Source organism: Lycium barbarum, chromosome 3, assembly GCF_019175385.1.
Source record: "Lycium barbarum isolate Lr01 chromosome 3, ASM1917538v2, whole genome shotgun sequence".
NCBI classification, from domain to species: Eukaryota; Viridiplantae; Streptophyta; class Magnoliopsida; order Solanales; family Solanaceae; genus Lycium; species Lycium barbarum.
The window spans coordinates 112,577,627-112,649,715 of record NC_083339.1 but is presented as its reverse complement, the minus strand read 5'-3'; the positions used below and the strand labels follow the sequence as shown (position 1 = coordinate 112,649,715).

At 33.9% G+C, this 72,089-nt stretch overlaps 5 protein-coding genes across 9 annotated transcripts; 2 read left to right on the top strand and 3 right to left on the bottom strand.

The window, feature by feature from the left end:
• Positions 1–7,557: 7,557 nt before the first annotated feature.
• On the bottom strand, positions 7,558–24,638 carry LOC132631848 (protein COFACTOR ASSEMBLY OF COMPLEX C SUBUNIT B CCB2, chloroplastic). 3 transcript variants are annotated; one of them, XM_060347553.1, is made up of 7 exons: positions 24,367–24,638; positions 23,729–23,847; positions 23,573–23,644; positions 21,492–21,635; positions 21,219–21,372; positions 20,880–21,071; positions 7,558–7,776 (listed from the first exon to the last, which is right to left on the bottom strand). In XM_060347553.1, the coding sequence occupies exons 1-7, from the start codon at positions 24,560–24,562 to the stop codon at positions 7,748–7,750; spliced, it is 906 nt and encodes a 301-aa protein (XP_060203536.1). In that variant the 5' UTR covers positions 24,563–24,638; the 3' UTR covers positions 7,558–7,747. The 3 variants fall into 3 exon arrangements, with proteins under 3 accessions (XP_060203536.1, XP_060203538.1, XP_060203537.1); XM_060347555.1 differs by lacking the exon at positions 7,558–7,776 and adding an exon at positions 18,574–18,903 and having other exon boundaries at positions 24,367–24,636; XM_060347554.1 differs by lacking the exon at positions 7,558–7,776 and having other exon boundaries at positions 19,683–21,071; positions 24,367–24,637.
• LOC132631849 (dihydrodipicolinate reductase-like protein CRR1, chloroplastic) lies at positions 14,401–18,355 on the top strand. Its single transcript, XM_060347556.1, has 9 exons — positions 14,401–14,769; positions 15,085–15,159; positions 15,251–15,316; positions 15,424–15,519; positions 15,715–15,831; positions 17,131–17,223; positions 17,461–17,562; positions 17,661–17,747; positions 17,830–18,355. Exons 1-9 carry the CDS (start codon positions 14,539–14,541, stop codon positions 17,860–17,862), a joined length of 900 nt encoding a protein of 299 aa, XP_060203539.1. The 5' UTR covers positions 14,401–14,538; the 3' UTR covers positions 17,863–18,355.
• A 10,019-nt stretch (positions 24,639–34,657) lies between the features above and the next one.
• LOC132631847 (probable transcriptional regulator SLK2) lies at positions 34,658–43,509 on the top strand. Its single transcript, XM_060347552.1, has 10 exons — positions 34,658–34,874; positions 35,644–36,790; positions 36,879–37,010; positions 37,307–37,355; positions 40,257–40,471; positions 40,550–40,618; positions 41,233–41,333; positions 41,932–42,025; positions 42,184–42,253; positions 42,382–43,509. The coding sequence occupies exons 2-10, from the start codon at positions 35,849–35,851 to the stop codon at positions 43,206–43,208; spliced, it is 2,499 nt and encodes an 832-aa protein (XP_060203535.1). The 5' UTR covers positions 34,658–34,874; positions 35,644–35,848; the 3' UTR covers positions 43,209–43,509.
• Positions 43,510–45,208: 1,699 nt separating this feature from the next.
• Positions 45,209–49,130, bottom strand: LOC132631846 (F-box protein At4g00755-like). 3 transcript variants are annotated; one of them, XM_060347551.1, is made up of 6 exons: positions 49,016–49,130; positions 48,277–48,434; positions 46,980–47,393; positions 46,725–46,903; positions 46,093–46,211; positions 45,209–45,803 (listed from the first exon to the last, which is right to left on the bottom strand). In XM_060347551.1, the coding sequence occupies exons 2-6, from the start codon at positions 48,401–48,403 to the stop codon at positions 45,533–45,535; spliced, it is 1,110 nt and encodes a 369-aa protein (XP_060203534.1). In that variant the 5' UTR covers positions 48,404–48,434; positions 49,016–49,130; the 3' UTR covers positions 45,209–45,532. The 3 variants fall into 3 exon arrangements, with proteins under 3 accessions (XP_060203534.1, XP_060203533.1, XP_060203532.1); XM_060347550.1 differs by lacking the exon at positions 49,016–49,130 and adding an exon at positions 48,970–48,988; XM_060347549.1 differs by lacking the exon at positions 49,016–49,130 and adding an exon at positions 48,770–48,900.
• A 1,696-nt stretch (positions 49,131–50,826) lies between these two features.
• LOC132631845 (homeobox-leucine zipper protein HAT4-like) lies at positions 50,827–52,278 on the bottom strand. The gene has a single exon (XM_060347547.1). It carries the CDS (start codon positions 52,056–52,058, stop codon positions 51,207–51,209), a length of 852 nt encoding a protein of 283 aa, XP_060203530.1. The 5' UTR covers positions 52,059–52,278; the 3' UTR covers positions 50,827–51,206.
• Between the last annotated feature and the right edge of the window lie 19,811 nt (positions 52,279–72,089).

Sequence of the window (72,089 nt, the reverse complement as noted above, 5' to 3'; positions counted from 1 at the left end):
ACCTCTCTAGTTTCGCCAATTGCCATGAAGCAAATGTTCTCCATTCCTTCCTCATCTTCTTCAGAGACTTCATCTTCACTCCAACTGCTGAATGCTCGTTGTTTTTGATAGTTTTTTTATGGTTTCCTCTTTGCATCAGGGCATTCAGATGCAATGTGACCATATTTTCCACATTCATAGCATTTTCCATCATTTCTTTGAACAGCGGAGATTTTACCTTTTCTGAAATTTGAATTTGCTTTTCTATAGTTTCTCGATCTTCTCATGGCTTCAATCACATGCCTAGAAATCATGGCCACTTGTTCTTCCTTAAACTCATCATCAGATTCTTCAGCCTGAGATTTGAAAGAAACTATTTTCTTCTTTTCATCCTTTTGATATCTTTGAATATGATTCTTTTCAAAAGCCATCAGATTTCCTCTTAGTTCGTCATATGTAAAATTGTCCAAATTTCCATCTTCTAAAACGATCGCCTTGGTTTCCCAAGTCTTGGGTAGACTTCTGACAAGTTTCTCACCTGTTGAGAATTGGTGTAAGTCACTCCAAGATATTTAAGTTCACCAATGATTTTGCTGAATCTGGCGAACATTGATTCAATGTTCTCATCATCCTCCATGCAAAAAGCTTCATAATCATGCCTTAGATCATTAATTTTGGTTTTTCTTACTTTTGATGTTCCTTCATATGTGACTTCAAGTTTATCCCACATTTCTTTTGCAGTCTCGCGGTTTGATATTTTGGCATACTCTTCTCCGCTGGCTGCACAGTACAACAAAGCAAGTGCTCTAGCATTTGTTGATAGAGTCTCCTGTTGTTCTTTAGTCACATCATGTGACTCCAGATCAATCTTTGTATTTGTATCCTTTGCATCCACATTTGAAATAGGTTTAGGTCCTTTCTTGATCACGATCCATGCTTGATAGTCTGTTGATTGCACAAAGATCTTGAACCTTTCTTTCCAATGGCAGTAGTGTTCACCATTGAAGTAGGGTGGTCTCGTTATGGAGTGCCCATCTTGTAAAATTTCTCCAGGGATTTGATATGCAGCCATTTGATCTTCTCTCACTTGCTGTTAAGCAATGAAGTGTGAGACCTTACTCTAATACCAATGGAAAGTGCAATAGGGGGGGGATTGTAACTTTTTCGCTCAGACAGTCGACTAACTTGGAACCTTAGTCGACTATAAAGTAATGCAGTAATAAAAGTGCAGAAAGTAAATGACACCAAGTATTTTATACTGGTTCAGATTTAATGCGAATCCTAGTCCAGTCCCCTTGGGTTGCAAGGGTGTTCTCTGCAGCACTTTGTAAGTGGATTGGTACAATGGTTTGTTTGAATGGAGCTCCTATGTCTACACTCAAACACTCATAATCTTTTTTATACAATACCTCACAAACTATACTATATCTCTCCTTTCTTTTTGTTTATACTATATCACTCAGGAATACAATGTTTGTGAAAAGTAAAGTAGAGAACTTGAGAGTATGAGACCAAAGTATGTTTTTTTCTTCGTCTCTAGAGTCTTGAATAGATAGTCTTCAAGTGACTAGCCATTATACTCTTTTCCAGCAGAGATGTCAACCCAAGAGAATTGATCCTTGTAAATTAGGAATATTGAGGATCCTAATTTCCAAGAATAAAGCAAGAGCTCATTAATGTTGTAACGTTTCTTCCCTTCTATGTCATCACCCTTATTTAGACGGTACTTGTTTCCTTACACATTCTTGATGCATAGTCAATATTGTACAGCTGCTGCTTTCCTTATGCGCCATTTGCCTTGTTTGAATGGTACTTGTTTCCTTGTATATGCCAATTTGATTTAATACTTGAATTTCCATAATTGTGCCGATTTGATTGCTTGAATAAACTTTGATCCTTGAATAAACTTTGATCCTTGTTCCAAAAATAAGCAAGAGCTTATTTTCTTCATGCCTAGAGGTTCTTTCCTTATGCAGCCGACTTGGGCTTGTACTCCTTTTCAGCCGACTAAACCTTCTTTTGTCTATTGGGCTTTTCTGTCCACTGGGCTTGATTGAGCCTCTGAGTATAATACTTACATAATAATTTGTCATCATTAAAATCATAACACTAACAAATAATTTATCATTAAGTACACTTTTTTACTGTACCACCACTTAATGAGTCTAAATAGATATGAAATTAAAATTTATAATGTCTTAACATCATTGAGATGCTATCCATTAAAGAATTTCTACCAAGAAAGTTTTCACCAATACTGTCTACTTTCACCACTAGTTAGTTGATGTTGTCATAGTCACTGCACACCATTATCAACTACTATTACCCACCACAATTTATACTCAGATACCGCTATCATCACGGTTAATCACCACACTCAGTTGTCACCACCAATAGTCAACATGTTCAATCATCAGCACCAACCACTATTTCGTACAAAACCGCCGATGATTATAGCGACAATCATCACCATCAATCACCACTATATATAGCAAATCGTCGCGATTAGTCATCATCACATTCATTAGCTATTACGTACTATCATCGAGTACAATTATCAACCACCACCACCAACTGGAACCATCAATCACAGACCGCTACTGTCAGTCACAATCACCACTGTCAGCCAACCCCATTAACCATCACCCCAGTTATCATCAACAACGATCATTGTTAGTCATCACCACGACCACCTATTTTAAATGCTTTTTGATATAATATTAGATCAATTAGTATTTAATTTAAATTTTATATTTATTAATTTTAACACATTCGGATGTTGAGAATTAAATGAACAGTCTTAATTAACTATTTAGTATTTAGATCTTAATACAATATCTTAATATTTATACGTGTATATAAATTTAGGTAATCTTAATACGCAAGTTGATATTCAGATATATATATATATATATATATATATTAAGACGATAAAAACAAATGTGCCTAAGTCTAAAATTATTAAGACGATATTAATTTAAAGAGTTCATGAATGTAATATTTAGCACTATTTTATCTACTACCACCACACCATTATCCCCAATTACCTCAACCCTCAACTTCCACCGCACAAACAACCCTTGTGACCTATCGCTACCATCAACCTCGAGGTGAACAAATCACCATTACCAACCACCTTTACCACCACCTTCTCAAGGGTGGCTCAAGACTATTAGTGGCCCAAAGCCAAACTTCAACTACAGGCCTTGAATTGTTTTCTTTAAAAAAAAAAAAAAAAAAAAAGAACTTCATACCATGTATTATTTATTTGTAGTCTATTTTTCCAAATTTTCGAAATGCAAAATTATAAATAATTGTTTTATAATTGATCTCTTCATAACTGTTTTTCAGTGGATCGCTAATATATCTCTTGAGACATTATTGATTTTAAGAAAAATTTAATCAATTTAATTTTGAAAAAACAATTTCCGGTAAGGCAATAGTTAAAGGAATTGTTAATATTATTTCATTAGCAATTTAAGCATTTGGAAACGAGTCAAGTCTTTTTTTTTTAACAATCCCTTAATATTATTTTTTTTACTTTAAATATATAACCGGATTCATAATTTTCAGTTGACATATTTAAAAATTCTAATAAATAATTAAAAAATAATATATACCTCCATAATAAAAATCTCAAGAACAAATTTTAGATGGAAAAATGAACTTTTCACACTTAAAATTATTTTGTATTTTTCCCCAAAAAAAAATAGAATCTTAGTAGTAAAAATGGGGTCCCATAAGTTTAGGGGCCTAAACCTTGGGCTTTAGTCGCTTTGCCCCAAACCCAGCCCTGCATCTTCCATCACACAACTGTGCCCGTTAGCTATTACTACCAACCGCCTCAATTGTTAGGCAGTACCACCACATCTATCACCAGCCCACCACCTCAATCTCTATCGACCACCACACAACCGCATACCCTACCATCCACCATTGCATAACCGCCACTGTCAACCTCCTCCAACACCATTACATCACAACCATCACTATTAACCTCTAGTTCCACCAGTTGCAATAGTCACTAGTTGCTAGAGAGTTCTTCATCAAATAAATAATTTTAAATATCTCAAACAATGGCCTTCTCCATGATCAACCGAGTCAAGACACAGGCACACAAATATGACCCTTGATCCTACAAACAACATGATACAAATTAAGTTTTCTTTACTATTTGTTGCAAGTATATCTAATTATATTTTATTTGAATTTTATATTTATTAATTTTTAATAAAAAAATTAAAGTATACATATTCACATGTCAACAAAATTAGGTCAAATACAATACATAGCAGTCTCTTAAAGTTGACATCAACGGTTAGGCAGACACCTTAACTTTGCCGATGATCAGGTAAACACCTCTATTTAGTACATGTATATATATTTTGTATGATCTCTCACACTGACATGACAAAATGTCTGTCTTTCGCCCAAATTTGAACACGTGAATCCTTTAAATTTAATTTTGAATTTATTTATTTTGGGTTATAAATAGAGATACATGGACCCCATTTTCACCTCTTCCTCACACTTGTTCTTCTCTAATTTTTCATTCACCATTAAAGGATCCTAAAAATATCAAACTCACAAAATTTTTACTGGAGCTAAACAAAAATTTAACCAAATATTAATTTATTAACTTGGCCGACACACTTATTTGACCCATAAGAACTAGCACTACTAAAAAATCATTATTTTTTCACTGAAAAAAATATTTAGTGCCTATTCTCGTTGAATTATGTTGGTGGGAAAATCTTAAATAATCGTGTTTTCACACGGAAATAGGAAGTTTCCTAGCATTTTAATATGAACCTGTTTTCCATAATGTGTTTTCTCTGTGAGCTAGTTCGGTGGGAATGAGGTGAGAAAAATTATGTTTTATAACACAAACGTCCAACTAAATGTCGATGGGAAAAACATATGCTTCTAGTAGTGTTGATAACCCCCAAAAAAATAAAAAATAAAAAAGGGATTAATTTTTGCTCTAGAAAGCAGCAACGGATTAAACCATAAACTTGCATTTGTCTAACATAAATTGACATTAAAAAATAAGTACACAAAAGGGTAATTTTTTTATATGATGAGAATGGTTGTTATTGTTTGCGGAAGAGAACGGTGGTTTCAAGGTTTTTCTTTGTTTTTTGTCAAGGGATACATAAATGGTGCATGGTTTGTAGGCAAGCAGCAAAGGTGAAGAGGTGATCGAGGTGGAGCCTTAGGAGGAACACAATTGGGAAGGAGCAGGGATTAGGAAAAAAGTATAGATAATTATACCATTCCTAAGAAAATACACGTGTCATTTGCGAATTTATCCATTTGACACGTCATCCGCGATTTCACCGTGAGGTTTGCTGGATCAGGGTTTTTATGAGATACACCTCTGTCGGGTATAGGTGTCGGCTTGATCATTTGTAAAGTTAAAATGTTCATTACGTTGGTGCCAACTTTAAAGGACTATTTACATATTTAGCCAAAAAAAAAAAGGTTATTCAATATTTAAATTTAGGGATATTACCTAAATAATCTAACTATATATTTAAATTTAGATATCTTTTAAGCCAAGTCTAGCTCCCGTTTGGCCATAGATTTTGGGAGCATATTTTGAAAATTTATTTTCAAATCTTTGTTTTGGCCATAAAATTTTGACAGAATTTGAAACCAAATCTTCAAATTCTCAAATTATGGCTCAAACCTGTTTTTGAGCTAAGATCTATGTTTTGGCATTTTCAAAACTTTTAAAAACTACCTCAAACTTTTGTATTTTATAAATATTAGGGCTAAGGCTTTTTCTCTTGGCGCACGCTAAGGCTTTTTGGTGCACGTTAGTGGTGCAACCGACGTACGCCATCGTCAGCATGGCCAAGGGCCGGGGTCGACCACGGAAAGACACACAACTCACTGATCTTCAGCTAGTCAAAGGGAACAACACTAATTCGGAACACAACACTGCGAACAAGGGTATCATGAATAAGGAACTAGAGGTGAAAGTTCTAGCCCTAACCAAGGCAGAAATGGTGAGGTTAGGGTTTACTGTTACTCTGCCGAGCTCAGATACGGACAAGAGGGCTAAGGAAACTGTGCCGCCAAAGAAAGCAACACCAGAACCAGTGGAATCGAAAGGTCAGACCAGCTCTGGCACCAATCGGCAGTTAGAATCAACCCCCTCCCCCCCCCCCCCCCCCCCCCATCTCTGGTGCAGGAAATTGAGGTCCCAGAGATACAAGCACCACCACCTACAGCGGAGAGAAGCTGGACAAAGCTGTTTACAGGTAACATAATGGCTTCTAAAGGGCAAAATTTACAATTTATTGCTCCGATTATTAAGGATGGAGTGAAAATTGCTCCGTTAGAAAAAATGGAGATTGAAAAGGAAACAGCACAATGGAGAAATGCTTTGATCATGTATGTTGTACGTGATTCCCCCACTATTGGGAAAGTGTATGGGTTTATGAATCAATGGACTTTGGGATATAAACCTAATATCTTCTACCACGAGGATGGGTATTTTGTTATCCAACTTCAGAATACTGCTGATAAGGATAAGATATTGGTGTCGGGACCTCATCTAATAAATAGGAAGCCTGTTATTGTCAAGCCTTGGAGTGCTACTTTCAATTTTAGAGATGAGATCCTGAAAACTATTCCCATATGGGTGTTGTTTCCTAGTTTACCATTGAATTGCTGGAGCCCTAATTCCCTGAGCAGGATTGCTAGCAACTTGGGGGTTCCCCTATGCGCAGATGAGTGTACTTCTAGAAGGCAGAGAATATCTTACGCTTGGGTGTCGGTTGAGATGGATGTGACTAGACCACCCCCTGAGAGTGTGAAGGTGATGGATACTTGTGGCAAACTATTTGAGCAGTATGTCAGATATGAATGGTGGCCTCAATTTTGCCCCCTCAAGCTGCCAAATTGGTCATGTGTGCCAAGAACCAAAACAAAAGCAACCTCAAAAACCACCAAGGCCAAGAGTAGAGAAACAAGCTAGAAAAAGGGATGATAATAAGGATACTCATGCTTGGCAGCAAAAGGAAGGACAGTCCCAAAATATACAACAACCAATTCCTGCAGAAGTACCAGAAGACAGTGTAGATGCTGGATGGCAAACGGTTAGAGGTAAAGCAGCAAGTAAAGGAGTAGGAATAATTCAAGAGCAAATAGTAGAAACTGCTAATGGTTTTACCCCACTGAAAGAAAATACTTTCCAGCAAGTGTTTCAAGTTGTTATAAATAATCAAGTAGCTGGTCAGAGTAATGCAGGAAGAGGGAGGAAGGGCCCTGACATACCATCATCATCTCAATGATCATAGCCACTTGGAATGTAAGGGGATTTAATAAGCTTTTCAAGCACAAGGAGTTTCGTAGATGTCACGACCCGGCTAGGGGGCCGCGACAAGCACCCGGTGCTACCCCACCCGGGCACCCCCTCATCGTACATAACATAACATCTAGGTGAACCATAAGTCAATTCGTGCTTTTCTTATCGTTAATCATATTGATCCCATTAGACGACCATCATCATTTAACATATCATAGGCATCTATGCCACATCATAAGTACAAGGCCGACGAGGCCAACAAAAGATATACAAAACATGGGCCAACATGGCCGAACATCTCTACCCACATACACATGACTACGAGCCTCTAAGAGTATTAGCGGGACAGGACCCCGCTATGCCCATAATTATATACACAAAAGAATGAGTACCCAAAAGTTGCGGCTCCGAAAGAAATGGAGCTCTGCTATGCAATCTCTGGATAAGCAGCTATGGATCAAGTCTGTCTCCCTGTGCACCTGCGGGCATGACGCAGCGTCCACAAACAAAAGGACGTCAGTACGAAGAATGTACTGAGTATGTAAAGCATGAGCAACATCAATAAATAAGCATCATGAACAACATATGAGATAGCATATGAGGGGGGAGGCAATAATATCATCGTCATAACGCTTACCTGCCTTTCGTAGGACTTTCCATTTTTCATACGTATTTGTACACCTACGTCATCATCCGTATTCCATAATAGTACTCGTACCATACTTGTGCTCATATTCGTACACATGTCCTTATTCGCATTCGTATACATAGTCTTTTCACATTCATATTCATATTATATGCATAGCCATACACTTATATACATGCATAGCGTGCCCGACCATAAGGTTTGGTGTTTCATACGTACTTAGCCAACCAAGGCTCAATGGTATTTCTACCAGGCCCTACCAAGGCTTCAGGGTTATTCGTACCATCTGCAGAGATGTGCGCGCGTTACGTAATCGTATACATACTTTATACATAATCATATACTTATATCCTACCCGGCGTTATAAGCTCGGGGTATCATTATAGCCCTTCATAGGCACATATAAGTATAATAGCCCGTAGGCACCTTGGCATCATTATTATTATTATCGTCATCACTATCATCGTCATTATTGCTACATCCATATCTTAGGCTTACTCGTCATATGAGGGCGTAGTACAATCGTAGTACATGTTAAGGATCGCGAGCTTATGAGCTCGGAGTGTCAATCACTTGAATACAACATACCCATATGGAGGAATTAGAAATTTGGCCAAGAACCATGCCTTATGAAAGAAGGGTTAGCCTTACATACCTTTTCGTCGGACTATTCTACACTTGCACGTTCCCTTCCAATGCTAGCGTTTATACCTTCATTAATATCATAACAATGGCCATTAGTCATTCACATCATCAACATTATCTAGATTTCTCAATTTGCTTCTAATTCTCCCATATTTATGGTCATGACCTCCAACTTCGTCCATTCGTCTAAAGTGTCGAGTTCATGATCTTAGTACCATTTATAATACATTCATATCGTAACACAACAACATTCATAATTCAATTCAAACTATTCCTCAAAATGTCACTATTCACCATTCATGACCTAGTTGACCACATTTTCTACAATCCATGTATTTTAATTCTCCAATACCTTAAACATCATGTAAAAATCATGAATCTTACCTTAGAAGTTGTAGGAACAAGCTTTGGTTGATAATACCCCACTTTGAGCCTAACCCTAGTTTTTCTCCATTTACATTTCTTGACTTGAATGGTATTTAATGGCTTGCTTACACTTGATTCACTTGTCTTAATGTTATTGATGGCTTATAATCCTTGAAAACTCATAAAATAAATGTAGAGAGAAGTGGTGTAATGTTGTAATGAAATAAAACAAGTGTTGGTCCCTTTATTTAATGACTTGTGAAATCTGTGCTGAGATGAACAGTGGTCGTCCATGGAGGTTTACGGCCCGTATTCCACTATACGGCTCGTCCTCCATGGGCGTATTTAACCATTTCCAGAACCAGAAGCTGGGTTGCCTTCATGGTGGTTTACGACCATGGTTTACGGGTCGTAAATCACTTTACGGTCCGTCCACCTGGTCGTATTTTACCATTTCTTGACTGGGCAGAAAGTTGAAACCTTGCATGGCAGTTTACGACTGCCAGTTTACGGACCGTATTGCACTTTACGGTCCGTATTTTGCAATTTACGACCACTGGGCAGTTGCAATTCTGCAACTTCCCATATTTCTTAGACTTCTCATTTTAATCACCCCCGTCCATGCACATGCATTGCTCACCTTGTATCTCATCTTAACTTAGCCAATTTCCTCGTCTCACATCGGATACTTTCAAAATCTCGCCTAAGGTCATCAAACGTCATTTCTTGCTCATAGACATCATGCACTCATATTCATCACTAGTTCATCCACTTGCGTACCAACGAAAAATTTTTCCGAGGTGTAACAGTAGAGTAATGAATAAATAGGGTATTTTAGTCGTAGTTATCTTAGAGCATAGAGTAGCAAAACAGTAGGCACCAAAAATCATGAAGCAGGTACTTCCAACTTGGAGATGGCATGATAACTACGATCATACTAATAGAGGTAGGATTTGGTTAGCATGGGATTCTAGCAAAGTGGATGTCACGGTGCTATTTACACATAACCAATTCATACACTGTGTATTGAGAGATATTCCTACTGCTAAATTGATTGAGTTCACAACTATTTATGGCCTACACACCATAGCAGACAGGAAACCATTATGGCAAGCCTTAATGAACATGGAATCAACTATCCAGAATTTGTGGCTCATAATGGGTGACTTTAATGCAGTATTGAGTGGAGAGGATAGGTTGGGAGGAAGCCAGGTTCAGGATGCAGAGATCAAGGACTTTGTTGAGCTGCTGGACAATACTGGACTCACAACTATGAAATCTACTGGTAGGTTCTACACTTGGACTAACTCACATGTCCATAGCAGGATTGAGAGGGCTCTGGTTAATCCAGCATGGATGAATCTATGGCCCCAGTTTGAAGTAGAGGTGAAGGACCCTCAGTTATCTGATCATGCTATGCTGAGTGTTTTAATTGGTAATGCCCCAAAAAAAGAAACTTCACCATTTAGATTTTTGAATCACTTATGTAAGCACACTGATTTCTTGAAGATTGTCCAAGAGAATTGGGTAAAGTCTGCATATGGCACTAGCTTGGCAAACATATGGAATAAGCTTAAAGGTGTGAAAGAGGCAATGAAGAACTTGAATAATAAAGAGTTCTCCAAAGTCAAAAATAGGATCCAAGATACCAGACAGCAGTTACAGGTCATTCAGGAGAAACTCAGAGTGACATTTCATGATCCAGGGCTGTTTGACCAAGAGAGGGTATTAAAACCAGAGTTGGAGAAATGGGTATTGGTTGAAGAGAGTATCCTCAGACAGAAATCAAGAATGCAATGGTTGAAACTAGGTGATACAAACTCTGCATACTTTCATGCTAGCATTAAAAGCAGGTTAGCACAAAATCACATTACTAGGCTAGTGACAACTACAGGAGAGGTTCTTACATCAGAGAAGGACATAGAAGAGGAAGCAATTGGATTCTACAAAAGCTTACTGGGGACTTCTGCTGCCCAGGTGCCTGCAACTGACCCAGTGTGATGGCATCTGGGAAAATCCTCCATAGAGAGCAACAAGTGCAATTAATAGGCCCAGTCACTAAAGAAGAGGTGCATTTAGCTCTAAAAGATATCTCTGATTTGAAAGCTCCGATGTGTGATGGGTTTAATGCATGCTTTTTCAAAAGCACTTGGCTAATCATTGGAGAGGAAGTATGTGATGCAGTACTACAATTCTTTCAAGACTCCCAGATGTTCAAAGCTATCAATTGTACCACTATTACCCTGATTCCCAAGGTACAAAACCCTTCCTCCATTAAAGAATTTAGACCAATATCTTGTTATACTGTTCTATACAAGCAAATTTCTAAAGTATTGACTAAGAGAATGCAATGAGTAATGGATAGTTTGGTGGATGATAGCCAGGCAGGGTTTGTGCCTGGGAGAGTTATCACTGATAATATAATTCTCAGTCATGAGCTAGTGAAGGGGTATGGGAGAAAAGGGATGTCCCCTAGGTGCATGCTCAAAATAGATATGCAAAAGGCTTATGATTCAGTTGAGTGGCCATTCCTAGAACAAGTTTTGCATGGACTGAACTCTCCTAGTGTGTTTGCAGGATGGATTATGAGCTGTGTGAAAACTGTATCATATTCCATCATCCTAAATAGAAAGCCATATCAACCATTTAATGCTAAGAAAGGACTAAGGCAAGGGGATCCTATGTCCCTTTTCCTGTTTGTGTTGTCAATGGAGTATCTGAGCAGGTTATTAAAACAGCTGCAGTATGTTCCAGATTTCAACTTCCACCCTAAGTGTGCCAAATTAAACATAGTGCAACTAGCCTTTGCAGATGACCTCTTACTTTTCTGCAGAGCGGATACAAGTTCTGTTTAGTTGCTTTATAACCAATTCCTGAATTTTTCCCAAGTCTCTGGCCTCATTGCCAATCCTGCAAAGAGTTCTGTGTACTGCTGTGGGATTGCTAGAGAAGTGGAGGAGGAAATATTTGGAATTCTGGGCTTCAGTAGAGGAGAATTGCCCTTTTAGATATCTGGGGGTACCCCTTAGCACAAAGAGAGTTTCCATTGTGCACCATGTAAGCCCCTAATAGACAAAATCCTGGGTAGGATCAAGTCTTGGACAACTAAGTTTCTTTCCTATGCAGGTAGAGCTCAGTTGGTTAAATCTGTGTTGTTCTCCATCCAAGTTTCCTGGGCTCATATCTTTGTGCTGCCAAAGAAAGTAGTGAAGATTATTGAAGCAACATGCAGAAGTTTTTTGTGGACAGGAGGTGCAGAGTTATCAAAAAAAGCTCTCCTCTCCTGGGAGAGAGTTTGCCAACCAGAAACACCAGGTGGTCTTAATGTGTTGGATATTAAAATATGGAACAGAGCTGCTATTGTCAAACTTCTTTGGAGTCTCAGTCATAAGAAGGATAAACTGTCGGTAAGGTGGATTCACAGCTACTATGGGCAAAACAGAGACTTGTTTGAAGATACCCTTAAACAAGCATCTTGGATCGTGCAAAAGATATTGAAGGCCAAAATACATGCAGAGGAAGCTGGATATAGCAGGGATGAAATACAACAAATGCAGCAGTTTACTATCAAAACTGTGTATCTGAAATTGAGAGGGGTGTTTCCCAAGGTTGGGTGGAGAAGATTGACTTGCAAGAATATTGGATTACCCAAATGGATCTTCATTCTAAGGTTATCTGTGCAATCTAAACTTTATACTAGGGAAAGATTTGTGAAGTGGGGAATTACAACAAGCACTGGATGCCCTTTGTGTGATCAAGCTGACGAGAGTCACTCCCATCTATTCTTTACTTGTCCATTCTCTGCACAAGTATGGGGCAAAATGCTAAGGTGGCAAAATATCAACAGACCTCCAAGTTGCTGGGATGTTGAAGTACTATGGGCCAGTAGCTTTGTAAAAGGAAAAGGGGCCATAGCAAATGTGTATAGAATGGTTTTTGCAGCAGTGGTGTACCACCTGTGGACTGAGAGAAACAAGAGAGTGTTCGAAGAGGAGCATCAGACAGTAGACAACATAGTCAAAGAGATAGTGAGAGCAGTCCACCTTAGAGGATACAAAGCAGCGAAGGTTGCAAGATGGCTGGATAATCATAATTTCTATCCTGTATAGTTGTTAGGTATCTGAATCATGTGGTGAGTTTGGTGTTGCTGTGCTTGTGAATGCTATAGGTATAGGTGGTAAAGAGGTACTGAAGCACTGGGGCGCAGTTGTCCAGTGCTCAGTTTGATTTCTTGTACTGAAATGCTTACTTTGGTAATATAAAATTTATTTACCAAAAAAAAAAAAAAAAAAAAATCTCATCTATTTATGACCCATTTAATTCTATCTATCATGTTCCTCCGTTAAAGCCGTATCTACCATATTTCCTTAATTAAAGCAGTCTCTTCTATATAGTGAAGATTGTTCGTACAATGTGGGAAGATTATATTAAAAAATAGCTAGTTACTATTGTTTTTTTTTCTTGCACGGATGGATCTTTGTATTGTAATTTGAATTGTAGTAGCTAGTAAATGTGTTATTAGCATTTGTTATTAAAACACCATGCTCTGCATAATTTGGGTTAGCAAGTATGTATGTTTTGTATGATTGGGTATTCTTAATAGTTTTTAGAACTTATGGGTATAAGTAATGTTTCATGTTTTCCCAACAAAAAGTGAAATATGTTTTGAAAAATTATGATCAAACACATTTTCAAAACTTGAAAAACTTCACTCAAATCAAGTTTTTCGAAAAAAAAAATTGAGAATCTATGGCCAAAAGCTAACCAAATAAAACTTTGGAAATGAAAAATAAAGCTAAAATAAGTTTGGAGAAGCACCTTTTTGACTCAAAAGACATTGCAACTTGTGTAACGGGGAATGTAATTATAGATAACAATAACAACCTACCCAGTGCAATTCCACAAGTGGAGTCTGGAGAGGATAGAATGTATGCAAACCTTACCCCTACCTTGGAAGGCAAATAGGTTATTTCCAATAGACCCTAGACTCAAAGAAAAGTAAACCAAAACCGTCAGAAAAAAAAAATAACATAAATAAAGAAGTAATTGGAAGGCAAATAGATTATTTTCAATAGACCCTAAACTCAAAGAAAAGTAAACCAAAACAGTCAGAAAAAAGAAATAACATAAATAAAGAAGTAATTTCAAAATACGAGAAACAAAAGAGGGACAATACTATAACTACCACAAAATCATATGATAATCGAAGTACAAGAAACACATGTAATAACATAAATCTAAGCAGAAAGAACGTAATCAGAGATCAATTTCGTATTCCACTAAATGTCGCTTCTCACATGTATCTTTTATCGTTTTGGCCCAGAAAGGTACCTAGTTGCGAGTGCAATTGGAATCAGATTTACACAAAACTTGAACACTTCGATATAATTGTGATAAAGCAATATGGCTTTAGTGTAAATTGTTTATGAAGAAACAAAATCCCAAGCATGCACCAACATGTGCACGTCCCAACAAGGACATTATGAAAGGCTGAAAAACCTTATCTTTTATCACAAATTTAAGACCAATAGGTACAGAGTTAGCTAAGAGACCAAAAATAAAAGTCTGTACCTTCTATACATCCATGGCGGCCTTGAGCTGCCAATTTCAATCCACATACTTTATTAATTATAAGAAAGTGATAAAGACAAAGTCATTCATCTGTTGCTCATCATCTCAAAACAATGTGAAGGTAATCGTAAATGGAGCAGCAAAGGAAATAGGTAGAGCAGCCGTAATTGCTGTTACTAAAGCTAGAGGAATGGAAGTGGCTGGTGCTGTTGATTCTAATTTTGTTGGACAAGATATTGGGCAGGTACATTCCTCAATTACTTCCACTATAAAAATTCAAAAAATTCAAAAAAAAAAAAAAAAAAAATCGGTGCATTGCTTCCTCTATGCGTGGGGTTCGGGCCAGACCACAAGGGCCTATTGTACGCAGTCTTACCTTGCGTTTCTGCAAAAGACTATTTCTTCGGCTTGAACCCGTGATATCCTGATCACGTGGCAGCAACTTTACCGGTTACTCCAAGGCCTCCTTTTAATTAATTCCACTATTCACTTCTAAATTTTATAAATCTTTTCTTTGTGAGTGGAATTCATTTTCTTGCTTGCTGACTATTAACCTCAGGTTTGTGACATGGAAGAGCCTCTAGAGATACCGATAATAAACGACCTTATCATGGTCTTGGGTTCAATATCTCAGGTAATAAAAATATGTTCTTGAATTGACCCAATATTGCTTTAGTTCTGGTCGAATTTCTGATTTCTGACTATGTGAAACCCAATTATTACAGTCAAAGGCAACTGGGGTAGTCATTGATTTCACTGACCCTTCCACAGTTTATGACAATGTCAAACAGGTCCATTTTTATTACTAATGTATCACTTATTTGATCAAAGGCAATTCAAGAAGGTGGTCCTATTGGAAGTTATTTTGTAAACATAATCATTCGATATTGTGTTGCAGGCAACAGCATTTGGGATGAATAGTGTAGTTTACGTGCCCAGAATTAAGCAAGATACTATCATGGCTTTATCTATGTTATGCGAGAAGGCCACCACGGTGAGGGTGCAGGGTGAGAGATTTACAAATTTACACAATTCATCATATGACCATATTTTCAAACAATGTCCTATACTAGTTTTTGGACATCCTAGCCTGCTACTTTAGTAATTTACAATTCACAAAATTGTTCATCGTTTTACATGAGAAACACTTGAAACAATTTTGGCTGTACTTAAAAGGCACATGTTTCAGGGTTGCTTGGTTGCACCAACTCTTTCAATAGGGTCTATACTTCTACAGCAAGCAGCAATTTCAGCTTCTTTTCACTTCAACAATGTTGAAATTGTTGAGTCTAGAGCTAATCCACTGGTAAGTATTACCCTGTGACACACCTCTTATGTGCTTTTCACGTATTTTCGTTTATTTGGACGATATTGATGGAGTTTTGCACGCATGTTACTTGGCACTCTCAATTTAAAAAAAATGTGTATAAATATTTTCTGTTGACTATTACATTACTGATTACACATAGGTAGTTATAAAAAGGTATAAAACATTTAAAAATGGGTCATGTTTACTTCTATACATGAATGACTGAAACTTTGATTCAACGAGATCTTTTTCCGTAGGGACAACAAAATAAATTCAGCACAACACATAACTTATTAATCTTGAGGGGAATTCCATTAAATTCAACAGAAGGGACCCAAGGCCAAGACCCAACACCATCTAATATGTTGTAATGTCTTTAAATCCTTCTTTCCGATTAAAATAATGATGATAGTAAAGCTTAGTGCATGGGTCCATAACCTAGCTGGATACAGCCTTTGTCGCTCAATTAGATAACCACTACTACTGTAGAATTTATTGTGATCTTAAAATCTCAATCAAACAAGATGACACGGTCGTCGTCTCTACACCTTTGGACACGAATCTTCTGTTTAATTTATTCGAGTAAAATTCACAAATAATCACTTTTTAATCTCTATAATTGGAAAGCAGTCACTATTGTAGAGTTTTAAAGTTGACATGTGAAACTCCATAGAATTTTTTACAAGGCCAAAAGGTGGCCAGCAGGTATTATTTCTACTTTCCCAATCACGGGCAAATTTAGGTGTAATAAAAAGTCATGTGAACCCATGATCACCCGATTATTCGATATATTATATGTATATAATTCTTAAAATATATCTAGTATTACCTTTTGAAACTCATGCTATAAAACACTTGGTGGTGCACTTGGTTGAATGTTAATTTATTTACCTAGAGGTTCAAGGATCAATCCCGACTTAATGCATTTCTTTTTTCTCCCTTTATTCGCTAGTGCACCATGTTCTTGAAATCCTAGATTGGCATGTGTTCCCATTACCTCTTTCGAAGAGCCTAAATACAATAAGGCTCTAATCTTTTGATTCTCTAGATAAGTTAAAGCTAATTTATTTCGCCTTCTTTATCCAAAGAAAGCGACTAAGGATTCAACTGATGCATTCCAGAGAACTTCACTGATCACTAGTGTAAATATTCTCGTCCATTATGTCAGTGATATTATATATTAGTCTGCTGAGCATTTCTTGCATTTTAATCAGAGTTGTTATACGATAAAAAAAATCTGTCATTTGAATTACCAAAATCATTGGTCAGAAGTAATAAAATTATTGCTGGTTGCAGGATTTTCCAACCCAGGATGCAGTACAAATTGCTAACAACCTTTCCAATTTGGGTCAGCTGTATAATAGAGATGATATTTCTACCGATACTCCAGTAAGATGCAACAAATATTACCGAAGCTATTTCTACATGCAATTCATAGTTTTCAAGCTTGTAGTTGAACATAAAGATGTATGAACTGGTAACTCCTTCAAAATAAGCCAAAACCAAATAACATGAAAACATTTTATAACCCACCAGAACTTTGCAGTAATTGGATCTATGGATTAGGCAATTTCTTAACTTCAGGAACATTCTGATATTTGGCTGCTTTATCTTCTGTTCTGCAAGGCAAGGGGTCAAGTTCTTGGGGAAGATGGAGTACGTGTTCACAGCTTGGTTCTACCAGGGCTCCCGTCTAGTACAACAGTTTACTTCTCAAAGCCAGGAGAGGTGTGCTTCTGAACTGTACTCTCGGTTCACTATCGTAGACAGTTATCATGGATCCCCCTTGTATTATGAGAATCTCATCTATGACTGTTGTTCATCAGGTTTACACACTAAAACATGATATCACAGACGTGCAATGTCTCATGCCAGGCTTGATTCTGGCCATTAGGAAAGTTGTTCGCCTCAAGGTACCTATTGATTAACCATTTCTTAACATATTTCAGCATCGATTTTACAGACTACACAACACTCTTTATTTTCCCTTGGCAGAACCTGGTTTATGGCTTGGAGAAGTTTTTATAAGAAGCAGAAGCTAAGAGGCTAAAGGGACTGTAGGCAACACTGAGATATCTTGTAAAGAGTACAATGAAAGGAGACATATGAATGATGCAGCCAAGAGAGGAATTCTCAAAATGGTGCCGTCAAAAGAATGTCACAAAAATGTCGGGTCACAATAAAGAACTTATTAAACAGCTGATAAAATCTGAGAATATAGTTTTTCTCATGCCGCCTAAAAGAAAAAAAAAAATCAAACTTAGCTGAATAAGTCCCCTTTTTTCTGTTTTTCTCGAGGGCACTTATACTTTCAGTCTAAATTTGATACATGCCCTTCATTCTTTTTGCAATTCTTCTTTCCTGCCCCACCCTGCACCTGGTGGATAGGTAGTAAGTAGCATTTGTTTTACATGACACTGAGGGAAGCTCAAGTTGCATTGTGGTATCAATTGCATCTCCATGTTCAAGGCCTAGTTTCCAGCCAATGGAGCAGCTAAATCATTGTGTTCTTTTTTACGTTTTTCCTTTTGTCTCCTTAGATTCTTGCTCCTTGCTTAGTGTATAAAGATTCGCCTTTAGTTGTACATTCTTACACATTAAGGAACCAAATTCCAGCCATAGCACTTCGAAGACTTAAAAAGTTGTATTTCTAATTGCACAAATGAAAGAACTCCCTCAAATAAAGAGTCAATAGGGTCCAAGAGGTTTTAAAAAAATTATATAAAGGAACAATGAAAATTGTCACAGAATGCTGTACACTTTAAACTGAAACGTTTTACATGGTGAAGATAAATCGCCGAAGACTTGAACAATAAGAGACAATTCAATCCAAATTTACATATGAACCAACGACTAACCATAAAGCTAATAACTAAGACAGTTAGCTTCTAAGTGGTTAAAGGAAAAAAGAAAGAAAGATATATCTTGCACTAGGCGCTTCTGTAAAGGAGAATTAATCACAACAAAGCCTAAAGAACAAAGGGATATTTTTAAACTCTGAACTTCATAGAACAGATAGCAATTTCCCCTATGCACGAACAATTTTCATGATGGATCATTTGCAATATCCTGACATGCTCAACAGAAATGAGAATATGGTAAATTGCAGCAAATTAATAGAGAAAGGACAAATAAAGCAAATACAAGCATTAAAGAAGTTGCAACCAGATGGGGAGGTCCTAGAGACTAAAGGAAGCCATACTCTGGATCATTAATTTGCTGAGCACCATAAAAAAGTTTTGCCAGCTTCCCATTAAAAGGATGGGCTATGGAATTAAACCGCTCATAAATTTTCATTAACCCTTTTTTGGTAATTAATGCATGTCATATTCTCCAAGAAATTGATATCCAGGTTTGGTGTATTATTTAAAAAAAATCTTTAGTGTTGAGATGTACAAATGGAGTAGTATTATTTTGGGGGACAAGTTAATGTGAATCCTTTACACACCAAGAGAGACGAATTTTAATGGTTCGTCATAGTTCATGGTGTTCGTTCAAGATTGTTGGAGCTATTACTCAATATTTCTCGAACCTACTGATGGTCAATAATTGTGTCACCTTCATGAAGCAACTATACCAGCACTAATGCACCGGATCTCATCAGATCTCCATAGTGAAGCACTTATTAGAAAGAGTGTTGCCACCTACATTACTTATCAAACAGAAGTCATTGTCGCCTACATTACCCCCAGTTTGATCAACCTCAACATCATGACCCACCATCATCAGTAAATGAGCTCTCTTTTTTTTCTATTAGGATATCTAGTATCCTTATGCATGAAGATAATCAATTCGGTCATTGTGGTCAGACTCCATTATAGATTTGTAACCACATTCTCCATAGGGTCCTCTCATCTCTTTGGTGTTTTTTTTTTTTTTTTTTTTAAACAAATACCATTACCCAGATTTAGCAACCTTCGGATTGAAGCAGACAGTAAATGTGATCTAAACAATGATTTTTTGTCCCAGAAACACCCAGAACACTTCAAACAGTATTCAAATCACATCCAAACTAAGCTACTCAGTGCAAGCTCTGTTTAGAGAAATCCTAATCTAATGATTCCGCATCTTAATATCAAAAATCAAAAGGACCAATTGTCCTTGCAAGCCGTAAGACTTTGACAAAATTGTGTTAATGTCCTTGTGAGGAATTTGTGGACATGATTATGAGGGATAATGGTGTTTATTACAGGGGATGTTCAGGTGTCATGCACCTCTTGACCTTAGTATTGCATCCCTACTTTATATGCTACATGCCCGATCAGCTGGCAGAATGTAGCCTGATTTATGGACAGAAATGAATAAGATTATATTTCAGGTGGGTTGAACCAAAAGAGGATCTACTACATCACACAAAAATTTGTGTCTATAGCCTTATGGAGGGAAAAGACTTCAATTAGTTTACAAATACCACGGCGTCTTGAATGCTGATTATAATATCATAAGTTCTGGATACTAGCAGCTACTCTTGCTATAGTCAGAAACTAAGCTTTCACTTTTTTTTTCTTTCCATTGTGGGCGAGGAAGGAAAGGGTGGTCTAGCACATAGAGCTTAAATCAGAAAGACTAGCTATTGAATTTCACCAGCAGAAAACTGAATTATTAAATACATTAAAAATAAAATGTCAGGGATAATCTCTACCACAAGCATATTGAGTGGGATAATCTCTACCGCAAGCATATTGAGTATCATCTCGTAAAATATAACTCGCCTTCTTCACTATTTTTTCACAATAGCGTGTCAAGTATGCAATGATACACTATGGGTGAAGCTTTTTCAAAAGTAAACGTTGAACACTTTCCTGATTTACGTATATGGTGAAGAAATAAGACCTCTAGCAGCAAAAAGTTTAACTTAAATGGTTGCCTAGGGCAGCAAGTCGAACCAAGAGATGTCAAGAATAGGGGGAAACTCAACTAATGACCACAGCTTTGAAGCTTTATGGATGTCATTATTTAGCTCAATGAGCAAATTTTGAACAATTGTTTATAGCATATTTTGAAGAAATATTAAAATCTCTATAGATCTGCATGGATACACTTACCTTCAAATTTCTTTGCGACAGCTCCAACCCAGGCTCTATCTTTATTGTTGTATGCATAACTGTTGCTGGAAGCCACAAGCACAAAACCATCATTCTTCCACTTCTGTTTGGAATCTGAGGTTTCAGCTTGTATCACCGGTTGCAGAAGGAGAGAACGAGTTCCTTTTGGAAGCATCTCCCACAGTTCAGAGTCTAGATTATCAAATTGGAGAACCACAATAGAATAACTTAGTTGTAATACAACAGTGTAGTTTTCACCTTCATTCAAACTGCGGAAAGTGTAATTTACTATTTGAAGGGACATCTACCTCATAGAAAGGATATTTAATAAACGAATACCTGAGACCTGGGGAAAATAAAGTGTCTCCTTCAAATCACGAAGACCACTTTGCTGGATCTGTTTCTCAAACCAGCCATATAACTGAGCTTTCAGTACATCTTTTGGTGCTCTCCAGTAGCCACGAGCACAAATTGTATCTTGAAGTGAGAAAAGCTACAAAATCAATATAACCTTCACGGTTGTAAGTTTTGAAACTTAAAATTGTGGCCGTACGATCTTCTTGTAAGATCCTCTGACTCAAAGTAGACACAATCTTGTCTACGGATACATACCACTGATATTGTGCTTGTGTTACGCAACAAAACATAGGTTCCCCATGCCAAATCCTCCTTAAGAGTATCTGATATGTTCTCTGAGATGACAAAGGCTTGCTCAGCATCTTCAGGAAGATTTCTTTCTTCTACTCGAACAGAGCCCTGAAGATAAAGCCAATTTAGTCATTAACATATCTTACCGTTTATTTTTCAATAACATGTGTTTCAGTTTAAGAACGATATCATAGACCTTAAGCACTCAATTATCCACATAAAATATGAATACAACAGGTTAAAAGAAAATTAAAAGCCGAAGTGAATATCATATAAGCATGTTGCCAGCCTCTCTGATGCTAAAGATAGAACAATGGCTGCAACATGAGTGACCAGATGTAGTTTTAAACTTAAGTGAATATCATATAAACATCCTTTTTTTCCCAGAACTTGGTTGATGCAAGTTCATTCATTTGCTGGCAAAAGCTAAACTGCTTTAACTGAACCGGTAAGAACGGCATTTGAGGGGCCGGACATTAAAAGGATCCAAGAAACCAACTGCTAGTACAGTCAATAATTAACAAACCATAAAAATCTATGTTGGGTAGAATTACATCTTGGACTACAAGATATTTGTCCTATGTAGGCAGAGTCTATTTGATTAAGAATGTATTGTTTTCCATTCAAACATTTTGGTCCCAAATATTTCTTCTGCCAAAGAGAATTATCAATTGATTGAGGCCACCTGTAGAAGATTCTTATGGAAAGGAGGAACTGATATATCAAAAAGAACTTTGTTTGCTAGAGAGAAGGCTTGCTAACCAAAATCAGCTGGAGGGCTAAATATCCTTGATTTTTTAACACGGAATAGAGCGGCTATTTTCAAATTATTATGGAACCTATGCAAGAAGAAAGATAATCTATGGGAACAGTGTGTACATGTATACCATGGAAAGGGTAGAGTAATATGGGAGGTTGTACCTATAGAGACATCTTGGATGAAACAAAAGGTTTTAAAGGCAAAGAAATATGACGAAGATGCTTGAACCATGGTGTCTGAAATGCAGCAAATGGAAACCTTTTCAGTAAAAAGATATATCAAAAGATGATGGGAATATTTCAAAAGGTTTCATGGAGGAGGTTGGTATGTAATAACCACGGATTCCCTGAGTGGATCTTCATCCTGACTTTTAGCAGCACATGGTAATCTTAGCACTAGATACAGGTTGGCTGAATGGGTTATTATAACCAAAAAAAAACCAGGTTTGTCCTTTGTGTAACATAGAGAATGAGAAATGTAAGCTATCTGCTAGAATTTGGATGAATTAGCTTCAGCAGAATCACACGTGAAGGGGAAGAATGCAGCTGCTGAGATCCGCAGAATGTCCTTTGCTGGCTGCATTTATTATATATGTCAGGAAAGGAATAAGAGGGTTCTTCAAAGCAAGCAGATAAGTATTGGGATGATAATCTGGCAAGTGGTACATGAAGTCTCATGCAGAGGAGCTAAGATTAGAGAAGCTAAATTTCTATCCTTAGAATAGTAGCTTGGATACATAGTTTCAGTGTAGTGCTGGTTGTTAGTTTTGGTGGTTACTGAAGTTTGGAGCCTTTTGTACAACTTCAGTTACTAGTTTGTATCTGTACATATTTCTACTTGATAATAAAATCTTTTAATTACAAAAAAAAAAAAAAAAAATTCTACTTGATAATAAAATCTTTTAATTACCAAAAAAACATATATCCTAATTTCTGGTTTGACAATTTTATAAAGGCATAATAGATACACAGACACTTAAACTTGGCCTCTACAGTCAGTTGTAGTGTTCACTACAACTGATAAAACGATCATCTAGACACCTCCAAAATTTATGTGCTATGTCAGCGTGGGGTGTCAACGTGACCCAGTTGGGACAAATTGAGGTGTCTAGATGTGCATTTTCAAAGTTGGATTGTTTAGTTGCCAGTTGAGGCCAATTCAAGGTGTCTATCTATGTATTATGCCTTTTATAAACTGATCAGGCGAAAGTAAATTGCTTGATTTGCATGTACAAGAACAAAATGCTGAAGTTATCTCAACAGAAAAACATAGACAAAGAGATTACCTTAAGAAACTTTCCGAGGTAGGGAACTATAACAGAGAACACCGCCAGAAAAACACCTAAAACTTCTGTTCTCTATAGACAACAGAAAACGCTGAATTAAAACTACATTCGCATACAACAAATGTGTATAGAGTTGAATACAATTGTATAACTCACGAGCTGTGCTGCGGTGATAGCTGATGAGTCTGAACCGAGAAAGTGATTCAATACCAAAAGCGAACCAAATGTGTAGCCAATGTACCTCGGCAGATAAGATTCGTCCAATCCAGGTATCCCTTTTGGAGCAATAGCCAATAAGCGCACAAAATATCAGACACAAAAATGTGTACATAATACATGCCTATTATACTTGTCAGAACATTCCATTTAGACACTCGAACTAAGCCTTGTTCCAATTAAACACCTCAACTCCTAAAAAAGTCTCGTTCCACCTCAACTCCTAATAAAGTCTTACTGTTAGACACTTTCGGTTCAAATTTTAGAAAAACTTTTGCGTGTGTTTTCAATCGTGTGTCATCCCTTAAATTACATATACATCAACCTCAAGCAGAAAATACCTGGAGCTTATTGAGGCGAATGCGTCTGAGATTGACATTTTATGTTGGCACATGCAAAAAAAATATATAAAATTTGAACGGAAAGTGTGTGATAGGAAAATTTTATTAAGAGTTAGAAGTGTTTAATTGGAACAAAGGCTCTAAAATTCGCCTATTTTGAAATGTGCTTTTTAAAAAAAGTACTTTTGGTGTGTTTGGCCAGTTAATTTTAGAAACAGTGGAGAGAGATTTACATACCGAGAGTGAAACGAAGAACGGAAAGATTAACCTGTTGCTGTTCGGTAGACTTATCTAGACGACTATATACTCTCATTACCGATGATTTTCTGGCTTTCCGGTACCGGAATTCTGACGGACGAATGAAATTGCCGTATCTTTTAACGGGAAACACTGACGCCGTTAATGACTTTAACGATAGACACGTGTGGCTCATTTTCGCCGTCGGGATGTTGATGTACCACGCTCCAGTAACCAGCGTCTTATATTTAACTAAAAATTACTTTAATAATTAGTCAAGAGTTTTTCCCTTTTGTTTTTCTTTTTTTTTCAAAAGGAGGACAGATTACGATAGAGAAGTTTTACTTTGTGACCAATACAACTAATACAAGTTTGTGAGCTTTACTTGGCGTTAGAAACCAAATATTTTACGAGTAAGTATTAGTACTTTATCTGAAATTAGTACTTTATTTGATTATAATTTTTTGCAAAGAATATTTCTTTGGTTGTCTGAATGATTTTTCGTAAAAAAAGTGAAACATGATTTATTTACAAAACCATCCAACTCGATTAATTTACTTGAAGAATACAACCAAATCTGCTTTACAAAGGTAATATCTCATAATAGATAATTACATAATGTCATAAATTGGATTTCATTTTTTTTTTAAGTGAAAACGGATTTTGAGATGTTTCTCAAATTCTTTCATGATCAAACGCTGATTTTTTTAAAAAAATTTAAAAAAAAAAAAAAAAAAAAAGTAAATAATTCTCATGATCAAACAGCTCATTAGCAATGAAAAGAAAAAAGAAAAAAAAACAGCTCCTTAGAAGAGGGCAAATTTGACCCCATTCCTATTGTATACTCATATAAGTATATGACATGTGTGCATGTGCATTTGTCGATATGCGTGCACACGTGCCCAGTGCAAGCTGAATCTCCCTTACGCCTTCACCCTGTCATTAAGCGGTGAAGAACTAGATGAACATGGTACTAGAATTTGATAACAAAAAGGAAAATGCAAAGAAATATTGTTGTGATTATTTTATTTTTATTATGTTTTATTTATAAACAATTTATATGGGTCATCGCATTGTACTAATCTCAATTTTCCATTTCTAAATATACTAATGAAAGTGAAAAGAAAAGAAAGAGAAAAAATCATAACTACAACGAATTCCACTGTCGACGCACATTAAACATGTTATTGCTACAATACTTTATATATTGAATTGTACCAATGAATTTAAATAGAAAATCAAAACATAGAAAAAGTCTTGCTTTAATTTATCTTACTTTAGAATGCAAACTGGTCAAAGATTCTCCTCCCACTATCTTCTTTCTTCACTTTATATTTCTCGTTCTCTTTCCTCTTATATCTTTGAATAAAAATTTCTACGAAGAGCAAAAACATAAGAAAAAATGAAATACTAATATAGATATCAAGAAAGATTATATAAAAGGGTGTTTTAAATTCTTAGAAAATTCTTTTCTAGTGATTTAATTAAGTCAATTGTTATGTTGATAACCACGAGTGTTTACTACGATTTGTCTATCAAGTAAAATAGAATTAATTGTTAGTTTGTACTTCATGATTTTCACAGTCACATCAATTTAGCTTGATATTAACGTTGTTGCAAAGCAAATCAAACTAGTCAATTTAAGCTTGCATCTCACTCAAATGAATAAGCAACATGCTATCTTAATTACAATTTCAGAAAATAAGAAACATAAGTAGGCTTGAAAGACAATCAACTAAAATAAAAATTAATTTGAGTTATCTTTGTATAATAAACTAGACGGCCTATGCCCGAGCTGTGCACGGGCCCAACACTTTAGATTATAGTGCATCTATGTATATGTAGTTGTCTTTGAATAATGATTTTATATATATATATATATATATATATATATATATAGTATATATTATGTTCAAAACACGATTAATATAACATTGTAGTTTATGCTCCGTATCTAAAATTTTATTATATTAATGTTTGCTATGAATACAAAATCGGCAAATTTATTAATATTTTTTAAAAGAGAAGACTTGTTTAAAAGGAAACTATTTTTTTTCTCTTTGAGATAAAACAATAGCAATATTTAAGCATCAGTTGATACTTTCAATTTTAATTCGATTAATTTAAAGGTGTAAAATACTTATTATTTTTTTATCAAATTTTGATTTGGATAATTCTAATTCCAATTATTAAACTAATTTTACATGTTTAAAACAAAACAAAGTAAAAATTGATTTTCTATTTAAATGAAGAAATACTATTTTTTAATTTTTGGTAAATATTTTCGGTTTAGCTCATTTTACTTGTCATGTTGTCTTTTGGGTGGTTTTTTAAGAAAACGTCGATTAGAATTATAATTTGACTAATTTACCTTATTCATTATTTGATCTCCATTTTATATATTTTTTTACGACATTAATCTCTTTTCACATTTATTATACTAAGAATAAAAATAAAAAAGTAATTAAGTTTTATCTTATTTTAAAATATAAATATTTGACTACTTAACTTTTTGAAGGAAAGTAATTTCATTTGCTCCCACTAATGGATTGACACGCACGTCGCAATGAATCCATCATTATTGACTTAATGAGATACTTTGAAAATTACATGAATATTGTTTGATTTTTTAATATGAAGCGCACTTTTTTTTTTAACATTATATATATATATATATATATATATATATATATATATATATATATATATATATATATATATATATATATATATATATATATGTTCAAAACACGATTAATATAACATTGTAGTTTGTACTCCGTATTTAAAACTTCAGTATATTAGTGTTTACTACGAATACAAAGTCTACACTTTTTTTTACATTAGTTTTTTTTTTTAATATGGGGATCACTTTTTTTTTATATTGCTTGATTTTGTTAATATGGGGTCCACTTTTCTTTTTTTTTTACAGTGAGTTTGGAGATGGTGGGTTTCACTTTTTTTTTGTTTTTTTTTTTTTAATTTTGGTTGATGTTGTTTAGTATGAGGTCCACCCTTTATGGGGTGCATTTTTTTTTTTTTTGAACATTATTAGTTTGCACTATTTTTATGCATATAATATATATACATATACTATGTTCAAAACACGATTAATATAACATTGTAGTTTGTGTTCCGTATCTAAAACTTTTATATATATATTAGAATTATGGGGCCCACATTTTTTTTTATATATATTGCTTGATGTTGTCAATATGAGATACTATGTTCAAAACACGATTAATATAACATTGTAGTTTGTGCTACGTATTTAAAACTTTATTATAATTCTACTATTAAGAAGAGCCGATTGGGCTAATTTTTTTTATTTTTTTTATATATATCGCCTGATTTTGTCAATATGGGATACTATGCTCAAAACACGATTAATATAATATTGAAGTTTGTGCTCCGTATTTAAAATTTTATTATATTATAAACTTTATTATATTAGTGTTTACTACGAATACAAAGTCTGCATTTTTTTTTACATTAGTTTTTTTTTTAATATGGGGTTCACTTTTTTTTTTTAATATTGCTTGATTTGTTAATATGGGGTCCACTTTTTTTTTTACAGTGAGTTTGGAGATGGTGGGTTCCACTTTTTTTTGTCCTTTTTTTTTTTTTTAATATTGCTTCATGTTGTTTAGTATGAGGTCCACTCTTTATGGGGTGCAATTTTTATTTTTTTTTGACATTATTAATTTGTACTATTTTTATGCATATAATATATATACATATATTATGTTCAAAATACGATTAATATAACATTGTAGTTTGTGCTCTGTATCTAAAACTTTATATATATTAGTACTATATATATATATATATATATATATACACCATAGAATTATGAGGCCCACAATTTTTTATATATACATATATTATATATATATATTAGAATTATGGGGCCCACAATTTTTTTTCTTAAATTGGAATGGATATATATATACACACCATAGAATTATGAGGCCAACAATTTTTATTTTTTTAACATTATTTGTTGTTTAAGATATATGGGTGGGGCTCACATTTTTTTTTTATTAAATTGTGGAAACGGACGACGAAGAGTGACTCTTCTATATAGTACTAAAGTACTCAATTAAGCGTTCTTTCTTTATTTTTCAGTATTAAAACATGATAAATAGAACAAACAAAAAGTGTGAACACTGTAAGAAATAAATCAAATTTTAAACAAGAAAATTAGCAGAACTGATTTTCTAGTTCATGCTTGGTTAACATTATTTATCCGATTTTTTTTTAATAGTGTAATTAATTGATTTGATCATCATTATTGGTGCTTTGCTATTTAATGAACTGAATATCTTTTTGAATTAAATGAAGGTTTAAATAATTATCAATAATACTTAATTTAGACAATCAAAATCAAGTGGAGAGTCCTATTTTTTCCTCAATTAAATAGTCTTTCGTTCCATAAGGGAAAAAGAGACATTGAATTAGGCCTGTGCAGAAATCGGTTCAACCCGAATTTCCGAACCGATTCGAAACAATTCGGATAATTCAATTTGGATAACACAATTCGATTTGATTTACAAACGCAATTGTAAAATATTACGGTTTAACGGTTCGGATACGGTTGGCTTCAATTATCAACCGAACAAATCGAATTTATATGCCACTAATGACTAATATGACTAATACTCTAATAATTTAACTATATATACGCTTAATACTTAATAGTGAAGTAATATTTATTTAACTTCAAAAGTGATGCAGATGAATGTCTGCATGCACACCTTGCACTAGATATTCATGGTCTTCTTGTTGGCCTCAAGTTGACTTCCCTTTTGGTCTTTCATCTTTTCAGTGTTCTTCTCACGAGCCATCTTTGCCTTTGACCATTGCCTCCACCCATGGCTTTGTTTGGTCTTTGATCTTAGCCTGTACAAATTAGAGTTTTTTTTTCTTGGTTTTTTTGAGGATGCAAACTAAGTTATTATGCTTGTCTAGTTGCAAAATGCTGGATTATTAATTTGGTATATGTAATGTGGTGTCGGCGGATTTGTATGCTTGCACAACTTGTCAAGCTCTTGTTTTGCTATTTATATGCTATTATGCTTGCAAGTTTATGGTTTTTTCTTGGTTAATGTCTTGGTTATAAGGCTGCAAATTTAGAATCTCGTTATTTTTGGTTATGTTTACTCTAAAACTAAAATGAAAATTGTTGCTTGTTTAAATTTTGAACAAATCGATTTGTGTAACCGAACTGAAATAATAAAAAACGAATCGAATTGAATCTAGAATGAATCGAGTTTGGTTGAGAATTTTAAAAATTCAACTCGATGATGGCCAAAACCGAACCGAACCGATTCGTGGACAGGCCTACATTGAATCCACACTTTTGAATGAGAAATTTTTATCGTTACTAATGGTTGTAATAGTGGTTCAGTTTGATAGTCTTTAATATGATGCATAATAAAATTAAACAAAGTTTTCTTTTTTACTGAAATAAATGGGCACTCAGGGAGCTTTTCAATTTATAGTACTGTTTGACAAAACATATCAATCTATTTATTGAGAAAAGTACTAAAAAGAAACTCAAAGAAAAAAATAAACATATTGTGATGGACTTAGAAAATAACAATCTAAGTATCTATACCTAATTTTCAAGAAGAAGATACGTAAGTAAGTAATATTAAAATACACATTGCTGATTTTTTTTTGCAAAAGAATGATTGTATCAATTATAATCAAATAATAATTACCATATTAGCGTAATCCTATTAAAAATCTAAAAGATCCTGCACGATAGAATAAAAACTGAACTCCTTTTCTATTCTTGAGATCTCGCCTGATTAGTTGTTTCAATTTTTTCGCGAGTCAGTGAAAAACACGCTTCACGATCTTCCAAAGTCTCTACGACCTTGCTGAAGGAAAACATACACAATATAAATTAAGAGAACTTTCATGATAGAAAAAATTATCATTTGGAAAATGTTCATTCAACATACAAAGGGACAAGTTTCAATTAGACAAAAAAATAGTGGTTCTTCATCTGATTTTTCTTCAAAAATTCTATGGAAGGAAAAATACCAAGTTTGATCAACATGGTTGAGAGTGGGATAACGAATACAAATATGTTAATTTCAATGTAGAGGGATTGCTTCTCACTTTAGATTGTAATTTTAAAGATATGGTATCTGAAATCTATAAGATTCTGAAGAGGGAAAATACCGTTGATATGATTGATACCATATTTTCTGTAAGTGAGACCTATCCATCAATGAAAATATACAATGATATGACTTTGAGATTGCATATCGAGATGAAGAGGAAAAGTTCAATAATCGCAAACTATCTTTTTGTATAGCAGTAAATGAAATCAATAAATATGATAATTATTCAAATGTTTTTTATAGTGTACCTACAATATCATCCTGAAACAATTGAAATGATAAGCACAAGTGATGATAGGATTGTTACTATGAACAAGACGATTACGTTGGTATAATAAATAACTTTTTATATAAAATGGTTGAAGAAGACCAGTTAAAAAGGTTGAAGAAGACCAGTTGTACAAAGATAAAGAAGGGAGAGAAAGAATCACTCTAAATATTGTTCGAAATTTGGATGATCCTCCTATAGAAGGGGAGAAAGAATCCCTCTGAAAATAGGCGAGAATAAGGGAGTCCGTATTCATTATAGGAGAGAAAATTTGGACGAAAGTATAAATATGAATCCCTAATTTTGTGGGACCTCCTATAAATAATTATTTGATTAATAACCGTGTAGCTTTTTATGTATATGCTAAAAGTGATTGAATTCAGCTATTTACGAAAAATATGCAAAAGTTATCATGCTTATGTGACTAACTATGTAACATATGTTCTAGATCATAAAATTTCAAAGAGGGAGAAAATTAAGTAAGCAATCAATCTTAAAATAGACATTGTTGATTTTTAGCATAGAAATGATTGGATCAATTATAGCCAAATAATAATTACCATATTAGCATAACCCTATTAAAAACCTAAAAGACCTTGCACGATAGAATAAAAATGGAATCTCTTTTCTATCCATAAAATCTCGCCTAATGAGTTGTTTCAATTTTTTCGCAAGTAACGGAAGAACATGCTCATCTTCCAAATTCTCCACAACTTTGTTGACGGAAAACATACATGGTATAAATTGAGAGAACATACACGATAGAAAAAAATATCATTTGGAGAATAATTCAAGGAAACATGTTTCGTTTAGACAAAAGAATAGTGGTCATCATCTGATTTTTTTCTTCGAACTTTCATGAAAGGTGACATATCAATTCTAATTCAACATGGTGGAGAGTGGGATAATGAACACAAATATGTTAATTTCAGCGTAGAGAGATTTCTTCTCACTTCAGATTGTAATTTCAAGATATGATACCTGAAATCTATAAGTTCTTTTTGATAAATTAGAAGGAAAATCTGTAAGATTTTTAGAGGGGCAATACCGTCGACATGATTGATATCAAGTTTCTATAAGTGAGATCTATCCACCAATGAAAATATACAATGATAGGACTTTGAGATTGTATAGGGAGATGAAGAGGAAAAGTTCAACAATGACATAATATCCTCCTTGTATAATAGTGAATGAAATTAGTCAACATGACAGTTCTTCAAATGTTTTTGATAGTGCACCAAGGATATCATGCTGATACAACTGAAATGAGAAGCCGGTGATGAAAAGGATTATGACTATGAACAGAACAATTACGTTGGTATAATCATAAGCAACTTTTACCTAAAGAGGTTGAAGAAGGCCATTTGTACAATGTTTGGAAGATCCCTTGGCAAATTGTGGAGAAAGTGGAGCAGATTCAGCAAATAATGGAACAGCTGCAGGTACAAGTTTTGCACACATTTAGAGAAGGAAATCAGCTGGCAGATTTCCTAGCAAATGCAGCATTTGAAGTAGAGAATCAGCTGGAATACACTAGCTTTGAATCACTGCCAGTACTAGGAAGGAAGGTACTAAATTTAGACAAGGCACAAATTCCATCACTGAGGATAAAAACAAGGAAGATTCAGCCTACTTGAAGATGGAGCAGTTCTTTTGCTATTTTTTGATTACAAATTGTAAAACTATCTCTAAGTATGCATAATCAAAGATGGGGAGCAACAATTATTTTTTGTTTTTTGCTTTTGCTGTTGAACTTGATTATTATTAATAAAACATCAGGGGGCCATGTCTCCTGATAAATTTGCCTAAAAAAAAAAGGCCAGTTGTACAAAAATAAAAAAGGTTGAGAAAGAATCACTCTACAGATAGTCGAAATTTGGATAATCCTAACATAGAATGTGAAAAAGAAACCTCCCAGAAAAAAGTCGAGAATGGAAATCCATATTTATTGTAGGAGGGAGAATTGGACAAAGGTATAAATATGAATTCTTAATTTTGAGGGACCTTATATAAATATTTATTTGATTAATAACTGTGTAGATTTTATGTATATGCTAAAAGTGATATAAATTATGTTATTTGAGAAAAGATGCAAACGGTATGTCATTCATGTGACTAACGATGTAACATAAGCTCTAGATCATGAAAATCTGAAAAGCACGGCCTTTATAAACAAGCAACTATGGGTTATCATCTATTGTTATTGACTCCCTATGCAATATGCATCTGAACCAGTGGCGGATCCAGGAATTTGAGATTCCGGGTGCCACACTATTTTGGGCTTCGATTTGGTTCATTTTGGGCTTCGATTCTGGTTATTCAGCCTTCCAGTTTATATAGACCGACCGATTATCACACTATTTTGGCCTTTGACTTGATTTATTTTGAGCTTCCGTTCGAGTTATTCATCTTAGCTACAAGTATTTCTATTGTGACAAGTTTTAACGCGTTCCATAGTCCAGTTCCGCAAACAAGGGAATGACCCAATGCATCAGTTGACTTAAATGAGTTGGGGAACGAAGCATCTTCCGTCCGTTTATATAGACAAACCGATTGTCACACTATTTTGGATTTCAACTTGATTTATTTTTTCTACTGCCGCAATTCGGGTTATTCATCTTTTCGATTTATATAGACATCGATTAAACGAAATAATTTAATAATTATGATAATTTTAAACAGAGCATAAAAATTCAATAGTATTACTAATATCAACAAAAATATATTATTCATTTATAATTGAGAGTTATGTTTTGAAGCTATCAGCTAACTCAAGACTAATCAACTAGAACTAGAACTCAACTTAGATGCACATTCAGATATCAAAATAAAAAATAAATAAACACTATGAACTATAAAGAGAAGCAAGGATTTATAAAAATTTAAAAAGTCAATGTGACTCATTAGGGGAAAAAAAAACCATTAGCAAGTAAATAAAAAGAAAAGAAGAAACAAGGAAAATAAAGTAAAGAAGAAGCAAAATAGAAAAAGAAAATAAGAAAAAAGGAGAACGAATCTTCTGTAAGCTTCTTAGAAAAGAGAAGTCTTTAAAAGAATTGATGCAAGTTGGACTCAATCCAAGGTGCTGTGGGCACAACTTTCGGCCCTTCACCCGTGACACCAAACAACCATTTGTTAGCCAGGGTGCCATTTTACATATTTATACTATTTCTCATATATACTCACATATATATACGAGGTTTTGCTCGAGGTGTGCGGGTGGCGTGGCATCCCCACCCGCCTTACTAGATCCGCCCCTGATCTGGACAACATTAGTTTAAAGTAAAAATATTGAAACTTAAAGTTATAAAAGAGTATCAGTTTAAAGTAAAAATATTGAAATTTAAAGTTATAAAAGAGTATCTTCTCAGTTGTGATTTTACATCGAAATAAATTCATATTTTTAACTTGATGGGTTCAACATTTAACGTTTATAACATAAAACTTATTGTGCTTTAAATTCTCGATTTAGATCTATATTTGTTAAAATTTTAGCAGGTCTTTCAGTATATATTTACGCTCGACATCGAAAAAACTGAATTCGAATTAACCTATTACGGAAGAATTGCACCCACCACTGCATGAATTTTACTTGACAAGTTTATTGAAGATCTGCAAATGAAAATAATTAATTTGATTGAAATGTTTCTTAAACAAGTTTCTCAAAATTTCACATAGATACAATCAAATAAATATTTATCTAGACGAAATTAATACTATTTATGAGTATTGAAATGGAGTATTTATTTATGATCAAACGGTGGCATGGTTCCACTCCAGCTGGGTATGAACCGTAGCGAATCACTACCTTATAACGAGACCTACCCTGTTAAGTTCTCCGTTTCAACATCAACCAACAAAAACACGACACGTGTCCCGTCAACATAAACGACCTCGTATCTCCACCGCATGATCTAAGCACCCGCCTACGTGATCTTATTACAATTGCAACGTGTCCATTTAGCAACCGGCTATAACCGGTTTTGTAGGGTTACTTACAGGTTAAGCCGGTCACTTTCTTGGACAATTCCCGCTAGATATAAAAATCCCAATCGAAAGTTTTCTTGTGATTAATAATTAGTCCCTAAAATCTCTCTTGTAGGGTATGTAGCTCTTCTTTTACACAGTAGCTTCTTTTCTTTTTTATCTGTTTTATTTAAGTTGCTTTAATATTTTTTTTTTTTGGTTGTAATTGTTACTAGCATAATTTAATGAGCTGCTAATATAGATTTTTTAGTTGAATTCTATATTTTTTGTCTTGATCTTTTGATATTAATTTGGGTTGCAGATGAATTAATGTATAGTGATGTTTTTGTCTAGAATTTGTACAAGATAAGATTGGAGTAATTTTTAGTATTGTCCTTGATTTGGGGTGTTTGGTACATGCTAAAATATTTGATTTTTGAGTGTTTGTTTGATTTTACTACTGGAGTTGCCAATTAAAGTGTGTGAGGCAGAAAAAGAATCTTGCTTTTCTTTTTTTCTTTTTAGCTCTTTGTAAGATTAGGGTTTTTGCAGATGGATTTTAGTATTTTACATTCTCTTTTGTCTTTGTGACTATAATAATGAGGGTATAAAGTTTTGATTTTAGCCCTCTTTTACATGCACTTAAACACTTGTTATGTTGTGTTCTTCAGTTGGTTGATGTATGGTTTCTGTAGCTGCTAGGATTTAGCTATTGTGCCTTTTTTTTTCCGTGACTGAGTAGTCTATTATATTTGAGTTACATCATCCAACAAGGTTGTATTTTTAATCAAAAAGTTTTTGCTTGTATTCAGCGGCTTGTTATATCAAATTACTTGGGTTCTTCATATGTATTGTTGTTGTTACCCTTTTTTAATAATAGTATGTAATGTTGTTGTCACTACACAGGAAAAGAAGACCTGGTGAGTCATTTTGTTGGTGAGGATAGTAATATAATCGGATAATTTGATGTTTCTAGATTGTTTTGGTGAAATTCTGAGGGTTATATAAGAAGGCTTTAACTTAGTTCTGCACTCTAGAGCCTGAAATAAAAAAAAAGGGTTAAGCACTGGAGAGGTATTTGGATTCCAGCCGCCAGGGGATTGTGCCTCCAATGACGCCTTCTCGGGTGCCTGGAGGGATGGCACATTCTTCTTCGAGTTCTGGTATCTTTTTCCAAGGAGATGGGCAGTCTCAAGTTGTGGGAAATTCTCACTTGACTTCATCTTTTGGGAATTCATCAAATTCACTACCTGGAAATGCATGGTCAAACTTGGGTCCTCTTTCCGGGGATGTCAGCAATACAGTTTTAAATAGTGTAGCAAACTCAGGTCCTAGTGTTGGGGCAAGTTCATTGGTTACGGATGCCAATTCAGGACTTTCAGGGGGACCGAATCTTCAGAGAAGTGCAAGCATTAATACGGAGTCCTACATGCGGTTGCCTGCATCACCTTTGTCTTTTTCTTCAAATAACATAAGTGTGTCTGGTTCCTCAGTCATGGATGGATCCTCAGTGGCTCAGCAAAGCTCTAACCAAGATCCGAACTCCCAACAACCTCAACATAATCAGCAGCGTCATGGTGCTTCTAGTGCCACCTCTTTGCCCACATCTAGAGTGGGGCAGGTTCAGCTGCCCAATGGTCAAGGCCTTAGGGTTCCAGGATCATTCATCCAGGATCCTGTTGCTTTGTCACATCTGCAAAAGAAACCGCGGCTAGACATCAAGCAGGAAGATATTCTGCAGCAGCAAGTTCTGCAACAGTTGTTGCAAAGACAAGATCCTGTGAACATGCAAAACGCCAGTCCTCAGTTACAAGCCTTGGTTCAGCAGCAGAGGCTGAGGCAACAGCAGCAACAGCAACAGCAACATCAGTTGTTGCAGTATCTGCCACCGATGCAGAGAGCCCAGTTACTGCAGCAACAGCAGCTGCAGCTAAGGCAACAACTTCAGCAACAAAATGTGCAGCCTGCATCAGCGATGAAGCGCCCCTCTGATGGTGTCTTGTGTTCTAGACGGTTAATGCAATACTTGTATCATCAGCGGCAACGACCTCCTGTGAGTGACTTGTTTCTCGTTGTGAAGAATGCCCCATACGGAACTAGTTCATGTGTCTCATTTCTGTTTGATTTATCATGTCTATTAGGATAACTCCATTGCCTATTGGAGAAAGTTTGTGGCTGAGTATTATTCCCCACGGGCAAAGAAGAGATGGTGCTTGTCATTATACGAGAATGTTGGGCATCATTCACTTGGCGTGTTTCCACAGTCAACCATGGTAATGTTTATATCTTGGATTTTCTATTTGAATTAGTTCTTTGCTTCTCAGGCCAGAAGTTAGAAATTGGTCCATCACCGTCGCTGTTGTTTGGTGCTCTTTTTTTCGCTTCTCAGCCCTGAAGTATGATCATATGCCTGGGGTTATCTCTTTGGTTATGACTTCATTCTTGTGATATTGTCCTGCTTGCTTGATATAATATGGCTCTGGTCTTCCTACTGAATTCATTTTCTCCTTAACAAATTCCATAAGCAACATTCTTATTTTCTTGACTGTGTTCCTTTTTTTGGCACCAGGATGCATGGCATTGTGATATTTGTGGCTCAAAATCGGGCAGGGGATTTGGTAAGTGGAAGCAGTTGTCAACTAGTAATTGATTTGAAGCTGACACATCACTAGGTTTTATCATGCTCTAGATACTATCAATTCTATAACTTGTGCTCTATCAGCTTACGAGGCATTCTTGATACATAGAGTTAAATCACTATTTACAATGGAGATGCAATTGCCTTTACTTTGAACTTGAGAGCATTTGCTTAGGGCTGTAGGAGGTATGGGTAGGGTTGATGAATATAATTTGGTCTGCACGGAAGGTTGAATTTCAGTTTGTATCAGACACTCTATCTATGTAATTACACTATTGCGTCTAGTTTCGATTTTCACCTCATTGAGGCCATAATGGAAGTTGGTGTGGTCCTTTTAGATCAAAGGAACTGTTATGAAAGAACACATTTAGTCAAGCTTCAATTTATCCCTTCCAAGAAAGGTAGAATTCTTGGAGGAATTAATTCTTGGAAACCGCAGTATATGGAACTGCGTAAATGTGACATTAAAAAAATAGCTACATGGCCTCACGTAAACCTGACTGTTGCTAGTAGGATATATACAAGTGCATGTCCAAATTAGATTTTTTTAAAAATAGCTACATGGCCTCACGTAAATTTCAATGTCTCTTGAGATCCCCATCCCCCCCATCCCCCACCCCCTGCCCCCCAAAAAAGAGAGAGAGAGAGAGAAGAAAGAAAGTGTAAACCTATATTGGAAGTCTGAAGATTCTCATTTATACAGTAATGACTTGGTGATTTAGTATAACTGCTAGAATTGTTGTTGGAGAGTGATCTTATTGTGTTGCTTTAGAATTGTGAATACCGAATACACGAGATCTTATATATACATTGATTCTTGGCCCATGGGATTGCCATGTGAAATATGAATTGCTGGTCACATTCTTCCTTTGTACTGTTAGTCGTCAGAATAGGTGGAAACCGAAGCGGGGGAACTAAACAATAAATATAGATGGAAAAGTGATGTATAATCGATAGAAACATTACTGCGGAATATGTTACTGCAGGAAAAGAAAATTAGATGTTTAGTATGATGAAATCAGTCACTAAGTCTGATTTAGCAACTTAATTGCCGTGGTTTTTACTTCATATATTTATAGGGGTGGCAATTGGGGCAGGGCAGGGGAAACCCTTAATAGGGCAGGGCAGGGGAATAGCTAAATGGGGCCGGGCGGGGCAAATCTTAATTTTTGAAATTTTTTAATGGGATAGGGCAGGGCAGGGCAAAAATCCGGATTAAAAGGTGGGTCGGGTTAAAAAAAGTGACCCGCATGTCAAAGAAGGGGTATTCAGTGCTTCATACTGTATATGGCTATAAGCTGTTTGCCCAAAATTCGGACAGTGATTTTATACTCTTGGAAGTATTCATGCTGTCTTCACGTGGAAAAAAAAAATCAAAATCATTAACTTTTTTTTGTTACTGTGATTGTTATTCTTAGTTTTCTTTTATGTACTTGTTATATCAAATTATGAATTGCTCTTCTTTTATTTATAACCAAATTATTCTATAATGATTTATCTGTTGTCCTATTGCCAATGGTTCAAATTCTTGTGAAGTCCTACCCTTTAAAGTTGGATCACACTTCTTTATATTCATTCATTTATTTCTGAATAATATTTGAACAAAAAAAATGAGTTCAACTTAGAAATCATAATATGACCACAAATGAAACAAAAAGAAATTTATTACTCCTAAATAACTGACAAAATTAAACAGATAAGGATATGAGTTTCATGAGCAGTTAAATGCTATATTGAAAAATCTGCAACTATAGAGTAAAGTAAAAATGGGAAAGATTAAAAAAGTTCAAAAAGATTTACTTAGAATACTGCAAATGAAAAATAAAGAAAAAAGATAGAAAAAACATAAATGGGGCAGGGCTTAGCAGGGCGGGGCGGGGCAGGGTAGGACAAATATTTAAGAAAACGCTAAACGGGGCGGGTCGAAATCTTAGCAGGTCAAGGCTTGCCCCGCCCTAACCCGTCCTAACCCGCCCTATTGCCATCCCTATATATTTATCTTAATTGCAGTTTCTTTCATCCCTTTCTTCATGTGATTTTGTTATTTGTGTTTATAGTTATCTTTTCTTGCATTACATGTGTGGTTTTATTTTTTCTTTATCAGGTTTGTTCAATCGCTTTAGGCCCCGTTTGTCCATAGATACCAAAAAAAAATTCACTTTTTTTGGAATTTTGGAGTTGGAGTTGGAGTTGTGTTTGGCCAGAGTTTTTGAAATTGTAGTTTTTGGTGAATATGTAATTGTAAAAAAGTGAAAAAAGTGATTTTTTTTTAAAAACAAGTTTTTTGAGTTTTTGGTATTCCGGAATACAACTTGAAGTTGTATTCGGAATTCTCATGGCCAAACGCTGATTCCGGAAAAAAAGTGAAAATAATTTCCGGAATAAAGTGAATAATTCTTATGGTCAAATGGGGGCTTAGTTTCTTGGCGCTTAAAGTCCCTGCAGACATTGTTTTTTCCTTGCTTTCTGTTCTTTTTGCTTTGGCAAACTGCTTGGCATTAGAAGTATGAGCTTCTTAAAGTTTGCGAGAACAATGTAGTTATTGTTTATTTAGATACAGGAGGTAGAACTTTAAAAGAGTGACAGTTCTAAAAGATGTTATTTAGGTATTTCATAGTCATTGTAGTAGTTTTCATATGCGGAGTATTAGTAGTCAGACTCTGCAGGAAACAGAAGGACCTGAGAAGCTAGTTGATGCATTAACAATTCACTATTTCCAGACCTCCCCCCATTCCCATTCCCCCTCGGGGAAGAAGTTGAAGAAAGAAAAACAATGCACCCAAAAACTCTTGGGCGAAACACATGACTGCGTGGGAAGATTCTGAGAGATGATTTCATAAGACCTGCCATCTGACTTGCTTCTTGTTGGTGTTTTTAACAGAGGCAACTTTCGAAGTTCTTCCTAGGCTGAATGAAATCAAATTTAGCAGTGGTGTCATCGATGAACTCTTGTTTTTGGATTTCCCGCGCGAATGCAGATTCCCCTCAGGATTAATGATGCTGGAATATGCAAAAGCAGTTCAGGAAAGTGTATATGAACAACTTCGTGTGGTTCGGGAGGGTCAACTCCGAATCATTTTTACCTCTGATTTGAAGGTACTGTAAAATGAAAAGTTGTGAGGGCCTAAGTTTATTTAAGTCATTTATAGCTTTGCTTTTTCTGCTTCTCCTTAGATATTGTCGTGGGAATTTTGTGCTCGGCGCCATGAGGAGCTTCTCCCTCGGAGATTAGTTGCACCACAGGTATTGAACTAAATTTAAATCACTGGTTCTAGCTTTTCAAAGCTCTTTTTGTTTCTTTCAGTTAAATGATTTTGGATCATCCTTAGTATATAGTTGCAATTTAGGGTTATAATGTTTAATACTGTTCACTCATTAAGATTGTCAAGGGTCTTTATCTTCGTTCTGGTTTTTTCCTCTGTCCAGTATATCGTATTGGCAGGTGTTTTTTTATTTCTCATGTCGAAAGTGTATATGATATTGTGGCCTTTTAGAGTAATCAATGTTTATAGAGGATTTCCAAATTTTGTTTGTATGGACACCTCCGTGTTGTTTCTTGGATAGAAGGCTCATGCAACTAATGTATAGGATATGTGTAACCTGTTCAACTGTTCTGTTCTGTAACCTGGTGATTTGATTAGCTGGGGCAAGCCAGTGGTCACCCTCTTTGCTGTGGAGGAGCTGGACATTTTGGAATAGAATGAGATGATCCCAATTGACGCGATATACCAGTTGTGCTTACTAACTAAAACATTTTGATGATTCCCTTTCAGCTTAGTGTTGATGACTCACCTGATGTGGAATGAAAGAGCAATTTCAGTGTTTACAACTTGCGCTCATAGCATTGTTCTTTGTAGGTAAATCAATTGTTGCAGGTTGCTCAGAAATGCCAAAGTACATTAACAGAAACTGGACCTGATGGGGTTTCTCAGCAGGATTTACAAGCAAACAGTAACTTGTGAGTGAAAACCTACTCATCTGTACTCCCCCCCCCCCCCCCCCCCCCCCCCCCGGGGGGAAACCAACCCCCACGCACCTGCCAACCAAAAAAAAAAAACCACAAAAGGGCTACTTGTCTGATTTCATGTTACTTACGCAGTATGTAATTCATTGTGTTTCTCCTTTCGTTTTAGCCTGATAGCTAGTTCTCCTGTCTGTCTCCTAATTTATGTATAGGATTCCAATTTCTACTGAGAGTAGTGTCTGTTACTGTGTTTCTGTCCCACTTAAGTGTACCTCATCCTAAATGATAAACCCACTTTTAGTATATTTTTCGAGTGTACTCGTATAATGATGCTTTCTATTACTGCTAGCAACTGAGATGTGCCCCTGAAAGAGAAGTTTGGTTGGTTTTCAAGTTCTAGTGAACACCTGATGAGGATTCTTTTGAACTACAAGCTTCCGTTATGTCTCTTTTTTTATCCCAGGAAGTGGTAAAAGCATTTGTAACCTTAGAGAATAGACTTCTCAATTTTGGTAGAGGTATTGTTTCTTTAATCTTACAGTTGGGTTGAACTATAATCTCATGTCACATTGTTGATGCTGTTGTGTGTTAGGGTTGTCACAACTGGACGTCAACTTGCTAAGAGTATGGAGTTGCAGTCACTTAATGATTTGGGATTTTCCAAAAGATACGTGAGATGCTTACAGGTATGTTTGAATGAATCTAGGATGAGATGATAACACTTTTTGGGGAAGAAAACATGAGATGAGAATTTTCCCCGGTCCATGTATAATTAAAGCGTTGGCTTCGCTTATCTGGCTTTCTAATGTTTTCATACTTGAATTCTTTGGCATATGATGTTCAGATAGCTGAGGTGGTGAATAGCATGAAGGACTTGATGGATTTTTGCAGGGAGCAGAAAGCTGGTCCCATTGGTAAATAGATTGTTTTTTCTTATGTTTGTTAATTAATATCTGTAGCATGATAGTTCTTAACTTTGGCGTGTTTTTGCCTGTTGGGAGAATGCTAAATACGGGGTAAATGCTATGTGCTTGTTTTGCAGAGGGCTTAAAGAATTTTCCACGACATTGTAATGCAGCCAAATTTCAGACGCAAAATATCCAGGAAACGGAGCAGCAGGCTGGTAGTGTTCATGGTCTGCCAACTGATCGCAGTGCGTTGAATAAACTCATGTCACTGCACCCTGGCCTTAATAGCCAAATGAGCAATAACCAGCACATGGGTAGCCGGGGACCTTTAAGTGGCGCACAAGCTGCTCTTGCGCTGTCAAACTTCCAAAATTCGCTTATGAGGCAGAATTCAATGAATTCAAACACAAACATGCCCCAACAAGATGCTTCCCACTCTCAATCTTCACTGTTGCAAGGGCCAAATGGTATACTGCCAGGGGCAATGCAGAACTTACCTGTCAGTGGGTTGTCAAGTACCAATCTGCAGCAACAACAGCAGCGATTACTGAGTAGCGGCTTACTCCAGCAAAATCAATCTCAATCCTCGCAGGGAAGCCAGGCCCTGCAGCAGCAAATGATCCAGCAGCTCCTTCAGGACATGAACAATGGAGGTGGTAGTGCTTCGAGGGAAGGGCTTGCATTTGGAAACAATAGTTCTATGGCTGCTGCAATACCTTCACATGGGCCAGGAAGCAGTGTAGGACCAACACCGAGTAGAAGCAACAGTTTTAAATCGGCATCGAACTGTGAACCCTCTGCATCGGCTGGCAACAGTGGTTTCAGTCAAAAAGCTGCAGATTTGCCCCCAAGTATGCATGTATCAGATGAGATGGTCCCTGATATGTCGCATGAATTCAATGAAAATGGTTTTTTTAGCAGTGATCTTGACAACAATATGAGTTATGAATGGAAGGCTTGACCAACATGTGTTGCTCCTTTGGGGGTTTTGCTGAGAGATAAGAATACTGCTATATATCTTTGTACAGGTTTGATTGTGTTAGATTTTGTTTTCCTTCTTGTGATTCTCCCCCTATTTTCTAGTTTGAGGCTGTTGTGGTGTTAGGCACTTGCACTCTTTTAGGTATTTAGCTCTACTTTCTTTGCTTTTCACACTCACTTGGTGTTTACACCTTCAAAGTCATCCACAAGTGTAATCTATTGAAATGGACTGGACAACGACATTATTAACTGTTTACTAATCTTTCATTCAGTTCATTGTATGCTTTTTCGTCTCATCATGTGGGTGGATACCTGTTTCAATGGTACTGTGATACAGGATGTGAATGATTCCTGAAGTTTGTAGGGAACATGTACATGCTTCCTAGGCAAATTGATGGGGGCGCATGGAACTCGAAAGATTTCTCACTTCTCCGGGGCGATTTTTTCTCTCTGAATTCATGTGACATTTCTTTTTTACTTTTGTCTTGAAAAACATATGATACATGTTTAGAATCGATTGAACTTTAAAATTTTCTTTTATTTTTAATTTTAATGATATTATTTTTAAACATAAATGTCTGCAATTTATTTTAATATCCAATGTTTCAAAAGTTCCTTTGTTTTTGTTTTTTTTTTTTAAAAATTTTTTGTACCTAGTTAAGTAACACCACATAAATTGGGAATTTAAGAAATTAATAATTAATGCTAAACGATATTCGATATTGATGTCTTACTGCGTTTCTTGACATTCTTCCTTTGGGTTTTGTCCTCCAAAATGAATGCTGTGAAATACGTATGGGGAAAGGTACTTCACAACTTATGAAGTGAATTTGAAAGATTAACTATGTCATGAAGTTTTACAGGTAAAACTTGAGATTTCATGATATTAACAATTTTTCAAACACAGCGGCAGTAGATGTTTCTATTGCATCCATATCACTTGCAATAGCCTTATTGCGCCAAAAAAGAGTAATCATAAATATCTGCACTTAACTCTAATAACAGATTCCCTTTCCTAAACTATAGCCGGAAAACTGTTCCATAATTTCAGCTCTGCCTTCCCCAATCCTTTTAAGTTTCGACAACATTACAAGTGGTTGATCAAATTGTGAAAATAAAGAACCAAGGCAATTACACTATAGTTACTGCTACAGTGATGCAAATGGACCTGTTGACTTGCTTGCCAATTGGCGCGTACATACAAAAACCTAACTTTCTTCACGGACGCTAATGCTTTACCAAGAAAAGTAGAAGCCTCGATGAAAGACAGATAGAGAGCAACTCGTCACTTTTGTGATCAAAACTAGAAGAAAACTTGGTTGATGTATCAATTTTTGACTACAGAGCATATGCTTGTCCTGTTATCCCAATGTTTCATGTGAAAAAAAATGTCAGTATTGTAGCAAATCCTTAGTTCTCGGCGTTGTCCAGGTTACTTGCAAAATGCCATGAGTATAAAACTTCGCATCTGTGAAGTGAAAGAGCAAATGTAGAAAATGGTGACTCCCCTTTTCTAAAGGTTTTCTTGTATCAACCAGGTAAGACATTCCAACTTTAATGGTGCTTTGTTTATCAAAATGAATATGCAAGGCCATTTAACTTGTCTTTACAGTTATTCCAGAACTTGACTCTCATTTACCTTCTTACTTGTCTCACTTTTCCATGCACTAGGTGTAGTTTCTTCCTAGTACCATATAGGTTCTCTTCATACTTTTCAGAGGTTTCAGGTTAAAGAATGAGTTTAGAGTCAGCGGACGCTACTCTATATTACATCTCTTAAATATGAGATTTTACACACTCCCTATTACCGGGACTCTTCAAGAAGAGGAGCAATCATCACTCTATCCTCTTCTACTGGCCTTTTCGTTTGGATTTTCAATTGGCAGTATGTGACTTAGTCATAATGGAGATTGGAGAGTATATTACAAGAATCTCTCATTGACACAATGGCACGCACCGTTATGGTTGTCAGCAAGAAAGTTAACCAACCCGAAAAATCAGATGCATCATACAACTTTTAACAAGCAAAAAAGATGACAGTAGTTTAGCATTTTTCAGTGCGAGATCAGTTAATCCCAGTTGGAATGGCAGAATGGAAATAGAAAACAACAGAATGGCGGCTTGCTAAAAACTATTGAACATGTTTATGAGGATCCACTTTCCAGAAGTTGAATGATATGCCTCCATACATAGCCTCTGTTTATAGGGGAAACTACAGCAGTGATGCTCCTTACATAGTGAGTAGCAGAAAAAAGTCGGGTTTACTCAGAGAAACGACTGTTAGGGCCTCGAAAGGGACCAAAACTAGACGCCAAACTCCTCATCTGAATCATCATCAGCCACATCAGCTCCAGCTCCAAGTAGTGTATTGAGGATCATTTGCTCCCATCCCCTTAAGCTTGCCCTAAACCTATGAAACCGAGGACTACTTGACTCTCCTTTAGAAAGTTTGTTACGTGACTCACTCAACCTTTCTTCTGGGTGATACTTCAGGCTGCACTTCCCGGCTTCATCAAGTATCTCCACATCAAATGCAGGCAACAGTGGTCTTCCAACAACTTGAACTTGCGATATACTATTAAAAAGCAAATTAATAGGGGCAAGTTACACAGTTGGCCAGTAGGCCGAAATAACTATATTCGCTAGCCAAATATACAAAAGATATACATTTTTATGTATAAAAGTTGTATATTTATGTCTATTATACGTTAATATACAAAAAATATACATTTTCTGGCAATTATTTGGTCAGTGGCTTAATTAGATATACAACAACCATATGGTAGACTATGACTGCAGTAATAGCAGGAAATAAAAGTCATTTAGAATTTCGAGGCCGACAAACCAAAAGAGGGGGAACTGACCATATATAATATAGACCATCCATTTGTTGTCTTTGAACTCTGCCTAAGAGTTCCACTTGTAGGATTCCGCCAATGCAAAGAACAGGTTCTGGCAGCTTAAACTTCTGCAAGATGTTCTCCTGTACACATATGAAGCCAAACTTAGCTGTTACTAGTCAACAACAACAACAACATACCTAGTGAAATCCCACAATGTGGGGTCTGGGGAGGGTAAAGAGTACGCAGACCTTACCCCTACCTTGAAGGTAGGGAGGCTGTTTCCGAAAGACCCTCGGCTCAAGAGAAAGCTGTTACAAAGTCAAGATACATAAAAGAAGAAATCTTAACCAAAACTTCACTGCAACTGAAATCTATTATAAATTGGTCGCTTTCATCAACAAAAAAGATGATTAGTTCATCAATGAGCACCTACTAGCTGAGTTAAATGGGTGGTACACTACCGACAAATAGATACTCCGACGGAAGTAAGACCAGGAATAGTCTTAGTTAGGGAGAATCTTGCAGTACTAAGACTTGGGAACTAGTTATTTTCCCAATAAAAAAAAAATGTCAGCCTAGAGTATCCGTTGATCATTTCAGGGCTAAGAACTGATAAGAATAAAGGAAATTAAAATACCATTACTGTTTCTAACCTGAGCCATGGGAAATGATGGTGAGGTGTATGTCCATACGATCTTGTCAGAGTAAGATCCTTGAGCAGCCGCGGATTCATGTCCGTTGTCACTTTCTACATCCATTTTAACATTAGGATGTCCCACCCTGAATCTCATAGCTTTTGCTGAATAAATCGGAAAGCCAAACTGGAAATACGCTGTTACAAAATCATAATGTTTTTGGTTAATGAAGCAAAAAACAAATAAGCAGAAGATAAGAGCTTGAGGTGCCACCTTGAAATGGTTGTACATGAATTTCTGAAATCAAGCACAGCTTTGAGATTAATTTATATGTTAGCGTCTCAGGAACTGTAGTATCATTTTGTCCTCCACTTGACCAGTATGAAGCCCTCCGCCCAATACGATCACCCGGTGTTAGCGTATTCAGAATGCTTTCTTCAGGATAGTTGTCAGTGCTTGATGCATGGATTGCAGCTACTAAGCATTCTTCCGTCATAGAGTTGGAAAGGCCTTGTGTCAAAAATGCATAAAATCTGTGATCCCTCTCCAGACATAACCACTCCCCAGACCTTTCAGGGTCAGATACTACTGGTACAACCGTGTTTTCAACTTTAATCATATTCGCAACACTTGATATTTCAGGAAATCTTCTTAAACAGAGATGCTTACACAAGCCATTTCCAATCACTGCACAAGAATTGATTGTCTGATATAAAAGGCAGTCAATAAGAAAACACATAGTTGCATACTACTCCTAAATGAATGATTTATGACATTAAAATAAAAGCAACCAGAATACCAGGATGTCTTGGTCTGAGTAAACATGAGGAACTCTAAGGAGCCGTTTGGCCCTGAGAATTATTCACTTTTTTTCAGGATGATTTCACTTTATTTCAAAGTCATAGTTTGGTTATAAAATTTCCAAATCCAACTTGGAGATGGATTCCAAATTTAGAGAAGTGCTCCAACTTCATAAATTCCAAATAAAGTGAAAAATATTTAGAATCTAGGCCAAACGCCTACTAAGTTCTGACAAAATCCAAAAGAACTAGACTGGCAAAAAATGCACTTAAGAAGGATCTAAAAAATGTTGGAGACTCTTCCTATTTCATGGCGATTTTAAGTTTGTGTACTAGATAGGGGAAGAACCTCTAAATTCCAGCAAAGAAACTCTTGCATCATATTCTGATCCAAATCTTTTAACAGCACAAGGCATTAAGCAACAAAAATTGAAAATGGCACTAAATAAACACCATAAAAAATTAAGTCCTCATCAATACAAATAATGACACCTCTAGAATGGAAGTAATGGAACGTGAAGGGGCGGAAGGGAGTGGTACCACATTTTAAATGATCATAGCCATTTTCAAGAAACCTTCTCATGATCATGTATACAATATGGAGTGATCGTTAGATATATGATCCAGCTGCCCAACAAGTATAGCAAATCGCATCGCGATGTCACCAACCCTTCAAACTTATTCGATTTTATCCAAACTAAGACTAACAAAACTACAGGTAGCACAATGAACTTGTGAAACATCAAAGTAGTAACAATGAAATAGGTTACCGAATTGACGCCAAGAACTAGAAACAACAGAAGCCCGGATAAGATCACAAGGGTCCTCCAAACACGTTAGGATCTTTATAGACATGTCTGGTAAAAGCCATTGCACAAAATCCCCACATCCCTCCATTTCTTTTCAACGATCAAGGCGGTTCAGTCACCTAACAAACCCAACAACACAAACTTAAAATCAAATAATTTGAATACAAACAAAAACAAATAAGCAAATTTAAGTACTAGAACATAAGGTTGGATTCTGAGTTCTAATATTCAAATACAAAAAAGATAGAAATCTCAGGTTCTTAGGACAGTTGAGGTTCAAACAAATACTTGTGTCAGCAAAAGAAAAACACAAAAAGAAGACAATAAAGACCTAGAATTAAGTTAGATAGCTTAAAAGAAAACATAAAGTGGAATCTGGTTAAACCTATACATAAACAAAGGAAGGAATGTTGAAACCAAGAAAAGTACAAAAAGAGTGAAGAAAAGAATTCACCTTTTGCAAGAAGGGAAAAAAAAAAAGGATAAAAACAAACCCCAAATGAGAGAAAAATGCAACTGAGAAAGAGAAAGGAGTTGATAATGGGAAACCATATATATCAACCGACAACCGACAACCACAAAATTAAATTAATTCTACAGAAAAAAGTACTGTACTTAATTAAAGACTGAAAGGAGTAGAAAGTCAATACACACCATTAAGAGCAATAATTAAGATTACTTTTGATTCCCATTATTTTACCTTATAGAAATAAGTACCAACTTGGAGTTTTTATGAAGTGGAGTGGAGAAAGAGAGAGAGAGAGGGTATAGCACGATAAATACAGAAGGAGAAGTACAAAGGTTGGTTTTAACGTATATTCAGTAGAGGGGTCATTGTCATTGTCATTTTATTGTGCACGTGTAGAGAGTGAAGGCCTTGAACAGACATAATAAAATTAGATTATGAAAATATGATTTGCTTAATCCCTATATTTTATGTAATTCATGTCATTTTGATTTATTCAAATTTAATTATATTTAAAGATTAAATTAATTTAGGACTAAATAGAAAGTCTAAATTAACTCACAAAATATTTTCTCAACTTATTAAATAAATATTTTTTATTTAGTATGTTGTATATAAGTAATAATAATAATAATAATAATAATAATAAAATAAAATATCTTTATTTTATATGGTAATTAAGAAAATTATATGAAAAAAATACAAATTAATATTATTGGGACTTTTTCACAAATACCTATGCGGATATACTCCCTCCGTTCACTTTTACTTGTCCATTTTTTATTTTGCACACCCTTTAAAAAATAACATAATTTACTAATGTATCCATATTAATTGGTGCATATTTTTATTGGATTTAAAAAATGATTTGAAGTGAGTATTTAATATTATGGGTAATATCAGAAAAAGGAAATTGTCTTCTCTTGAATATTAAAAGTGACAAGTAAAAGTGAAAATCTATTTTTAGAATATTGAACAAGTAAAAATGAACGGAGGGAGTAATATTTTAATGTCAATAGCCACGCATTTCCTCTAATTGAATCAGGTGGGGACGTCCTCTAATTAAAGCTTTACTTTCAACTTAGTTGAATATTAAAGTCTTGCAAGTGATGATTGATATTAATGTAAAAAAGGTATATAAGAAATAGTACAAATAATTGAATCACATTATCATAAACCATTAAGGTAACAAGTGTGATTATATATCCAAGGATATGCAATGTGTATACATGCTGGGTATGTTAAAAATATCTTTTTTCAAAAAATATATTGATTATAAATAATGTCGGAGCGAAGACTATTTAATTTTAATCAGACACGTGGCAGGCGAAGGAGGAGCTCATAGTGAACCCCGTTCAGACAGCCTAGCCCTTTAACCTCCCGGGGACTTTGTTCCGAATCCGATATGAACACATCGAGCAACCGTGCTTCAGAAGAATACATTTGCAAGGACCAAAATACCCGGACCATTTGATTATTATTGCAAAGAATAAAGAAATTCTCTATAAAGAAATTCTCTTTCCACTCTTTATTCTTGTGGGTCCCTTTTTCCTTTAGTCTTTTTTATCTTATGTGAAATACATTTTCTCCCACATTGATGGTGGAAAGAAGCTTCTTCCTCTTTATCTTGAACTAGTGAATTTGACCGCGCTTCGTGCGATTTTAAGAGATGTTAGAGAACTTAGAAATGATCATGCTAATCATTAATTTAAACATCATCCCTTTTTTCTGAGAGAAATAAAAAGCTAACAAAAGCGCGATTGTAAAAGATATTTGAAAATTTACGAAGATAGAAAACTAAGTTACATAAATTTGATCTTATAACTAAAAATTACCATACGAAATAAAACATTTAAGTTATTGTTCGTTGATTATTGAGAAGATAGGATTTGACCTCACTATTCTTCGCATCCAAAAGAAGATATTTTGGATAGTGGCAGAGCCAGAATTTTCACCAAGGGGGTTCAAAATATGAAGAAGTAACCACACAAAGATGTCAAAGGGAGTTCAACATTTTTTTTTTATTTTTTTTTTTTCAACTCAAGTAAAGTAAATCTATAACAAAATAGTTCATATCCTTCATTACTTTACATACATCTAAAAGTCCTCTACCTCCTGCCCCATCAGTGACCTTAAAATGGGGAAGAAAGAAACTATTACTGAATAGAGTAAAAAAAGACTAATCCTAATTTGTAGTACATACAAGAAAATGACGGGTCAATAATAGAAATCAAAGATTCTTTGACCCACCAAATCCCCCATGTTCCCAAGTCCCAACAACCATATCTTAGACCATAATTCATATTTCATACACAAAAACACTCTATTACAAGTTTGTCTTGTCACTTCCATATTTTTCCACGAGAGGGTGTGTTGATGAGTAGTCCATTTGACCAAATTGCCCTTGCATTGATAGATAGTGAAGTCATGATCTTGGGTGCAGTGCATTGGCCCAAAGGTTAAATGGCATGGGCCTGGGTTGGGCCTGGACCAGAGCTGTTGGTATGGGCCCAGATGAGGATGAGTTTGGTGGGGGCCCAACACGTTCACATGAAGGGCACATGGTGAGGGTGGTGGGAGGGGTCATTTGCATGTAGAATTGAGGTGAAAGCTTGAGTGCCCTCAACTCCTGAACTTCCTTCTGTAATCTTCTGTTTTCCTCTGTCAGATTCTCACAACATCTCTTCAAGAACTCACAGTCCACCTCTGTTTGCTTCAACTTTGTCCTTGCCCTTCTGTTCTGAAACCACACCTCAACTTGCCTAGGCCTCAATCCCAGTCTTTTAGCCAAAGCCAACTTTTGTTTAGGATTGAGGGTGTTGTGTTCTTTGAAACTTTCTTCAAGAACAGCAGATTGGTCTTTAGAAAGCCTTAGTTTCTTTCTAGAAGTTTCTCCATCTTCTTCATCACTCATAGAAGCCCTTCCCATTTCATGTTCTTCACAGTTATTTGTTTCTCTTTCACTTCTCTTATTTCCACTAATACTGGAAATCGTACTGTTCGGCGACGACACGCCGGCTTCCTCATCGGCTTCAGCCGTCGCCGGCAGCCGGTTCACGTCGATTCCCTTAAGGAAAGTCCTCGTCTCCACTCTGCATGCCTCAGAGTTTCGATCTGAAGAAGGAAATAAGGATTCAGTCCAAGAAGTTTTGTGCATAAGATTAAAAGGTGAAGATGAAGGGATGAGATTTAGCTGATGATTATTGGTTGTATTCTTGTTATTATTTGGAAAACTAAGGCTAAGGCTCAACCCCAAATCTTCTTTTTCCACCATCATTTTTTTTTTCAAGGGTCTTAAATTTCTTGAAGAAAATAGAGTTAACAAGTGCAGTGATATGAAATAGAATTTTCGAGTTCAACATCTTCTATATATAAATAAAAAGTTATTTTAACATTGTATAAATAGTATAATGTTTCGCCGAAGGGTTCAGATAAAACCCCTCGGCCCTTACTGGCTCCGCCCCTGATCTTAGAATAGTTGTACTCTTGGTATCTCCATTCTTAACCAACTCAAACCCATATAACTATTTATCACAAGTAATTAGTAAGTTTACTAAACACTTTGAAAGAACATGTACATACAAGAACTTCTGCATATCTATATATAGTATAAAGCTAGGCATAGACAAGGTGATGTGACACTTCTTTATGACCTCCATTAGTATTTATCTTTATTCTCCTTTTTTTTTTGACTTTTTCTCTCATTTCTTTCAATTATTTTATTTTGCAAAATCAATATCCATAACTCATACCTCTTCAATTACATAAATTGTGCTCTTAATGAGTATTAGTAACATCCATAACACTCAAGCCTTTCATATTCATAACCCCCAATTATTTAATATATAAGTTTATGACACCTTAAATCACACCAATAGAAATTTATATTGAGATTATTGGGTGGCCTTTTTTTCGTTTCTCAGAAAATGAATGGGTCACAAGTCTGTGACAAACTTTTGAGGTGCTTAAGAAGTAAAAATTTTGCGGTATCATTTTGTTGCTGTGTAGATATTTCGTTATGGTTGATCATGTGGCTATGAAGACTTATGGTTGGAATTTTTTCCTTATTCCTTCATTTGTTGCCTCTTTGGCTGGTCAATTTTTTTTTAACTCTTTTGACCTGATTTTGCATGCAGATTACAAGAGAGAGATATATATATAATGAATTGTTAGATATTCTTGCATAGTTCGACTTTACGTGGTACAATGATTCGGTATGCCTAATATTATTGTAACAATACCAGAACTTTGTTTCTGTTTCTCTCTTTCCCCATCTATCTGTGGTATCGTAAATTAGTACTTACATTTTCTAAAATATTATGATGAGAGTTTTATTGCTTTTGCGTATTCATTTATAACTTGTAGAACCGATTATGAGCTTTGGACTTACTTGATTATCCGATGAGGAAACCGGCCCCATTAAGGTATGTTGCAACCATACATTTGATATTATTTGTGTTGGGTTCTTGATGATATGAATGAGGAATTCTTTAAAAACTTATTTAACTTTTTCTCTTTGTATTTTTAAAGAATTTGATGATGTTATGTTGATATCCGGGTCCTTCTTACCTCTTTAACTTATAATTAAGTATTCTATAAGGTTTTTATTTACTTAATTAACTTAATTCTTCAGTTTTCTTTCTTTGATGGTAAGGTTAACTTATTGTGTTTTCAGGATATTTTCGAAATTTAGAAGTAGGAAAGAAAGCCAACGTATAGCAGCATGCGATTTAAGGAAGATCCAACGTATTCGAGCACACTACTTAAGGAAGTATATATATCCTTCCGTAGTCATATGGATCAACTCTTAATAATCATAATGATAGAACATGAGACTGTAGATTAATTTGTAATTTTCAACATACAATTTAATTCATAGAAAAGTTGTTTATTGATATGTAAAATTATAATCTTCGAATTTTTCATTTTTTTGTTGTTTGAGTTCTAAATGTTTTTTCAAATTTCCAGAGATCACTATTATGTTATGTTGAGTCTGAACTCTTTGAGCTCATTACTTGAAAAATGTAAAAATACTAGCGATTAAAATGATTTAGTAAAGTTGCTTGAGAGAGAGAGAGAGAGTTATTCTTTTTGTACTTTGATTCATCATTTACTTTCTTCATCATTTATCGAGGATTGAATTTTAAGTTTTGGCATTAAATTTTTCTTTTTCGGTTAAAACATGGTAAGAGATATTAATAAAAAAATATTGATTTAAAAGATGACAGTGAATATTAAAAAGTGAGCAATGCTAGGAGGAATTAGTTGAAATAGAAACTAAGTTTAGGATGTTGCATAAGATTAGTAATAGGTGAAGGAAATTTCAAGGATATAACTATGAAAAAGAGAAGGAAATAAATGTTAAAGAGTTTATAACTAATGATATATTTGTTAAATATTTAAATATCTAAATTATATCTTAAAGAAGAATTATATATGCAATTTTAGACAAGATATGGTTAGATCATAAATCTCTTAAAAGTAGAAAGAGTATAATGAGCAATTAAATCTAGAATTATGTATATAATTGGCGCTACATGAACTCCATAAATGTTCCACAATTATTGTATTGGATGAATTAGGAGGATGGTAGAATTTTGATGTTCTAAGATGTGTAAATTTATAATGTTATATATACGTAATTTGTTTATTTACAAGAATGATATAAAATAATATTTATGTAAATAAAAGATAGATTTGAAAAATCGAGCAAGTGTTGACAAAAATTCTTATCAATAAGTATTTAAAAACAGTGAAGTATGTTCATTGATATTTATCGGCATGAGATTTATATATACTAAAAAATGTGAAAAATAAGGAAGATAATCAAGTATAAATTATAAATTTTATGAAGTTATTTCTTGGTGTTTAATGTAGCACGTAAATCATGAAAAATATAAGAAAAATTATTTTTTTTGGCATTTTGCGCAAAATCGGTAGAAGAAGAAAGGCAAACTAACTTGATTATTTTAAGGAAGAATAGTAATAATTATTGATCTTACAGAGGGATTGAATAAACAAAGGTAAAGAAATGAAAAAAAACGAGTACGTAAAGGGAAGTTGAAAATTAATGTTAGGATAAATATAAAGAAGGATATGATTACATAAGAAATTTATTAATATGAAAAATAATTGGGGCGTGGGGGGCGGTGGGGAATAAGAAAAAAGAGAATAGATAATCAAGAAAATTGTTAAAAATAAGAAAAATAAAAAATGTCAAGATGGTAATGAGAATATGATCAAACAAGAATATTTATTATGTTTTTGCTTTTTCTTAATTAAATACCTTAAAATTATTAAATAATTTTTTTGATTTTCTGTTTTTTTTTTTTTAATTAGAAATCTAAAGAAGATCATTAAGAGGGGAGGAATATATTCCACACATTTTCCAAGGAGGGTTATTTGTTTGATATTGAAGTTGCAGAATTGATTTTTTTTTTTCATTTGTTATCGATCATCAAAATATAATTAGAATAACAGTAGTGTTGTAATTCAAGAACAAAAAAACATAAATTGATTGATGAGTAAAGGTTGATGTCTTTATTAAGAAATTAATAATAATTATTTAATTATATTTTAATTTTATTTTAATGACCGCGCGAAGTGCGGATAAATTCACTAGTTATTAATAAATAGAATAAGATTGTGTACACTCTACTCTCCCCAAACCTCACATTATGAGATTTCACTTGGTTGTTGTTGTGCTTAAAATTATTTAAACACAGCTCATACTTTTTCATCAGGGAATAAGTCGTGACCCACAAGTAAGACATAATGGTTGAATTTAATCAAATAATTTTTCTAGACCAATATAATTAAATATACTGATATAATTTTTTTTAAAACTAAAATCAACCCTTCTAATATGTTTAAATAATGAAACTAATACGATGAATCAATTTTGATACAATGAGAACTTCCCATTCAACTATCCGTATTCTTTAAATATTTAGCACATCTTAATACACCCGTCAAAAATTAAGAAGAAAAAAAAATTGTTTACAATAAATAACTTGAAAAAAAAATGTAAAGACAAATAAATCAAACGAGAGAATACACGATGAACATGAAATTAACAAAATGATAATAACTCTATATTAGATATGCAGCAAAAATGATAATTTTCCTTTTTCATGTTACCCAAGAATTTCGGATTGACGGGGCAAGAACTCATGTACTATGTTTTCCAGTCTTGCCATGTGTATTAGTATGCCTCAAATTGTTGGGCACAGATAAAAACTTTCTTGACGCAACAGACTTTGCATTTGCTAAATTGCCGTTAAAAGATAAATTAGAATGCACAACATTCATGTAATATAAATACACATTGCAATTTGACTAAATGACACCAAATCAATAATTTAGCATAAAACAACAAAAAATGCAATAAAAGGACTCAAAAATGATACCACATCAAAGAAGAGGATGGATTGTATTTTACTGTTATTACATACAAAAAACACCTCGTAATAGTGCTCGTAAAAGAAAAAGCAGAAATATTACACAAATGAAGCTCGGATGTCTGGAGAAAAAGTGAAAGAGGCATAGCAAATCAAACATATCCTAACCTGCAGATAATTAAATATACGCTACTCATTAGGGCCTCTTTAATATCATTTAGTGCTTTTCCTAAAATTTCTCTTCTGCTATTGGTGCATGAGAACGTGTTTGGGCTACTTAATTGCACTTTTGAGCAGTTTCGTGCATGACCTTAATTTTGAGAACCAAATGTTTAGATATTTAATAATTGAATAACTACATAAAATGATGAGAAAATCCAACAAATGCCAAAAAAAGATAAATAGGAATGATGGCCATAGAGAGGTGTCACATCATCTTGTCTATGTCTAGCTTTATATTATATATAGATTGTGTATTATTGGGCTAGTACAAAGCTAGCAAATGGGAGTGGCCACGCGCATATCAGAATTGGCCGTGCAAGGAAAAACGAGCTGACTTGCCCCTTCCCCCCCACCCATAGCGTGTCGTACCTTTAGTCTCTCTGTTTTTATGGGCTAAACAATTTGCACCGTAGTTGGTCCGAAATCGCTTTCAATGTAGTGGCAGTGATTTGATAAGTTGTTTTCTTGTTCTTGATCTTCTTTCTAATTTAACTAACACCATTCTCGACCATCTACTTTTCAACTACGGCCAAATTCTTAGATATCCGAAAATTTCAGCTTATCATATTCAATGACCACGATCTTTTTCCTGTAACAAGTGTAATGTGTGAGATTCACGAAGCCAATTACAGTGAAAATTATTATAGTATAAATTTTCCATCTCCTCATCATTGTAGACCATCAGATTATTATTATTACTAGTGTTAAGTGTACGTGTGTTGCACGTGTGTATCGCGTGAATATAGTATGTTGTTGTATATCACAAAAGAACAAATTATGTGAAATAGCAATTAACACTAAAATAGATATAACATTCATTTAAATAACAAAATAAATGTTACTACATGGCACAATTGTGGAATCTATATATCATATAAAGCTAGGCATAAACAAGGTGATATAGCACCTCTCTATGGCCAACATTTGCATTTATCTTTTTTCTCCTTTTTTGACATTTTTTCCATTTTATTACATATTTTTGCTCTACTAACCTATGGCTGAATAAATGACATTTTTTTTGTGCGGATTGTCCTTCAAAAGAACTGGTCTTTAATTTTTGTCCCTTAAATTGGTGGTCTTTAATTTTTGCCCTTCGCTTAATACCCCAAGGTTCTGGGCTAGAACCCCGGCTCAATAAAAAAACAAAAAAAAGAAGGAATTTAGCAAGGCAGAGTTTTGCAGAATTTTAATTGCAGAATTTTGAATGCAAAACTCTACCTTACATGCAAAACTCTGCCTACATGTAGAGTTTTCAATTCAGGTATAAGGCAAAAATCTGCTTTAGGTAGAGTTTTGGCATGCCTGAAGGCAAAACAGAGTTTGCCTTAAAACTCCACTTGATCAGGGAGAGTTTGACTGCAAGGTAGAGTTTCAAACTCTGCCTGAAGGTAGCAAATTTCTGCCTGAGGCAGAGTTTTGCATGCAAATCTCTGTCTTGCGAATCCAAACTCTATCTTGCGATTTTTTTTTAATTTTTTTTTTTTACTGAGTGGGGGTTCAAACTCGAAATCAAAGGGTTCTAACGAAGGGTAAAAATTAAAAATCACCAATTTAATGGGCAAAATTAAAGACCACCCAAAAATAAGGGCATTCCTGTGAATTGCCCAATAAATGACCCATACAATAAATGTAACATTCAAGCCCAGATAACCCTTGTATTAGTCTGAATTAGCCCACTATCACTGTTGCTCTTTATCATACATTTGAAACTTTCTTTCACAATAAATTCAGAAGGCTATTGAATAACCCATAAATGGGTACTTTAAAATTTCAATTTTTTTTAAACCTTTTACAACTGCAGTAAATTATTTTAGTGTAGTATTTATCATGCCAACGTGCTATCCGCTGCCCCCATTATCAGTTTCCAAGCCCTTTAATTTCCATTAGCGTTTCATTCGCTTGTACTAATGATGTAAATAGTGAATTTGTCCGCGTTTCGTGCAGCTTAGAATACCAGCTCGTTAAATTCGTGAAACAAATTTTTAAATATTCGAGTGCTGAAAAACCTTTTAGTGTTCAAATTTAAACATATAAGTTTTTCAATTTTAATTCATTTTATTATTAATTCTTAATTTTAATACTTTTCGTAATTTTGGACCGCGTAATGATTATTGATATCTGAAGATTTTTTTTGTAATTTAGAACCGCCTAAGAGTTTTAGATCTTCTGAAGATGTTTTTTTTTGTATAGTTGAAACTGTTTTTTTTTTTTTTTTTTTTTTTTTTGTAAGGAAAGGAAAAAGTTCTTTAAGAAAGTTGTAGCTCTCTCATATGTATAAACATGTAATGTTTTCTTAGTATATATAAAATATATATAAGGATATATGTTTAAAAAACAGAAAAGTGTAGGTGTGTGTCAACATGATTTTAAACCAACAGAAAATTTATGACATGTTTAAGATTACAAATTTAAAAAATATATTACAAAGGAAGTGGAATTCATCTCTACAAAATATCTTTTTACATGACTTGACTTCAATTCTCGTTTTCTAAGTGTCATCTCGGAGGCTTGGAGCCATCATCTTCATCAAGCATTCTTGGATGAGTTGGTACCTAAAGATGCTTGGGAATGTCTATCACCATCTTCCCCTTAGCGAATTCCAGTCATGCCAAGCCATCTAGCTATAGCTTATATTGAAATTGTAAATTCTCCATTAAGTTATTCAAAAGTGAACAATGTGTAATCTAGTTGAATTCAAATGTAAAATGGTCGCTTAGGAGGCAGCGCTCAAAAGTACGAATGAAGTTAGTTTGATATACATTCAACTTCCAGCTGATAAGTAATGTATTGATTAGTGAGAGTAATGGGAAATAAATACTCATAATTGAATGGAAATGTAAATACTCACGAATTAATGGCAATTAAATGCACAAATCGAAGAAACTGTTTCGTAACTTCTTCTATATGACATGCTTGGAAGAAAAAAGAAGAAAATGTCAAATTAAAAGTGTTAAAAGGGGTGTCTCTTGAGATTTTCTAATATAACACATAAATTGAAATAAAATAAAAAAGGAATTAGTGAAAAGGCCAAAAAAAGGAGAAAAAAAGACAATTGTATTTCTTGGCCAAAAAGAGGTGTCACATTACATTTTTTTATTTCTAACTTTATATGGAGTACATATCTATAGATGGCTAAGGAGGCAAAAAGGGGGAAAAGTTGTTTCACTTCTCTAATCCTTTCTCCTATGAGTTATATTAGTAGGCTTTTGGACATAAAATATGCAATATCTGGAAAAAAGTATTCTAAAAAATCAAGTTGTGTTTTGACATGCATTTAATCGAAAAAATATTAAAAATAGTGAGTGGAGGAAAATTAACTTAAATAATTGATCAAGGTCATTTTCTCAAACTTGAAACTCACTTTCAAAAACAATTTCAGAAAATCAATCTAATGTATAACCAAAAGTTATTTTGATTTTTTTTAAAGTGAAAATTTTATATGAACAAATAGGCGTTATCATACACCAAACTCATAATAGGATTAATAGCGACAAAAATATTAGAATATTATAACATATCATAACATGAAGGGACAAAGAGTTGACTATTCTCACACGAAAAATCTCATATAAAGTTAAATAATAATAATTAGTATTATCATAAAAAATAATTATTTTCTTACCTCTTCATCTCGAAAGCCTCCAATCTCCATAGTCATTAGCCTCAGGGATTTTTGATGTCTAAAAACGAAGCAAAAATTAAAAAGGATGAACATATATTGACAATAAGATCATAATGAATAGGAAATATCTAATTACCTCTTCATCTCAAAAGCCTCCGACCTCCATAGTCATTAGCCTAGAAAGGATATTTGAAAATCAAGTTGTGCTTGAACATGCATTTAACTAATATATGTAAGTGGAGGAAAATTAACTTGAAAAATACGTCAAGATCACTTTCTCAAACTTGAAACTCACATTAAAAAAAAAGTCAGAAAATCAATCTAATGTATAACCAAAGTTTTTTTTTCTTTTTAATATGAAAATTTTATGCGAACGAACGGTGGTATAGTACACCAAACCCATAATAGCAACAAAATTATTTGAATATCATAACACAAAGAGACAAAGAATTGACTATTCTCACAGATTTTTTATTTTATATAAAGTTAAATAATTAATAATTTATAAAAAATAATTATTTTCGTACCTCTTCATCTCGAAAGCCTCCTACCTCCATAGTCATTAGCATCGAGGGAAATTTCATGTCTAAAAATAAAGAAAAAGCTAAAAAGGAGGAACATATATTGACAATAAAACCACAGTGAAGAGGAAAGTTCTTACCTCTTCATCTCAAAACCCTCTAACCTCCATAGTATGCCTGGGGGAATTTGATGTCTAAAATTGAAGCAAAAGTTAAAAAGGATGAACATATAACGACATTACAACCACAATGAATAGGAAATATTAAAGTGGTCAATGTTGAGAATTCAATTTTATAACGTTAGCAATGTGAAAGAGTGGATTAGTAAATGTTGAGACATTTATTCCTATATTTTGTATACTCCAATAAAACTCAAAGAAAAATAGAGAAAATGTCAAAAAAGGAGAAAAAAAATAAATATCAATAGAGACCATAAAAAGGTGTCACATAGGGTCTATGCCTAGCTTTATATTATATATAGATTGATAGTGATCTTGCAAAATATATAAGCAGCTACGGAGGAAAAGAACCAAACTTGCAAGCAATAGTTCCCCAATATTATATGAAAGCTCATAAAATATTCACCATGCCCGGTACTATTTTAATTAGCTTGAAGGGAGAGTTTGGACATTGCTAAATTAGTTAAGGCGCAAGATTAGAGAGTTTTATGATGATTGTACAGCCACAAGCAAAAACATCTTTGAGCCCTTGCTTAGAACATTTGTCACCCTCTTGAATCAAAGCATAGGTGTGTCTAAAAAAAAAAAAAAGTGCGTCAATATTCCAGAAGTCCAAGTTGTTAATCTTTGGTGTCTTTCTTTTGTAGTGTTAAGGTCCTTATACTTTTCTTTGACTTCCATGAGTCATATTTTACAATATAATAATGGTGAAAGATGAGTTGCCACATTTTATAGGCCAATTTTTTTTTTTTTTTTAAATTCGTTGCTTTTCATTCAAAATGATTTTAATTAGTAGACTAAACATTTTGGTTCTCTTCCTCTTCCCTATAATTAATGCTTATTTAAATGTCTTTTTGGTTTGTTTTTACTAATAGATCAAAGTTTTAGATTCATCTTTGATCTTTTGATGAAGGACACTTGCCTGACATTGATAGAGTTCTGTTGATTTGAATTTTTACACTCTGGGACATTTGCCTGAAAAAAAGGCACATAAGTAGGTCGTTTGAACATAAAATGTGTTTCTTGCATAATTGGTAATACGTTATATCTATAAAGTAATAACTAGTATACGTACCCGCGCGATGCACGGATAGTTTCAAGGGAAAAAAGAGCGTAGATAGATAATTGTAACAATTTAGACTTTAAGTTCTAATCATCTTGAAAATTGCTAACATTAAGAATTTATACTTAAACTGTAACACAATATGTTAATAACATGTAAAAAGTTGAACCACAAAAAAATTGAATTCATCTTAAAAATTATAGTGATGCCAACGATTCAATTTTCTAATTTTCCTAATATCACGATGTTTTCACATCTACACAATTTGAAATAAATTTGTTTATAATATTCAAGATTTCAAATTGTTTAGTTTCAAGCACTTATACATATAAAATAGAAATAGAAATAGAACTGTTTTACACCAGAAATACAGACAATACGAAAAATATCTTGTTTGTGACAAAAATAATTTCTAGAAATAAAATAAAAATTTGACATTTAACTAAATATATTCTTTAGAATCACAGACGCCTTCAAGTATTTTCTAATGTATCTGACGGGTCATTGAAGTCATCGAAATCTAATTTTCCGCAGATCAACTCCAGCAGTATAACTGCATATACTAAATCAAGCCCTCAACATCCTAACCAAATTTATATACTAACAAAAAAGTTAACTTAAGGATTTTAAAACATTAAAGGATTAAACCTTTTTTTTTTCAAAATTTTACAATGTGTGTACCCTTGGTAACTCTTTGTCCATCCCATCAGCATAACTTTAAGACACACTTGGCATGACAATAATGTTACGTTGATATAATTGGAGTAATTAATAAGGCAACACTAAAGGAAAAATAAAAATTTAGTAGACAATAGTGATGTCTTTAACGAATTAACTAATGATGACCGGGGAGAAAAACCGTACTGATATGTAAAACAATCAAAAGCCAAACAACATAAAAAGAAGTGTGAAGTTATAAAAATACATATAATGCTTTCGCTTCTTGTTCAAGTTTAGTAGCCCCTCAATACAGATACAATTTCTCTGTGTTAGAAAGATTCTAAACTTGCAGAGGCTTGGTTTAATCAAATATCTGATTATCAAAGAAAGGGTACATCGCTTACTCCTAGTAACACTATTGATGCATGGTTGAAGATTAGAAGATAGATGAGATCAAAGAAGTTCCAAGTGTGTCTATTATTCTTCATTAGAAAATAACCCAGTTAGTGCTTCTGTATCCAGTTTCTTGTAAGTATTAGCCACTATACATCATTTTCTTCCTAATCTTCTAAACGACTAAGAAATCCATAATATATGAGAATTTACACACAATACAGATTTAAATAAAATCAAATATAATACGTACATTTCTAGTTTAAACACTTTGAGTATTGAATGTCTATAACGAATACGCCTTTACATTTCCTATGTCTTGTAGTCGTAGACGGACAATTGTCAAACTCTACCATTGAAAAGAAAAAGAGAGGAAAAAAGTCCTAATTAAGTCCCAATTTTTTTTTGTACTACAACCGTTAGGTACACTTAGCCAAAGGCCTTGGTACTAACACGGCATTGCCATATACATGTGCGAAATAGATACCCATCACAAAAACACTTTTAAAAAACTTTGTGTACATCATTATGATTCGTAAATAACAGACATCTTTTATTCTACAGTATGTGCAAAACACACAAGCATCTTAATCATGCATAGCACCCAAAATTATCATCATAAGCTCATTCGAACTCAGCATTTCCTATGTCGTAGGAGCTGTAGTCATCAGCTTAGTTAGCAACTTTTACCATTCCATAAACCACAATATTTGGAGAAGTTTAGGATGAAAACCTGCAAAAGGCAAGTATATATCAATAAATAAAAGATTGAAATGGAGGAGCTCGAAAAATATATATTAGTGAAATTCATTTGGTTTGTGATTCAGCTAATCAGAAGTACCGATGTTTGATGCCTTGCCTTGGGCTACACAGACATGACTATAGTTTGTGAGATGCACACACTAAATATATGCCACCAAACGATATGCAGTAATGCATATGTTTAATTAGAACATCTATCATCATGGAGATTAGATCTCTTAAATTGAACTTTTGGGTAAGAAGGAAATATATGATCATTCATCAAACGAAAAGTTCAAATTCATAGAGATAAAGATATCTAAATCAGTAATCTCTAAGAAAAATAGAATTAGAAGTACTATTTTCAGAGAGATTCAGAATTTAACCTCCACCTGCAAATAGAATCGACCTTTAAATTGTGAATATCCACATGTATATGGAAATGTCATTTTCCGTTGTGTTAGTACTAAAGCCTTTGGCTAAGTGTAGTTAGCTATTAGTAGTACATAAAAGATTGTGACAAAAACTGTCTCAAAACTCAGCATGTTAGGCTCGTACTTAGCATTATCACTTTGAGTTTTTCAACTCCTTGAATAACATTCAGTTGCCGGTATTGATTTTCAAAATCATGTCCATCTATACATATTGGTTTAGACCAACCTGATAGAAAAGATGAAAAAAATAGTCACACAACTTATAATATCTTAGGTTCAAATGAACTAAATAAAGAGTTGAAAGTCTGGGTGGAGAGTTTAGCAAAAAAAAAAAAAAACTAAATAAATGACAACCTCAAGGAAAACAGATTTGAGACATTCAAATCTTATATCTGCATATGCACAGATTTGAGACATTCAAATCCTATATCTGCATATGCATATACAATGATCCCAAAACACTACAACAAAACACCCGCAACATAAAAACTTTAAAGAACGCATTTTAATATTGAGAGCAAAACAAATTTAATATTCAGATTGCTTCATGACATCCTGGTATATTCCACTTAGATCTAAGAAGCAGAGTAGTATCCATAGTTAAGATATCACACAATGATCAAAATCTTTTTTTTTTTTTGGTTTCAATAAGTCCTATCAAGTTTAGAAGAGGGATACAATTTTTTTTCCTTGTACAGTAATTTTAGCATCACTAAGTGTTGATCACTGAATGATAGTACTTATTACCTTCTCTAAAAAAATCAAAGAGGATATTAACTTACTCTTGAATTCAAAAACTTGCTTGCGTACTTCCGCCAAATAAATTTAGAAATAAGCCTTACGGGAGAGAATCTTCTCCCAAATGGTAGATCTGCTCCAGTACAAAGTGCCTCCTATCCAACAGCGTCTTCTTGACCATTCATCGAATGAGGCAGCACATAAATAACAAATTAAGGATAAATTAGACAGAAACTTAAGAAACCATACACAATAATAAATATTGACATCCATTCATTTAATAAAATGCCCACTAAATAGTAGATTCATAGCAGACGTTTGTTGGTGCACACGGATACATTTTTATACCTTGGATCGATCTTTAAAGGACTGCTTGACTTTCCCAAATGAATCTCCATTGTATTCCTCCACTGCTTCCTCAAGTGACCAAGCAAGCCATGGACCGGATATTATCTGCATCACAAGATTACGTAGGAATCTTACACCAACATTCCCTTATACTTGGAATGAACAAAAAAAGGACTACCAACAATGTCATGTGAAAAAGTTATTTGAACACCAAGGGAGTAAGAGAGATCAGTGAAGCATAAATCCCAGACTGACTATCACAATAAATCAATTACTATTAGTACTATATTAATAAAAACATTTAACATACATTCTCAAAATTTAAATCTTTTAAGGAACACCCACAATTTGATTCACTGCCTGTCCACAACACAAGTACGATTAAGAAAGGAAACGAAAAACATGAATGCAAATAGCCAAAATTTAAAAGCAACCTCTTCTGGCCTAGACTTTCCCCCAAAAAAATAAAGAATAAGTAATGGTTTGGAAGTTCCGGACCATTGTCCGGATTTGGTGGAACCAAATTGTCCCTGCCTTTGTTACTTATATTTTATTTTATTTCTCTTTTTGCAGTTATAATTTTACCAGTTGGTAACTTCCCAATTTTAAAATACAAATTAGACATTTTTGCAGTTATAACTTTACTTGGTAACTTCCCAAGAACGTGTTTTTTATGCTTATATTTCTGAAAATAAATTTGTTACAAAAAAGATCCAAAAAACGTGTTTTAGAAATTTTTAAAGTTTTAATGCGTGCATGCGTGTGTTTGTGAATTAGTGGGGGAAAATGTGGTAAGGGATGTGCATCGTGTGATTTTTATGATTTATATATATGTGCATTTAGGTTAGCTTTTTTTTTTTTTTTTAATTATCTCAATTAGAACTTTTACTCTTTCAAAACAAATTGAGAATTCTATATCTCATTTCAATTATTTACAATGTTTATTAGCAATGTCCTAAAATTGTGTGGCACCGGTTCCATCTTTGTTGCCCACTTTCTTTCTTTCTTATTTCCTTTGTAAACCACCTTCACTTTTTTCTTTTCTTTTTCCCCTTCATTTTTCATTTTTCTCAAGTAAAATTTAGAAGAAATGAATTACAAATTCTTAAAACTTGAACGTGGAAAAGTCTTGATCTGGCAAATTTTTGTTACCAATTTAAAATAGAATGTATAGATGTATACCATTAATTAATTTTATTTCTAAATTAAAAACAATAATTAATAACTAATTAATTATTTCTTGTCCTAAAACTACCACATGTCATGATCCTATGCCGACACTTGTCAAAATCATATGGCAAACTATCCTCTTTTTAATAATATATAGATTTTGGAGATTTATTTTTTTAAGATATATATTGAACTTATTTCAAACAGAGCACTTTGGATAGATTTCTATTTCTATTTCTACTATAAAACTCACTCTTCGACGTCCGTCGGTGGGCCCCTCTATAAATAAATAAAAAATTGCCCCCCCCCCCAAATTAAACAGGCCAACAAAAATAAAAAATAAAAATTGTAAAAAAGATAAAAATTTTGGGTCCCCCCATAAAAAGTGAAACCTATCACATCCAAACTCACGGGAAAAAAAAGTGGACCCTATATTAATAAAATCAAGCAATATTAAAAAAAAAGTGAATCCCGTATTAAAAACATAAACAATGTTAAAAAAAAATTGTGGGCCTCATATTAAACACCATGCGTATCCGTAGCAAACACTAATATAATAAAGTTTTAAATACGGAGCACAAACTACAATGTTATATTAATCGTGTTTTGAACATAGTATCCCATATTGACAAAATCAAGCAATATATATAAAAAACAAAAAAAAAGTTAATCCCATATTAAAAAATAAACAATGTCAAAAAAAAAATGTGGGCCCCATATGAAACACTATGCTATCCGTAGCAAACACTAATATAATAAAGTTTTAAATACGGAGCACAAACTATAATGTTATATTAATCGTGTTTTGAACATAATATCCCATATTGACAAAATCAAGCAATATATAAATAAAAAAAAAGTTAATCCCATATTAAAAAAATAAACAATGTCAAAAAAAAAAAAAGTTCAGACTTTGTATCTTAGCAAACACTAATATAATAAAGTTTTAGATACGGAACACAAATTACAATGTTATATCAATCGTGTTTTGAACATATATATATATATATATATATAGTGCAAACTAATGTTCAAAAGGGTGGGCCCCATACTAAACAACACCAAGCAATATAAAAAATAAAAATAAAAAAAATAAAAAAATATATAAAGCATGGGTTTAGACCCATGCTTCATCGTATGTTGTCCCTTCAAAAAAAAAAAGGGTGGGCCCCATACTAAATAACACCGAGCAATAAAAAAAGAAGAGGAAAAAAAAGTGGAACTCACCACATCCAAACTCACGGGAAAAACAAAAGTGGACCCCATATTAATAAAATCAAGCAATATTAAAAAAAAAGGTGAATTCAATAAAAAAAAAAACTATATAAAGCATGGGTTTAGACCCATGCTTCATCGTCCGTTGTCCCTTAAAAAAAAAGGGTAGGCCCCATACTAAATAACATCGAGCAATAAAAAAAAAGGAAGAAAAAAAAGTGGAACTCACCGCATCTAAACTCACGGGAAAAAAAAGTGGACCCCATATTAATAGAATCAAGCAATATTAAAAAAAAAAAAAAGGTGAATCCCATATTAATAAAACAAACAATGTTAAAAAACAAATGCTTAGAAAATCAAATAATTAAATCAATAATGATGGACTCATTGTCACATGCGTATTAACCCATTAGTGGGAGCAAATGAAATTATTGTATAGCAATATACTTAAAATACTTATATATTAAAATAAGATAGAATTTAATTACTTTTTCATTTTTTCCTTACTCTAATAAATGTGAAAAGAGATTAATGTCATAAAAGAAAAAAATAATATTAAATGGAGATCAAATAATTAATAAGCTAAATTAGTGAAATTATAATTCTAATTGACGTTTCCTTAAAAAACATGTAAAAAATAACATGACAAGTAAAATGAGTTAAACAAAAAATATTTACTAAAAATTAAAAAATAGAAGTTCTTCATGGCCCCATATTAAACACCTACCAGTATTAAAAAAAAAAAAAAAAAGTGGAACCCACCACATCCAAACTCTTGGGAAAAAAATGTGGGCCCCATATATATTAAACAACAACTAATATTAAAAAAAATGAATCTCATATTAAAAAAAAATAATGTTAAAAAAAAAGTGCTTAGAAAATCAAACAATTAAATCAATAATGATGGATTCATTGCAACATGCGTATCAACCCATTAGTGGAAGCACTTGAAATTATTGTACAGCAACATACTTAAAATACTTATATATTAAAATAAGATAGAATTTAATTACTTTTTCATTTTTTCCTTACTCTATTAAATGTGAAAAGAGATTAATTTCATAAAAGAAAAAATAATATTAAATAGAGATCAAATAATTAATAAGGTAAATTAGTGAAATTATAATTCTAATTGACGTTTCCTTAAAAAACATGTAAAAAACAACATGACAAGTAAAATGAGTTAAACAAAAAATATTTACTAAAAATTAAAAAATAGAAGATCTTCATTTAAATAGAAAATCAAATTTCTACTTCGTTTCATCTTAAACATATAAAATTAATATAATAATTTGAATTAGAATTATCCAAATCAAATTTTGATAAAAAAAATTATATGTATTACTTTACTATTACTACTATATAGAAGAGCCAGTTTATAGATGCAACATCGTTGTCCGTGTTCGGTCCTATTTTTTTATTTAAGACTAAAAATAACCCTTTGTGGTCCCACCCACTTTTTTATTTAAGGCAAAAAAAAATGACGTTTTATACTTTATATTACCAACTCTTCTAAAAAGTAGATAGAAATATTTTATTATATTTATATTTTTCTACTATATAGAAGCATCGGTTTACCCATGCTTCGTCGACAGTCACTCTTAAAAAAAAAAAAAAAATGGACCCCACCCTCCCCAAGCTCATGAAAAAAAAGTGGACCCCACCCTCTTCAAACTCATGAAAAAAAATGGACCCCATATTAAAAAAAAAAAAAAAGGCAACGTCAAAAAAAAAAGTGCATCCCCTATACTAAAAAATCAAACAATATTCATATAATTCCCAAAGTATCCCCATCAAGTCAATAATTGTGGATTCATTGCTACATGCATATTAACCCATTAGTGAGAGCAAATGAAATTATTGAATAGCAAAAAACATGGACCTCATATTATTACTTTTCTTCAAAATATTTAATTGCTGTATTTTCTATTCCGTCATGTCATTTATTTATTATAATTACTAAAATAAATATACTTAAAATATATATATTTAAAAAATAACATACAATTTAATTACTTTTTTATTTTTATTCTTACTCTAATAAATGTGAAAAGAGATTAATATCAAATAAAGATCAAATAATAAATAAGATAAATTAGTCAAATTCTAATTCTAATTCGCGTTTCCTTAAAAAACCATGCAAAAGACAACATGACAAGTAAAATGAGTTAAACCGAGAATATTTACCAAAAATTAAAAAATAGCATTTCTTCGTTTAAATAAAAAATTAATTTCTACTTTGTTTCGTTTCAAACATATAAAATTAATTTAATAATTAGAATTATCCAAATCAAAATTTGATAAAAAATAATAAGTATTTTACACTTTTAAATTAATCGAATTAAAATTGAAAGTATCAACTGATGCTTAAATATTGCTATTATTTTATCTCAAAGATAAGAAAATAGTTTTCTTTTAAACAAATCTTCTCTTTTAAAGAGTATTAATAAATTTTCGTAGCAAACACGAATAAAATAAAGTTTTAGATACGGAGCACAAACTATAATGTTATATTAATCGTATTTTGAACATAGTATATATATTATCATTATCTAAACACAACTACATATACATAGATACACTATAATCCAAAATGTTGGACCCGTACGCAGCACGGGCATAGGCCATCTAGTATTAACATATGGGTCAAGAATATATAGTGACATGGTATAATCCTATAAAATGTTAAGACTCCCTTAGTATCTTGCATTCTCACTTTTTCGTCTTTCGATCTATATTATTGATTTCTTCGTTATTATGGCCAATATCTTGCACCATTAATTGGGGACTTTTTACTCCTCCTTTTTAATATTATTTTGTTGGTACTTGATGTTGCATAAGTTAGCTTTTGTAATGAGAATAGTATTTGATATTTATGCTTTCTCTGATACAATAAAAATACTTAAACATCCTTAATCTCTGGTATTTTCAATTTCTCACCTTTTTGTTCTTTTTGCTATGGCAGATTTGTTGGACATTTTTTTTTTTTACATTTCTTTTTCTATTTCCTTCCTGAATTTGATTTTTACCTTTGTCCTTTGAAATAAATAGAGCTTTTTTGAGCCTTTGTTACCGACTTTTAAAACAAATTTTAATAAATAAATAGTTCAAGAATATTTAGTAAATATATCCTAATTTAAGAAGTGACAGGTATATGTAAATAACTTTAAATGTGGGGATAAAGTGCTGAGCAAGTGGTCATGCTACTTTTTTTTTTTTCCATTTTATAGAATTATTTTTTGTATACATTATTGTAGTAGTTTATCATACTATGTCGATTATATCTGTAGACAATAAAATTTGCGTCGAGAAAATAATAATCAAGACAGGAAAATATCGCAACAATCATTGTATTTGATTTCAGAATATGAGTGTTACAATCTCTATGAATCCTCTGATTCGTCTTTTCAATGATAAATTCAAGAGCTTTTGAGCTTGATCTTGAACTGATGGATTTGATCTTGACTTGTAATTGAATTCAAGGGCTTTTGAGCTTGATCTTGAATCGGGTGGTCTTCATCTGAAACTTGTACTTGGATTCACAAGCTTGAAGCTTGATCTTGAATCTTCGTTTGGATCTCTAGAACTTCTAGAGAAATACTTGAGTGCTTGAATGCTTTTAACTTGTAGAAAAATCTGCGGCGTTGGATCCACGAGCTCTCCCTCGCTTCTTGTTAGAATTTCTATCCCCTTTTTTGAATTATGAGACCCCAATTTATAGTTGTAGGATGGAGGAGTTGTGATAAGGACAGACCTCGGCCAATCAGATTTAAGCTGACATGACAATATTTGATTGGCCATAACATGTCACTTGTACACGTGGCGCATCTTCATTGGCCTTTGATTTGACTAGGCATGCTGCATCATTTTGACACGTGACATAGCCCTATAGGCTCCTTTATTTGACTTAGCGTGCCACGTCATTTGACACGTGGCACCAAGATGAGCCTCTTGAAAAAGACATCATCTTGGACTTAGCAAAATGGACTCGTCTTTTATAGCCCAATTAAATGGGCTAGTCCAATGCATTTGGACCTTTTAAATCAAATCCATATTTATTGGACTTAAACAATTAATTCAATTACTTTAACCCATAATTTATTTGGACTAATATTTCTTGAATTTAATATAATCCAAATTATTGTATGAATTTAAATTTAATAAAATTTACACCACTACAATATCGACAAAAGATCGTTATGTTGATGTCTATTACTGCGTGAAGCGTGACCGTGTTAACTAGCTTAATATAATTAGATAACCTCCAATCTGCAATTTGCAAAGATCTATAATTAACGTTAAAAAAGATACCACATTCATTTAAATAATAAAAGTAAATGTTATTACACGGTGCGATAAAATTTAAATAATTAGATAATTTCTAAACCTGCATTTTGCAAAGATAAATAATTCAATTTAATTAGTTATATAGTATTTATAATTAGATATATTTTATCGTATAAAGTAATATATTATGTCATTGCATCTCACATAATAATATTTCATAGACAAAGTCCTTGGTGTATTCACTTTTTGTCACTTGGTATTAACACTTTGTTTCAAAAGTTGTATCTACAAAGAACTTCTATTAATTTGCAATAA

Coding starts and splice junctions, on each gene's coding strand:
- LOC132631849 (XM_060347556.1), top strand. CDS start 14,539: ATGGCGGCCTTGAGCTGCCAATTTCAATCCACATACTTTATTAATTAT. Junction 15,832..17,130: donor AGTCTAGAGCTAATCCACTG/GTAAGTATTACC, acceptor TGCTGGTTGCAG/GATTTTCCAACCCAGGATGC. Junction 17,748..17,829: donor GGAAAGTTGTTCGCCTCAAG/GTACCTATTGAT, acceptor TTCCCTTGGCAG/AACCTGGTTTATGGCTTGGA.
- LOC132631848 (XM_060347553.1), bottom strand. CDS start 24,562: ATGAGCCACACGTGTCTATCGTTAAAGTCATTAACGGCGTCAGTGTTT. Junction 23,848..24,366: donor CGTTCTTCGTTTCACTCTCG/GTATGTAAATCT, acceptor TTGCTCCAAAAG/GGATACCTGGATTGGACGAA. Junction 7,777..20,879: donor TGTCGCAAAGAAATTTGAAG/GTAAGTGTATCC, acceptor TCATGCCCGCAG/GTGCACAGGGAGACAGACTT.
- LOC132631847 (XM_060347552.1), top strand. CDS start 35,849: ATGACGCCTTCTCGGGTGCCTGGAGGGATGGCACATTCTTCTTCGAGT. Junction 36,791..36,878: donor ATCAGCGGCAACGACCTCCT/GTGAGTGACTTG, acceptor CATGTCTATTAG/GATAACTCCATTGCCTATTG. Junction 37,356..40,256: donor AAAATCGGGCAGGGGATTTG/GTAAGTGGAAGC, acceptor TGTTTTTAACAG/AGGCAACTTTCGAAGTTCTT.
- LOC132631846 (XM_060347551.1), bottom strand. CDS start 48,403: ATGGAGGGATGTGGGGATTTTGTGCAATGGCTTTTACCAGACATGTCT. Junction 47,394..48,276: donor TAGTTCTTGGCGTCAATTCG/GTAACCTATTTC, acceptor ATTCTTGTGCAG/TGATTGGAAATGGCTTGTGT. Junction 46,904..46,979: donor TCATGTACAACCATTTCAAG/GTGGCACCTCAA, acceptor ATTTTGTAACAG/CGTATTTCCAGTTTGGCTTT.
- LOC132631845 (XM_060347547.1), bottom strand. CDS start 52,058: ATGATGGTGGAAAAAGAAGATTTGGGGTTGAGCCTTAGCCTTAGTTTT.